Source organism: Hevea brasiliensis, chromosome 13, assembly GCF_030052815.1.
Source record: "Hevea brasiliensis isolate MT/VB/25A 57/8 chromosome 13, ASM3005281v1, whole genome shotgun sequence".
NCBI classification, from domain to species: Eukaryota; Viridiplantae; Streptophyta; class Magnoliopsida; order Malpighiales; family Euphorbiaceae; genus Hevea; species Hevea brasiliensis.
Genome location: NC_079505.1, coordinates 69,346,493 through 69,418,581, shown reverse-complemented (window position 1 = coordinate 69,418,581; position 72,089 = coordinate 69,346,493). Strand labels below are relative to the sequence as shown.

At 31.3% G+C, this 72,089-nt stretch overlaps 6 protein-coding genes across 10 annotated transcripts; 5 read left to right on the top strand and 1 right to left on the bottom strand.

The window, feature by feature from the left end:
* Nucleotides 1-7,342: 7,342 nt before the first annotated feature.
* Nucleotides 7,343-13,006, top strand: LOC110649586 (uncharacterized). 2 transcript variants are annotated; one of them, XM_021804206.2, is made up of 9 exons: nt 7,343-7,919; nt 8,163-8,255; nt 9,640-9,744; nt 9,898-10,050; nt 10,138-10,236; nt 11,776-11,904; nt 12,052-12,231; nt 12,490-12,580; nt 12,743-12,880. In XM_021804206.2, the coding sequence occupies exons 1-8, from the start codon at nt 7,572-7,574 to the stop codon at nt 12,562-12,564; spliced, it is 1,182 nt and encodes a 393-aa protein (XP_021659898.2). In that variant the 5' UTR covers nt 7,343-7,571; the 3' UTR covers nt 12,565-12,580; nt 12,743-12,880. The 2 variants fall into 2 exon arrangements, with proteins under 2 accessions (XP_021659898.2, XP_021659897.2); XM_021804205.2 differs by having other exon boundaries at nt 7,344-7,919; nt 12,464-12,580; nt 12,743-13,006.
* Nucleotides 13,007-17,154: 4,148 nt separating this feature from the next.
* Nucleotides 17,155-18,501, top strand: LOC110649584 (uncharacterized). Its single transcript, XM_021804203.2, has 2 exons — nt 17,155-17,825; nt 17,968-18,501. The coding sequence occupies exons 1-2, from the start codon at nt 17,654-17,656 to the stop codon at nt 18,216-18,218; spliced, it is 423 nt and encodes a 140-aa protein (XP_021659895.2). The 5' UTR covers nt 17,155-17,653; the 3' UTR covers nt 18,219-18,501.
* An 8,534-nt stretch (nt 18,502-27,035) lies between these two features.
* On the top strand, nt 27,036-30,752 carry LOC110649585 (uncharacterized). The gene is made up of 5 exons (XM_021804204.2): nt 27,036-27,362; nt 28,554-28,804; nt 29,768-29,858; nt 30,209-30,275; nt 30,357-30,752. Exons 1-5 carry the CDS (start codon nt 27,304-27,306, stop codon nt 30,408-30,410), a joined length of 522 nt encoding a protein of 173 aa, XP_021659896.1. The 5' UTR covers nt 27,036-27,303; the 3' UTR covers nt 30,411-30,752.
* Nucleotides 30,753-40,911: 10,159 nt separating this feature from the next.
* On the top strand, nt 40,912-44,143 carry LOC110651853 (EIN3-binding F-box protein 1). Its single transcript, XM_021807305.2, has 2 exons — nt 40,912-41,175; nt 41,371-44,143. The coding sequence occupies exons 1-2, from the start codon at nt 41,151-41,153 to the stop codon at nt 43,311-43,313; spliced, it is 1,968 nt and encodes a 655-aa protein (XP_021662997.2). The 5' UTR covers nt 40,912-41,150; the 3' UTR covers nt 43,314-44,143.
* Nucleotides 44,144-45,134: 991 nt separating this feature from the next.
* On the top strand, nt 45,135-46,244 carry LOC131171905 (EPIDERMAL PATTERNING FACTOR-like protein 8). Of its 2 annotated transcripts, none has more exons than XM_058132150.1 (2): nt 45,135-45,894; nt 45,988-46,244. In XM_058132150.1, exons 1-2 carry the CDS (start codon nt 45,792-45,794, stop codon nt 46,206-46,208), a joined length of 324 nt encoding a protein of 107 aa, XP_057988133.1. In that variant the 5' UTR covers nt 45,135-45,791; the 3' UTR covers nt 46,209-46,244. The 2 variants fall into 2 exon arrangements, with proteins under 2 accessions (XP_057988133.1, XP_057988132.1); XM_058132149.1 differs by having other exon boundaries at nt 45,307-45,894; nt 45,985-46,244.
* A 1,494-nt stretch (nt 46,245-47,738) lies between these two features.
* Nucleotides 47,739-57,081, bottom strand: LOC110651855 (CBL-interacting serine/threonine-protein kinase 24). Of its 3 annotated transcripts, none has more exons than XM_021807306.2 (15): nt 56,878-57,080; nt 56,375-56,581; nt 56,000-56,062; nt 55,784-55,855; nt 55,266-55,373; nt 55,100-55,174; nt 54,928-54,981; nt 53,609-53,734; nt 52,866-52,955; nt 51,258-51,380; nt 50,855-50,974; nt 50,106-50,222; nt 49,052-49,108; nt 48,848-48,922; nt 47,739-48,045 (listed from the first exon to the last, which is right to left on the bottom strand). In XM_021807306.2, exons 2-15 carry the CDS (start codon nt 56,537-56,539, stop codon nt 47,965-47,967), a joined length of 1,326 nt encoding a protein of 441 aa, XP_021662998.2. In that variant the 5' UTR covers nt 56,540-56,581; nt 56,878-57,080; the 3' UTR covers nt 47,739-47,964. The 3 variants fall into 3 exon arrangements, with proteins under 3 accessions (XP_021662998.2, XP_021662999.2, XP_021663000.1); XM_021807307.2 differs by having other exon boundaries at nt 56,913-57,079; XM_021807308.2 differs by lacking the exon at nt 55,784-55,855 and having other exon boundaries at nt 56,878-57,081.
* Nucleotides 57,082-72,089: the final 15,008 nt, after the last annotated feature.

Sequence of the window (72,089 nt, the reverse complement as noted above, 5' to 3'; positions counted from 1 at the left end):
TTTTAATAAAGATTTCATAATAAAAATAATAACAAAATATAACAATATAATAAAAATATTTATTAAATATATGAAATAATTTAAGGTTAATTGAATTATATAACTATTTTCATCATTTTAAGATATTAAACTTTTTATATCCTCTTGATATATTAAAGAAACATAATATATTCAAATACTATTTTTATTTTGTAGTATTAATATTATTCTAAAAAATAATATTAATAATAAAAAAGCATTAAGCTAGTGAAAAAAGCTGAAAACAAAATAATATGTTTATAAATAAATTACCACTTCCACATGGCAAGCTCTTAGAAGAGTTTAGCCTATTTTATATATAGATAGATAGATTAAGGTTGATTAAATTATATAATCATTTTTATCATTTTAAACTATTATATTTTTCTATATCCTCTTAATATATTAAAGAAATATAATATATTCAAATACTATCCCTATTTAATAGTATTAATCTTATTCTTAAAAAGTAATAGTAATAATAAAAAAGCATTAAGGCAATACAAAAAGAAAAAAAAAATTATATGTATGTGCAATATAAAATTATACGGATATAAAATAAATATATATTTATATATTGTAACTTACTTAACAGTAACGACAACACATCATAGCATTAATAATAAATTGTAACTTGTAATGCCACATGACAAATTCTCTTCTTATAATGTCATATGACAAGCCCTTGGGAGAGTTTAACCTACTTTAGATAGATAGATTTAATTAGGTTTATCACAATTCGTGTGGTGGCAGAAAATTAAATTCGATGCTCTAATTATTTTAAATATAATTTTTGATATAAACAAAAAAATTTTAGAAAATAAAATTTTAAAAGGAATTGACATCTTAATTGGAGATATCAAAAAATAAAATGAATAAAGATGGGAAAGAAAGAGAAAGAGATAAAGAGAGAGAGAGTGACTCTCCTTTGCATCTCTCCCCATATCTCTTTCTCTCTCTCTATCTCACTATGTCTCTCTCGCTCTATACCTCTAACACTATCTCTCCTTCCCATGCCACCCTTTTTCTTCAATTTTTTTTAATTTCTCTCCCTCTCTTTTTTAATTTTTTCAATGTACTTTTAAAATTTTTATGTTTTTAGCATCCGAGACTAGAACTTTGTTTTATTTACAATTTAGGAAGTTATATTTTTAACCTTTTGCAATTTAGGGATTTACTTATGTGGTGCTAACATGGTACATGCTTTGATGATGTGGCACATACTTTGACGGCATGATGATAATATTAGCATACTATGTCAGACGTGGCATTGATGTCAACGCATTACATCAGCATCATGTCAGGATAATTAATGGCATTACCTAATTTTTTTCTCGATTTACTAATAGCGCAATGGTATAATCCTCGATTTGTAATAAAACTTAAAGTTAATTCTCAAATTGAAAATGTGCAAAAGTACAGGTTAATAAATTATACCTTTTCTATTAATATATAGGCTAAAAACCTAATTTAGTTCTTCAATCACAAAGAAAGTGTGTTATGACCAATTTTTTAGTTGGACTAACACTAAAATTTGGATAAATTTAACTATTAAAGTTTGTAATAAGTCTTTATTATCTCAATACATTTCCATTATTAAATAATATCTCAAAATTTTCATTAAAAATAAAATACAGTTCAAAATATAATTTTTTTTAATAAGCAATCAACAATTCAAAACACAACTTAAATATTTCAGCCTTTCCAACACTTTCCATTATGAGGCGGCTCAACACAAATCCCAACTAATTTTGACATTGCAGAGAGCCAGAATCAATCTTTGTCATAATTTTAGTAACGGTATCATGATTATCCACTTTCTCATTACAATAAGTGGATAACCTTACCATATACTTCAAGTAATTCTTCTATTTTTTCTCTTTAGCTTCTAGGGTTTCACCCTTTTGATCTGCCGTCTTGGGTGGCTAGCTCCTACCCCTTCGGGTAGGGGAGGGTCGCCTTCCTTGCAGGGATGTGGGTTCTCCCTCCTCACTTCTAGTGGGTGGTACATACTTTTTTGGGTTTTGATTTGTTAACGGGCAATGCTTCAATGTAAGGGTGTAGTTTTTTCTTGGGCCTGTTTTAATCTTCTATTTCTGCTATTGCAGTTATTTTGAGTAGTTTAGAGATAGATTTGCTTAGGCTGTGATTGCATGCAGGTGTTTTGCCATAGTTGTGGTCTCCATGTTGAGTCATCTGTTCTGTAAAAATCTCTATTAACCAAGCCAGTGTGAAGATTCTATGAGTTGGTAGCAGCTTGTAGGGTGGCCAATGAAGGTTTTCAGCCCGGAAGGCACGAGTGAGTTACCAAAAAGTAATGTCTCCTTCTTCTTCCTTACTGCCAGTGCTGTATGCACTACTTTCGAAGAGTTTTCTTGGCCTCCATGGTTCTATGGTTTCTCTACTCTTTTCTGAGGTTTATCTTGCTTGGGACCTTCATTGTCAAAGTGTTCTGCCACGTCTAACCCAAGCATCGTGCGTCAGCTTGCTCTAATCTCCTGCCGGTGAAAGCTTGAAATTGAAGTGAGGCTCGTTTGATCTCCTTCCCATCCTCAAGTTTGTGGCATTGTGTGTTAAGACTTTCTGTGTTTAGAGTTTTTCGGGCAGGTTACCCATTTTAGCAAGGTTTTTTTACAGTGGACTAGGGCCTTGTTAAATGTGTTGAGTTTCTGTTAGCTAGACTTAATCTCTTTTAAACCTAGGAGTTTTTTAATATTCTTTTTGTATTGGACTTCAAGTTCCTAATTATTAATGAAGATCTTTTTATCTCTGAAAAAAGAAAAATACTTCAAGTAATTATGTGAATATAACTTGCTGTATATATATATATATATATTCATAACACATTATTTACTAATTAGTATCTGTAAATGATTTCTTTTTACTGATTCTAAAATAGCAATCATGCATGAATTCAATAATGGCTTTTTCTTTATTCATTTTTTTCCTTAATCATTTTCTCATTGGTGGATCCAAAAATTTTATAACGTGGGATTTGTATAATGCATATTAAAATTTTAAAAATTTTTAGTTAAATTAATTATAAATAAAATTTTAAATAATTCAAAAAAATTGCAATTATTTTTTTATATTTTCATATTTTGAAAAAAAAATTGTAATTAAATAGATCTTTCTTTATAAATAAATTTTAACAATTGTCCCTGAACTTATATGATTATAACACTACAGTTCTTTAACTTTAAAATATAACATAAAAACCCCTAAACTTTCAACTTTTGTCCAGTAAAATTTCTCTGATTTTCAATTATAAATTTTTCAATTAAAAACTTATATGAACAGCTCCCACATAGTGCTTAGGCGATATTTCTCTCTCATCTCTTATGCAAAGTGTAAAATTATTCTTTCTACACGTGAAAAATTATTCTGTTTACTGAAAGAAAAATGATTCAATTTATACATGGCTTAAGAGAGAAAAGAAAAATACTGAATAAGCTCCATGCTGAAACTATTAAGGTTAGCATATAACTCAAAAACTGGTAATTAGAAGTTAGAGGGATTTTACTGTGCAAAATTTAAAAGTTAATGGAGTTTTATATTATATTTTTAAGTTTGGGGACTGTAATGTTACAATTAGATAAGTTCAGAAATGGTTGTCAAAATTTATCCATTTCTTTATAGATACAAATGTTTCCTAGCTATCCTTAAAGTATGCTCTTGAAAATAATTATTAATTTTATTCACCAAATCACTCTTTAATTATAACCATATTAAAGATTTTCAAAACTAAAAAAATAAATAAATAAAAGTTTTCTTTCTTTGGGGAAAATAATTTTTATTTAGGAATAATTATGCAAATATCTATAATAAAAATTATTTTTTAAAATTTAAAATATTATAATAGAAATTATTTTTATGGGACTCCATTATTTTATTATTTTATGCATAAATAATTTTAACTCAATTGATATATATTCTTAGTAATTTCATACATTTGATTAATAATTTTTGTAGGAAAGTGCTGCATCCACCAATTTTTTTTCTCAACTTCATGTTGGATTATTTATTTTTAATCATATAAAATTTAAAATCACCTTCAAAATTAAAAATTTATCTAAAAATTGTGATCTGATTTAAAATTAAATTGACTTGATTAACTCAAATTTTAATCTAAAAATTAAATAAACAAAATTATTCTACCAAAATCTTTTTTGCATAAAAAACTTGACGAATTACTCGAATCAACTCTCAGCTTAAACAATTTTATTTAAATTCGTCTAAAAAACCAACATAGATCCATAAAATAACCTACATTCAAATTCACTCAGCCGACCTAATTCACTCAGCCGACCTAAGTCTAACCCATTTGCCAGTACTTCTGAATAAAGTTCACAGTAATATTACTTTACCCCACATTTGACATTTCTCTGATCATTTGATGGTATAAATTCAACTCGAATGCTTCTGCACTGTGTATGTTTGTACTTTCATGCAAAAATTCATGTCTGCAAAAAATTAAATAAAGTGAATTCCATTTGTATTGCTTGCTGTAGTCGACATATACTCACCCTATATATTAAAATAATGATTGAATACAAGCAAAATGCTTTCAAAAATTACGAGCAGATGATGCTTTGAATTTAATATACAATATTAAGACGTTTAAAAAAGTAATAAAAAAAGCAGCAAATTGACTTATGAATGAGGGGGAACTCTTAATATATGATAATGGTTGTTATATGGTTGATTGATGAACCACGTGGTGATTGTTAAAGGAGTGTTGCTTGTCTGTGTTGATGGGATGAAATAAGGTTTGAATTTAATATCAACACATGCAGCTGTAAGGGCAAACTCACATGCATGATGGGGACACATATGCGTAGAAATGCAAATAGCATCAAGAGAAAGAGCTTGCTATATTTAATTTACACCTAATTATCCGAAGCGTAGCCCTATACTTCCAAACACCAATGACCCCTTACAATTAAACAATGACCCATGACTATTCATTGTGGTCCTCATATATATATATATGTATAAGATTTATACAACCCTTTTTCCTAATTTGAGTATAAAAAATATTTTTCAATTGGATTGAGGATTATTTCTTAGATATAGTAAATTCCTTACTAGTTTTATTCCTAAATTGAGTAAGATTCTTAATTAGATTAGGATTGAGAGGCTAATAGCTAGCATAAATAGAAGTATTTGTAAAAAAATTATTTGACTTTACCCATGAAAAGGGGCTTCCGCTCATTTTAGAGAGGGGCTCTTGCCCATTGAGGAGAGTGGCTCTTGGCTTTTTCTTATTGAGGAGAGTGACCTTTGCCTATTACAGCTCGTGGAGGGAGAGAGGTTTTGGCCTAAGGTTGTAGTCCTATGGAGAGAGAGAGATTTCGGTCTAAGGTAGAGAAAAGCATAATCGAAGAGTAAAGACTATTGTCCATTATAGTTGAATACATTCTTTATGAGTTATACCTAGAGGAAAACGGAGAGAAACTAACTAATGTATTTACTATGAGTAGTTATGTAGTGAGGGTTATCCTGGGCCCAATTGAGATGATATGTAGTTAATTTTAAGCTTGTAATTAATAATTATTTCATGAATAGTAGAAGATAGCTTGCCCATGGATGTAACCTAATGTTAAAAGGGTGAACTACTTAAATTTTATTATTATGGATTATTTGCTTTATTTCTTTATAGTTTACATATTTTCGTAATGTACAACAATTGGTATTAAAGCTTGGAGGTGATTTTAGTGAGTTTAGTTGAAGGTGGAGCTACTGCGATAAGTCTGTGTTAATGTCAAGACATGGAAGATGCAAGTAAGATGAAGTTAAAGGAGGCTCTTGATGCAAATCAAAAAATTTAATGACGAGAAGATTTTTTTGAAGAAATAAGCAAGTTACACCCAAGATAAAGGTTGAACAATGGAAGATTTAAATGGTTCAAGCTCAAGTATGAAAATTTGATAATCGAAGACACCCAATAATTTGAAGTATGCAATGATTGATGAATTTTGAGTTAATGTGAAGATTGTTAGATTTGTGGCTCATAATCTTGGTAAGATTTGTATGTACCTTTTTCTAATTTGAGTAGAAGAAAAATTTTTCAATAGGATAGAGTATTATTTCTTAGATAGAGTAGATTTTTTATTATAGTGTTATTTCTAAATTGAAATGAATTTCTAATTAGATTATAATTGAGAGGACTAACACTATAAATGAAAATATCTGTGAAAATGTTATTTAGATTTGCTTATGAAGAGAGGCTTCCATATGTTGCAAAGAGGGGCATTTGCCCATTGAGATGAGTGGCTTTTGCTCAAGGAAAGAAAGACTTTTGCCTATTGAGAAAAGTGATAGTTGCCTATTGCAGTCACATGGAGGAAGAAAGGTTTTGGCTTAAGATTGCAGTCTCATGAAGGAAGAGAGGCTTCAATTTAAGGCGGAGAAGAACATTATTTAAGAGCAAGGGATTATTGTCCATTGTAATTGAATACATAATATAGTTATAGTAAATATATTATGTTATACCTAGAAGAAACTGAGAGGACTTATTAATGTATTTACTATAAGATTTTTTTTAGTGTAATTGGGATGATAGGTGTATGTATATAAGTACACCCATGCTTTTTCCTTTTTTTTAAAAAGAAAAATTTACACTTTACTTATTACCAAATATATTTTAATTTGTGTGGCCTAATTTTGTTTAGTATCTGAAGACATATTACTTACATGGTAAATTCAAATTCGAGTCCTCATTTCCCCGATTTCTTACTTAAAAAAATATATTTTTTAATTCATATATACATATACAGGCATAAATGGTCCTGAGTTGTAATCAAATTAATTTCAAGTCTTTGGGCTTGGTCTTTCGACGGACCCCCTTTGTTTAAAGGAATGGCCTTTAACTGCTGCGGTGTCTAAAATAGGGAAGCCATCCCATAGTTCAAGCCCTTCTCGGCCCAGCCCAGCCCACCTGCTTCTCTTATACCTGCTTGTACTAATCTCTTCCTAAGATGAGTTCAAAAATTGGGTGCCAATCGAGAAAAATGTTAAATACTCTAACCCGTCTGACTAAATAATCATCCTCCACTCGATTAATTTTGTTCATTTGATCATGCTTAATCATTATCGATACATTAATCATTTGATACGTTAATCATGCAATATATATCAAAATTCATACCATGAAATAATTGTTGGTACGATATATATATATATATATATATATATATTATTAGGACAGGAATGGGCTTTGTTGCTTCCAATAACAAGTTTCTGTTGCAGAGTTGGGCTACGATTTGGATTAGGACAACCGATATCCTGCTTCTTCTTGTTCAAGAACAGAAGGGCCGTTCCCAAAAGCCTAGTCTCCTGTACCAACTGCCATTCAACCGTGAATAACTACCACTCTTCCTCAGAAGAGAAACATCGATTTCCCAACCCTCTTAAGCCTGAGTCATGACCCTCCTACAGATTCTCTACTCTCTTTATCATTTCTCTCAAAACACTCCCATGTAAAAACCAGGCATACCCACAAGTCCAACTCACCCGATTCAACTCCACTGACTCATCCCACCTCGCTCACCATGCTCAAAGGCAAGTTCAAGCTCCCTGACAAAGCTCGCCGCGTCTTCCCTCTTGGAAGCTTAATCGCGGGTCTTGATGATAAGGGAGAAGATGAAAGTGGAGGGTACGACCTGGTTTTTCAGTCCGGAGAGGAGCTCGAGTTTATTCAGCCCAATGGGGCCGAGGTGGCTAAGGAAAGTGACTATGAATTCCAATGTGAATTCGATGATGATTTTGGCATTAATGACAAAATGATGGATAAAGAGGATGCTAAGGCCCCGAAAAGATCCTTAAAAGATGGACCGGGACAGGTTTCGGTGATGGAAGTTATTGCCGCCGACGAGAAAAGGTCTGATCTTGAACATGAGGTGAGTAATTGAAACTCTTTTGTTTTCTGCTTTAATGTGGTTGATTTTAATGGGTTTTCTTAAGTAAAGTAAGACATATCAAAATCTCCCAATTCATCAATTTCATAGATAAAAAATTCTACTTCTAATAAGCCATTAACATGCCAATTACTTTAAAAATTCATACCTCAACTCTAAAAGCTCCTTCCAAACAGAGTGTTAAGGTTTTGCTTATTTGCTGGGTTTTTTTGGGTTTCTGGTCAGCTTTCTCAGAGGGAAATAAATTTAGAAAAGTTGAGGAGAATTGCTAATACAGGTATCCCTGAGGGAGGAGGTTTGCGCGCAGCAACTTGGAAGGTAGGATTTTATTGCTTAGTTATTCTGTTTTGCATTATGTAACTCTGCTGTTTATATTGGTAAATGGAGAAATTTTAGATTTCATTCAGCAATTGACCAGTTAATTTTAGTCGAATTTGTACTGTAATAAAAATGAATGCTTTGTATAGTGTTTGTAATTGTGAACTTTTATAATGGCTCTGAGCTGTTCAATAAGATTGTTAGTAATGACAGTGTTACACACACATAGAAAGCATCATAACAGAACAAAACTTAATTTGGTAATGTGATAAGTGGGTAATCTTCAAAGACAGTAGTGGAACCATGATGTTGATCTACAATTTAAAAACAACGTTGGTCGTTAGAAGGGTTTGGGATCCCCAATATCCATGTTTTTTCTTCTCCTAGTTTAAGCAAGATCAGATTGATTATGGGATCTCAACAGGCCTAGTGTTAAGGGATTCAATGTATGTCACCTGCTCACATATGCTTAAGCAAATAGTATTCAACTCTGGATTACTGAAGTTAGGTGCCAGATTTCTACACCAACAATGAGCACTTGAAGAGCTAAGGACCTTTGTTAACTGGTGTGACCTCTCCATGCACAGTGACTGAATTCTCTTGCATAAGGTCTTCTTTGTTAAATTCAGATGTAATCAGAGATAAAGTCTATACCTCATAGTCAAATCGTTCAACTTTGAAATTTCAATTTTTCTGCTTTGGATAATCAAATAATATAATTTCAACAATATTCTTGCCTTGTGCTGACCTTTTGAGTATTTGGACGAGATGAAATATCCATGCATACATTGCTGTTGGTCATTAAAATGAGATTGCAAGAAACAAGGAGACAAGGATGAGTCTAATAGCCTCTGTCTGAGGACGTTTATGATTGGTATACAGGCAACGTAAAGCTTGTATCTCATCTTTTTAATAGTTCGAAGAGTGCCTCTTGTATAGAACATTTACATTACGAATAGCTTTTGGAAAACAGAGTTTCTTGTCAGTATAATTCATAGCTTCATTTCTTGTTTTTATTGTACTTTTTGCTTAGAGATTTGTTATGTAATATAGCCCAAGGGAAAATTTATGATGCACATAATATGTTGGCAAGGTTACAGCCTAAATTCCTTTGCATTATGAATACAGAATTGCAAGCATCATCACCTTGTCACAACAACTTGGCATACTGCTGGTCCTATTTGTTTGTACGAGAATATATTATTGCGACAATTGAATGGGTTATGAGATAGAAAAAAGTTAAAATAAAATTACTCTATTGTTATAAAATATAAGGTCATAGATATGCTCATCACAACCAATACTAAATTCAGTTTTAATCTTTAAATACTTTCTGTTGTGAATGAGTCCTGAATATCCTACATTTTTTTTTTACTGCTGGCAGCTTCTCTTAGGTTATTTGTCTCCTTCCCGTGACTTGTGGGAAAAGGAACTGACTGGGAATAGACAAAAATATGCCAAGCTAAAAGAGGAACTTCTATGTAGTCCTGTAAGTTGCTGACTGCTATGCCCTATTCACATATTAGCTGATTTCTGAATTTTAGTTGCAGATTCATTTCTTACAGCACATATTCAATCAGGTGCCTTTTGGTTGGTGCTTTAATCATTTCCATGCACTAACCAAAATCTTGAATTTAGACAGTCAGAGGTCAATAGGGTAAATGATGATGCATTGAATTCTGATGAGCTGAATGTTGAAGGTGATGTTGCTGGACCACTTAAGAGACATGGGGTTTCTCATGAAGATCACCCCTTGAGTGTTGGTAAGAGTAGTGCTTGGCATCAGTACTTCCAGGTAAAACTCTTCTCCATTCTAAGGTGTCTGGAACTCCTTAAACTTAGCTGGAGCCACTGGTCATCATGATGAACATGTTGTTTGCAGCATACAGAGATTGCAGATCAGATTGACCGTGATTTGCAGCGTACACACCCAAATATTAAGTTCTTTTCCGGAGACTCATCATTCAGTAGGAAAAAAAGGGTATGTATTTTGCTCCCCTTATTTTTCTCCTCTCTTGTAATTCTTATCATCTGGTAATGAGTATTTGTTCAAGCTGAAAGACATGCCAGAAGTTCTCAATGTCCTTCATGGCAGTTTCTTTATCTACATGTTTTTTAGGGGAAAGTACAATTTAATTCCCCGTGGTTATGCTTTTTTTCTTATTTTTTTGTGACAAATGGATTCAATTAAAAAATTCACCCTGTCAGAAATGAGACTGTCATGTAACCAGGTTCTTAATCATGGAAAAGAATAGAAATTAGAGAGGGAAATAGAGAAAGAAAGGGAAGGAGGAATAGAAGAAGAGAGAAAACAAGTATTTTGTATTGATTTGGGTTTTGGAATGCCTTACAAAGAGCTTCTCCAGCTCCTTTATACTCAGATTCCCACCCAGATGGCCACTGCAATCTCAATAATCGTCATAACAACTTTTCCCTCCAACATACTAGTTGACTCTTCTAACTAATTCTATTCTTATCATTGAATTAAAGCAGCTCTGAATGAGGAAAGAAAAAGAAATTTGTGATTGTTTTTGAAGCTATCAACTATAAATGAAGAGGAAAACAAGGAGGAGAATAGAGAAAAGGAAGGATTTTGGCACTAAAGTCTGCAGCAGCAAATATATTGATTGTGATATTAAAGAAAGCCTATCTAAGAAATTTCACTGAGAATAGAAGCATCACTGCTGAAGAAAAAAAAAATCTTTGATTTCTCAAGGCAAAAGAGATATGCAACCAAACAAGCACACACAAAGCGAACCTGCAAGGAGAAAGGAGAATGGTAGTGGCCTAGGGAAGGAGATGAGTAATTGAAAATATACAGGTGTCGGAGTTGAGAGATCGTTGGTGGAAGTGGAAGTAATGAGAGGTTGAGCTCAATATGGTTGTGTGAGGGAAGAAAATTAAGGAATTTGGGATTGTGGTCTGGTGGCTCATCAGCTGTGGTTGAAACTCCAAGTGCATCAATACAGTTTCCAAAGTAGCTTGGAGACAAAGGTGGGTTCAATCTCTATTTATGCGCCTCTCTATGAAATGCAGAGGAAATTGCTTTGAGTTATGCAATGGATTCTGATGGGAAGTGAACAATCTTCTTTTTGAGGAAGAAGGGGACTGGCTGGTTGCCAGAGTAAGCTGATGCATGTCAGTCCAACAAATGGGCATGACTTGCCATTTTTGCTGCTGCTTTTTATTTATTTTTATTAAATTTCAATTGATCCACATTTTGACAGGGTGAATTTTTTTAATTGAAAAAAATTGACGCAACAGGCAAAAGAAATGCCATAAGGCAAAAATGTACCGAATCTACAAACGGCAACAAGCACAGAGTACCCATTTGTCATGAAAAAAACAAGGCAAAAATGTTTTTTAAAAAAAAAGGCACAAGCACAGAGCATTAAAGTGTACTTTTCCCTTTTTTTTTAAGCCACTAGATGAAACTTAGTAGTGTTTGCCTAGCTGTAGTAGTAGTAACACATGACTGGGTTCTCCCAGACTAAATTTTATGATGTATTTTCAACTACAGGATGCAATGAGGAATATTCTTCTCCTATTTGCAAAGCTAAATCCTGCTATTCGTTATGTTCAAGGCATGAATGAGGTCTTGGCGCCAATATTCTATGTATTTAGTACTGACACTGATCAGCAGAATGCTGTAAGACATACTCCTTATCCTTTTGATTCTCATTTGCTTGAAGTGTCTAAACACTCATAAGCATATGTTGTTTAAAAAGAAACTATTATATTATGGATTTGTCCTAAACAGAGAATAACACTATTTATTACCTTGTCAAATATGCAGGCAAATGCAGAAGCAGATAGTTTTTCTTGTTTTGTTAGACTACTGAGTGACTCGGTGGATCACTTTTGTCAACAGTTGGATAACAGTCCAGTTGGTATCCTATCCACACTTTCCCGATTGATGGACTTACTGAAAGCAAACGATGAGGAATTGTGGCGGCATCTTGAGTCCACAACCAAGGTAAATTAAATTGAATACAATTACAACAGGTAAGTCTATACCAAATATTGCTTTCATAATTTACATACATTTGAGTAATTTACACAAGTAATACGATTATTTTATTTTTTTCTTGGCCGTAAGTTAGGCTAAAATTTTTTATAGGTCAAAAGTCATCATATTGATATATGTTGCATTGAGCTAATTTCAATAATGAACATGGAGGCTTATACCTTGTTCACCTAATGACCAGGTTAAGCCACAATTCTATGCATTCAGGTGGATCACATTGTTACTTACTCAAGAATTCAAATTCCAGTCCATTTTAAGAATTTGGGATTTGCTTCTGAGTAATCCTTCTGGTGTTCAGGTCTCTCTCTCTCTCTCTCTCTCTCTCTCTCTCTCTCTCTCACATGCATGTGTGCGCACATGCGCACGCACACACACACACACACTGATAGTAATAACTGACACTTGCTCATTCCAAAATTATCTTGAGGTGATCCTGACAAACAAAACCTATCATTTGCAGGATATGCTTTTGCGGATCTGTTGTGCAATGTTGTTATGTGTGAAAAGCAGGCTATTAAGCGGGGATTTTGTAGCCAACTTGAGGCTTTTGCAGCACTACCCTGATATCAACATAGAACACCTTCTTCAGGTAGCGCAGGATCTCAGTCCTGATACTGTATCCTGTCCATTGTCTCTGTAAATTAACTGCAGCGTATGTCATTTGCATGAAAATTCTGTCTTAACAAGCTTTGTGATGACAAACAAGATTTTGAATTGCCCCTGAGCTTCTCTCTCTTAAGTTCGATTCTTAAAGAAGAATTAAAATCAAACTAAAATAGTAAAATAAATTTTATACGGTTATTTAGTACTGGAATTTTAGTAACCATGCAGGGCATTAATAGAGAGGAAAATTGGAGGCTTAGTGCTCAAACATGAAAATTTGCAAGAAATTAGAAAATTTTAACTTTTTTATAATGGTGAAATGAGATCACATTCTTTTTATGGTCTAAAGTACTCTTAAATTATGAAATTTTGTTTTAAAAAGTTATAAAATCTTTTATTAATTTAATTTCAACTAAAGATTAAATTCAAAACATTACAATTTTGAAGATAAGTGAAGTAATTATTAAATAAATAAAAAAAAATACTCATTACGAAGTTTGCTTTCAATTACATATTGGCGTGATATTTTTATTCATAATAATATTATTTTTATTTTTAAACTCTTAAATGGTGATAATATATGTCATTATAAGCATTATAAAATTGATATCTTGAAGTTTTATGCTCCATTAACAAAATTCAGACAATATATTAATATTAATTGAAATAAGAAATTGCCATATCGACATTTTGTTAATGAATGTATGAATAATGTGATAACAAAAAAATCTTATGGTACTAATTTATTGAAAATAAAAGTTGTCTCTTAAATGGTAATGCGCTAAGCCAAAAGGTATAATTTTAAAATTATCCATAATTTATAATTTTATAAATAACACTCTTTTAAATTAACTTAGTTAATGCAATCTCATTATACAAAGAAAGCAATATTAATTTTAAATTGTTAAAAAATATTAAAATCTAACTAAATTAAAATTATTTTTTAAAAAATTTGAACTAACTTAATACCATTAGTCATGCAAAATTAATTAGTCATTTTGAATTTTAAGCAATATTTTATTCACATATTTTAAAGCCTTATTATTATAACATAATGTTGTTTTATTATATTTTAGCTAATAATTAAATTAATTATATATGTTAATAGTAAAATTAATTATAACATATAAATTTTTGTAAAAATATAATATAATTAAAACATAATAATTTCAAAATTAATAAATATTTTTATTCATAGAATAAACTAACATTAAAATTAGTATTTTAATATAGATAATTATATTTAATATTCAATATTTACATTTGCATTATAAATAAATTAATTGTCCTACAAATTATTTAATGCACGTGCTTCAAAGATATATATATATTTATCTACTTTATGTTTAATACTATGGTGTTAAGATATAGTTAGAAAATATATTATATAATATATTAATTCAAATAGTAATTTAAGTTGACTATATGATAGTATTTATATAAAATTATTTTAAAATTAAAAATTTAAATATTTTCTTTTTCATAAAAAAAATAAACTCTTTTTATAATATAGAGAATAAATCACATAAAATTGTGAGAAATTATTCTCTATCTTTGGAATTAAAATATTTATGTACAAGAATCACATAATTAACAATACATATCTTTCAATTTTTTTTAATTTGTTTATAAATGCTTATAATTTTTCACTATCTTTTATAATTAAAAGGACACAATAAATTTCATGTAAAAATACATAATTTTTTAATTAAAAAAAAAATAATTTCCACTGATTTTGAATTAAATCAAAATTTGAATTGTAATCAGACCAAATTAAAACAACCCTAATTCAGATATAAACCAAACCAAACCATGTTGATCCAGCTTATGACCTTAGTTCCACATATTAGAACCCCAAATTCCAAATCAAAATTGGCCCATGATTGGAGCTAAATACACTAGTTCCACATTCCAACTTCATAAACAACTAAAGTAAATCTTGTTTGAAAATGTATTTATTCTTTAGAAAATAATTTTTATATAAAAAATATTTCTTATAAAAAATATTTTTTAATAATTTTTTAAAATTTTTTATATTATTTAATTGTAATATTAAATTAATAAAATATATTTATATTATGTATATACATGTTTTTTGTTAATTTATTTTGTAAGTGTTCAAAATATTAAAAAATATGAAAATATTTCATAAAATAAACGAAAACTTTTTTATTTTAGATTTGGATAAGAAGGGATGGAAAAAGAAAATAAATAAATGGTATGGATAATTAAAATTAAATCTAAATACAATTAAAAAGATATAAAACAATTTATATATGAATTAAATTGATTTTGTAGCAACTAATAAGTAGAAAGGAATCAATATTTTCAAACATGTTTCAATTTTAAACCAATCAAAAAAATAATAAATCACTTAGATAGAAGAAGTCAATCATCTCGCCATCTATACACTTTTGAATGGTGGTGAAATGGGATATTGTCTTATTCCATCATAATTGCCTGGATACAACCAAGCTTCTCAACTTGTTCCTTCTTCCCTGCTGCTGGTTGGTGGCCTTATCATATACATTTTCCCCTGCAACTTCTCAAGAATTTTAACACCCCTTTTTCCTTCTATTTTTATTTTTATTTTTATTTTTTTATAATTAGCTTCTAATGGACCTTTTTTTTTTTTCTGAAAAGATTGAGGTGTTGATTTAACAGTGATGAAAATAAAGAAACCAGGTCCAAGGCCTAGCAAAATATAAAGTTCCCCCATCTGTCCAAAAACCCAACAACATAAACTCAAGCCCTAAGCCCGAAAACAGTTGAAATCCTAGTTTAGGTGGATCCGACCCGCTCAGTGGACATCCGAGACCATTGCAAAGAGGACGGTTTGCAGCGCCGACGTCTCCTTCCACCATTTTTCCAAGAGAAGCACTAGATGGAGATTCTCTACTAGCAAACCATGAAGACTAAACAAAGTGGAGAAAAACTCCCTTGTTAAGTCATTGTCCCTGGCCTTTCCATGCACGCAAGACAGAAAAAAGGAGAGAAAAACAAAGCTCAACAATTTGGGAAGGCGAAAATATAGCTCTAGTTATATATAAAAGAAGAAAATTTTTCATTTTACTTTAATTATCGGCCCCCTCTAAAAATAATTTATATTTTTTATTATATTAAAAAATAATGTAAAATATTAAAATATATATTTCCCACCATATATATAATAAATTTTTATAATAGTGACTCTCTTAAAAAAAATTATAGTTTAATTGCACTTTATATAATAATTTTTGAATATATAATATAATGGACAATGAATGTAAATTATTTTTAAATTAACTTTTATATATAATAATAATCACCTCAAAAAAAATATTTTTGGCTTTGCCCTTGTGGGTGTCAAATTTTTTGGCTTTGCCCTTCTGGGTGTCAAACTAGTAGCACCATGACTGTCTCAAATATATCGACCTACAAATACACTGGAGAGTTCAAGGCTACCACACAAACCACTAAACAGCTCTAATCTATTACAACCAAGCAGAACTCTTGCCATAGAGATGGTGAACTGCTTAAACAAATAGCAGGAGTGTCAAATTCCTCACCACGAAGCCCATTCTTGCAGAACAAAACCAAAGGAACCTATTTGCAACTCCACCCAAAAGTTGGAGAGGAAATCTATACTCTGGATGTGAGAACGAAGCCACCATCTATTGAATGGGGCAAGAGAAGGCCGACAATCACAACAGATAAAGAGAATTAGGCCTCCATAGAAAAACAAAAAAAGAGAGAAAATGCGATAAAACCTTATAGTTGTGAAGACAATTTTAATATTATTGAACTAAAATTTATTTATGGGTTTTTTATTAATGTTTTGATTTGCCTCAATTAAGACGTTCACTGAACCATGGACATCGAAATTAACTGAAATCTTTAGGACCAAACGTCTGTAAATAGAACAATAAAGGGTAGTACCTCAAGGCATGTGCAGCAGCATGCATGATCAAGTCAAGCTCTAATGCCATTGGACCCAAGTCATTTTCCTCTTTATGCTGCTCTGACACCCCATGGATGACAACAATCACATACATATATTATTATCATTTCAAATTTCCTAGCTGAACTACACGTAACTAGTTGATAAATCCTAAAATTAATTCTAGAGGATAAAAAGAAAATGACAATTTAATAGTATAATGAGGCTCAATTAAGCCATATAATTAATGTTGTCATGGCCTAAAATAATTGCCATTTAACAAACCCACAAGTTTTAACAAAGCACGACTCTCTGATCGGTCAATAAATAGGTACACACACCTAAACATCTACGATCTGCCGATGACCGGAGCGTGGATTTCACACCCCATCTAGACCACACCCAACAAAGAAATGACATCAGCAAAAGCAAAAGCTTTCAATGCCGTGTGGAAAGAATGCCAGACACACAGAGAGAGTCATTTGTCAAGAACCAAATAATTAAATGACATCTTACATAAAAATCACATACTCTAGTACTTGTAGTTTAGCAATTTGCCTTTCAATTTCCAAATTTCCTTCACTCAGTTGTCTGATACGAGAAAACCCCATTTGATTATTCCAGCTCCAGGATAGTAATTTCCAGAATTTGTTGACATTTTAATCTCTTCTTTTTTTTTTTTTTTTTTTATATATAATTTTCCACTGCACCCACCCCCCTCTGTTTGTTTATATATCTATCCATCCGTTGTCTTCTGGCCCCATGTAAATAGTAAAACCCCACACAAGCATATTCTCCTTTGGAATACCCTTTATTCAGTTTTCTTCTTCTTCTCCCTCATCATCAACCATGTCCTCTATGCTCTGCTCACAGGGATTGGTTCTGGCCACTGCCATGGCTGTCTCCGGCACCGTAATACTCCTCGCTCTTCGCCTTCAAAAATCTCTCCCAGCCTCCCTTTTACCTATTGACCAAATTCCAGAGTCTTCACGGCAAGTTCTACGCTCCTGTATCTCCTCAGGTACGCCAAACCAACACATCTCTACGTATGATTGCTCTTGATAATTGAGAAATTGGACTTTAATATAACTTCCACTTCTTTTTTTTTTCATGCTAGCTAACTTCGTTTCTGGGTTTTTTTTTTTTTTTTATGGGGTGTGAAGAGGGTAAGAAGAAGAAGAAAAGGGTGCACTTTGCAGAGGATGTGGTGGATCCAAGAGGGAACGGGGAAGAGTTCAGGAGGCAGCGCGGTACCATTGTTCTTGGCAAGAATTCATCTTCTCCATCAAAGTTTAAGAAAATTGGTGGTGCTGCTGGTGATGCTAAAGGCAGAGGAATGCCTGCAAATAGAGTGGCTCTTTACAATGGAATCCTGAGGGATCGTGTGATTCACCGACTAGCCTATTCCTATTAACTGATTGTTTTTCCTGTATAATATTTTGTGTAGCTGAGTATTTTTAGTCCAATACTGCATAATCTTCTTCTTTCCTTTTTTTTTTTTTTTTTAATGTTACAAGTTGGATTGAGGTATGGGCCCACAGTTCTGTACCTGTCATCTTTTCTCATCAGCTAATTGGCTATGGTGGTGAATCCTCTTGGTATTTAGCAGAGGATTTTGTCTGTAACTTTTGAGGGTAATCTAATTGGATTTTGTTCATAAGTTAAAAATATCAAGAATTCTGTCTTTTCCTACTCCATTTTTTCTTCTCCCTCTTATATTTATGTCTTAATATCTCCAACTAAATCAAGAAATTCATAGATTTCATCACTAGTAGATCATAGAAATTTCATCTACAGTCAAACTGCTCATCACTAATCTACTTCCACAGCTAATTTCTATGGAATTCTAGAAAAAATTAATTAATTATCTTACTTTCTGCTATTTTTTCCTTTAATTTCTAATGCCTTTTTAAGTTCTCTTTAAAGTTTAAACTCAAAATCTTACAATTATAGAGATAATTTCAATATAATTAAACTAAAACTCATTGAGAAATATGTATCCTCATTTAATAATATGCTATGAAATAAATTCATTAATTATATTTTTTTAGTAAAAATTTTAAAATAATTGTAACATTATTAAATAAATTAAATTCATTACTCTAATATTTTTTGAAGTACAAAACAAATTAAAATTCATAAATTAAGTTTTTCCAGTACAAGATAAAATGGAATGCAAGTTGTAAACTTTATAGTAATAAAAGACAATAAAATAATTATTATGTGTATGAACCTTCCACAACCTCAAGCAACAAATGTGCTCTGGTATTTGATTCAAGTGGTGAGGGACATCAGCCACATGTAGACTGAATCTCCATCCTACACCTCAAATTATATAGACAGCAACTCTAACTTTTAAGATTTTGTAATAGTAAAACACTTAAATTTTAATTTGTATAAAATTTTTTAATTTTTAATTTAAGTAATAAAAAATTATTTATGAGATTTATTAATTAATTTTTAAATTATTTTTATTTATGAGATATTGGTTATATTAAAAATTATATTTTTTTCTTTATTAGTTTGATATTTATGAAAAAAAAAATTATTTTCTACTTACCCATAATTACCACTATTAAAATTATATATATTGATATTTTAATAACCTAAAGCTTATTTACTTGAAATTATCAATCTTTAAAAATATAATTTTTTTAATTTAATAAATATCATAATAATATAAATAACATAAAAACTAATCACTAAAATTTATAAAAAAAAAAATTATATTACTTAAATTAAAAATTAAAAATTTTATATTACAATTTAAAATTTAAATATCTTCTTATTATACACTTTAAATTAAGACACTGTATGTATAATTTATGCTATAAATAATCAAAGGTACCTGCTAGGATGTTTCCTTTGTCAGTCTCAGCAGCCCATGTGTCCACACACTTAGAGGTTGGTTCTCTTTTTTTTTTTTTTTAAATAATAATAACTTGGGGAGTGTCTTTAAGGATTTATGCAACAAAGATTAGTAAGGGCCTTACATCACAATGAATTTTGACTAATTCAAACTCTTAATTTTCTATATTATGAAATATGTATATATCATTATATTACTAGTCTAATAAAATAATTTATCTATCATATTTATTTCATTAAATTAGATTTAAAAAGTTCAACTTGAAAAAATAAAAGGTTTGTTGGAAAAAAATTAAAAGGAAAATAAATTTTTGTTTGAGTATATATCTGTCTCTTTATAAGTTTCTGGTTTTAATTTTTAGTTTAGAGTTTATTTGTGATTCTCTTTGATATATTAAACTGTAAATTTATACTCAGCGAACCAATCCTTTAGCCTAAGTAATTATAGTTCAGGAAGAGATTTATTTTAAAAGTTTAGAACCTTTGAGAAAGATGAGCTGTCCATGATCACAGTAAAATGATGGCTGCTTCAACTTGGACCAACTATTTTCTCAGCCTTTTGATTTTTTGATCCTTCTTGTTAAATTCGGCGCCAAATCTCCATTGCTAAATTGAGGTAATAAATAATAGAAGAAAACATATACATTAAATTCACTGCACTTTCATTGATAATTGTCTTCTTCCATGACCGAATCAATTGAATTTGAAATTCACAAGAAAATCATATTTTATTCAAAAAAATTTTATTTAAAATAAATTTATTATAAATTTAAAATATAAATATATAAAATTTATATATTTAATAAATAAATTTCACTATATATTTTATATTTTAAATTTATAATTAATTAAATTTAAATAAAAAAAATTATACTCCTAATTATAATCTTTTATAATGAAACATTTATAGTAACATGAGAATACACCCACTTAACGATAAGATCAAGCTAGAAGGCTCGTTTGCCTACTTTGGTACTTGAATATATATAAAGGGAAAGTGCGGTGTGTTCATAGCAAATTAAGCAAAGGGTGTGATGTGATGTCACGGAGAAGCAATAATTGGGGACAAAGAAAAGGCACGAAAGAAACCTCTAGAAAAAAGGATGGGCAACTGAAAATTTGGCTGGGGTTGCATTGATTTTGGCTCAGAATCTTTATATCAAATATCACCTAGCTTGTCCTTTTATTTTTTTGTATTTTGCAAGTGCTGCTTTGTGGGGGCTTACTTCTTATTGTTTCCAATCAATTACTTGCTTTTATTTATTTATTTATTTATTTATTTATTTATTTTTGATGTCCCTATTCTCAATTGGGCTAACTCAGCAATGTTGAAATATTCCAGATTTTTTTTTTTTTTTTTTTATACATTTTGACCAAAATCCCTTAAGTCGTGAATAAGAGAAAATGCCAACACATTAAGGGCTCAAAATGGATGATACTATCATCTTATCTTCCCTTCTCTCCTACATGCTTGGACTGTTATTGGACAATGCATGTGAAATGTTTTGGCCATTGGCTATTGTAGTGACCAACCATTCCTCCCTCATAGTTGCCTAAACCTCCCCACAAAGTCTAACTAATATTTATTGAAACTTTTAAGTTAATTTAGATAAAAATTAAAAATAAATTAAATTAAACATTTTTTCAAATAATTTCTCTCCTAATTGAGCTTAAAAAAAGAAGCAAGTTGTCATATATAGACATTATTAATGTCTCAACCAAAAAAAAATAAATAAATGGGTCGTCAAAAACAATCAAAATTAAAATGATGAAAGAATAGAGCGATTGGTTGTAAAAGTGAGATTATATGAAATGATACGATGGGATAGATGCTTGTGGCAGCTATCGCATCCAACTTTTTGTAGAGCTTCTCCTCAAATTTCTTTGATTTTCACTGCACTGTCAAAGTAGGCCGACCAATTTAAGCTCCTCTAAAGTGAAATTACAAAATTTTAAATTCAGCTGGGAAGTTTGATTTAGATTATTTTTTATTTTTTATTTAATTTAATTTAAAATTTTTAATTTAAATTTAATTTAGTTAAAATTTAATATTTATGAGTTAAATTTCTTAATTTTGAAATTAAATTTTTTGATCTAAACATAAAAATAAAAAATTCAATTTATTAATTTTTTAACTAAATTAAATTTAAATTAAAATTTTTAAATTAAATTAAATAAAAATTAAAAATTTATTAAATTGAATTTCTCCAATAATGCGAGGTATAATTGGGCTTTAAGCCGAATGACACAATTGAGTACTGTTTAGGAGAATATTCCTACACTATACATGAAAAACACCTTCCACCAACCCATGGTAATGGTATGATTACATGATAAAAAAAAAAAATTAGAAAAATTTATGTATGTGAAATTTAATTTAAGTAAAAAATAATAAATTTTAATTTTATAATATTGAAATCATTTATAATTATCAGATTTTAAATTTTAATTAAAATTAAATTAAAAATATAATAATTAAGTCTCATAAATAAATAAAAAAGAAAAATAAACTCTTTAATCCTTTAGAAAAAAAATATTCGTCAATTTATTTTAACATTGAATATTTATATTTTTTTAGTCTCTATAATTTTAACTATTAATACTATTTAATAAATATAAAAATTAAATAAAAGATTAAAAAGTTTAATTTTAGAAAATATAAAAATATTTTTAATTGAGTTATAAAAAATACATATTAAATTAATAAATAAATCCCCAAATTGTGGGTGGGAAGTGGAGCATGACAAGTCCATTAACAATGTTTGAACAAAGAAAAGTAAAAATAAATAAATAAATAAATAAAAGTGTTTTTTACATGACATATGCATATCTCCTGGTTTACAATTTAAATGCCTGCAGTTTTGCTAGATCCACTACTGTGTATTAATTTAATTTTTCACCTAATCAAAAGAACAAGAAAGGGAAGGTGGCTTTTAGAAACATATTGTAATTTTTTCTATTTAGTGGACCATAATCTTTCTCTTTCTCCCCTTTATTTGTCAATAAAAGAACCAATGCTTTTCCCTAACTATTATAGCTTACCTATATATTATTATATAATTATACAAAAGTTGGCCAATAATGTCACCCTAAGCTTACCTCATTCTTGCTTAGCTTTATGTTTGTATTATTGATTAAAGAATGTTTTTCCTTTTGCTAAAACAAGCATTAAGATGTAAAATTTTCATTAGTTCACTTGTCACTTATGTCTGATTAATTATGTAATTATTGTTAAAGAATCACTCAACCTAAAAATTTAAGCTTTTAAAATAGTAGTAAGCGTTCAATAATACAACTTATATTAAAGATAAGATCATGGGTTCAAATCTCTGATAGGTACCGGAGAGATTATTGACATTGAATGAGAATAATTTATTGAGCCAGTATCATATCTAGATATCATGGATTGCTATCTTATAAACGGTTAGAGCCGTACCTTCGCTAACGGTTTAAACTTATACGTAAGAGTTTCAAGTTTATGCGTTAAATCTGGTGAGTTTTTGCGTGAGAGAGTTTAATAGAGAAATATAAAACTATTCTTAGAGTTTTCTATTTATAAATTTAAATTTTTAAGTTAAGTGGTTCATTGACACTTGTGCATGTTTTTTGATACCTTATTTAGTGAGTTAATCATCATAAAACACTACTAATAACTTCATTAAGACTTTTTTAATCAAACTAATGGGAGAGAGAGATGGGATATATAATATTTCATTTTTTTTTTAAATTAAAAGATGATACTATGAAGATAAGGATTAATTAGTGACGTTAATCTTTTTAATTAAAAGTAATTATTAGATGCGTAATGACGTTTGCTTGATGTGGGTTAGGTTAAATGCTGGGACGTCCCTATAACGTGAATCTTTGTATAATTGAGGATAAATCATGCTTAATTAGATTGCAGAAGTTGCAAGCTTTTGTTTCTTATTCGCCATAAATATTTCTGTCAACATTGTGGCATTGGAATAATTTCAGCTTTATTGCTTTTCTAGTTTAGGCTGCAAAGACTATATTAAAATTTAAAATAGGATGAAAGATTAAAAAAAAAAATCATTTTCTTCTTCTTCTTCTTTCTGGTTTAGCCAGCTCTTCCTTGCTTGTGTGAGGCGGGGGAGCTCCCTTCCGCTCGGTATTGTGGGTTTACCCTTCCCATTTTCTGGTGGGGTAAATAGTTTTTTTTTTTCGTAGATCTGTGCCAAATGAAGAGGGACTCTTTGGATATGCTATTTTAGCTTGGCTGTGTTGTAGATGGTGGATTTGGGTTGTGCCTTTGATGAGAAGGGGGAGCTGGTTTTCGGCTTTACAAACTTCACTGGGGGAAGATTTTGTGGGGATTACATTACCGACACCTCAATAGCGTCCAGTTCTCCTCCTTGACTCTAAATCTTGTCAAAAGCCGTCTGCCTCCTTGTAGAGCTGCAGAAACCAAGAAGGCAAGAACTACATGGACTCCGTTGAGATCCTTGGGCGATGGTTAGCTTTTGCTGTGCGGCGTTGCAACCTCGTGCTTTTTGTTGCTGCTGATTTTGGGTCTCACGGATCGAAGCACTTACCGATGATTATTTCTGGGCCTTAAAGCCTTTCTTTCTTTAGTTTCAATTGGCTAAGCTTGCTGGGCCATTTGTTGATTCTAGATTTTTTTTTTTATTTGGGCTGCAAGGTGGTTCTGTAAAAACTCTTTCGAATTGTGTAGAGTGGCGATGAGGTGCACAACTTACAAGTAGTGAAGACTGAAGATGATGATTTTGTCTTTTCTAGACTTCACTAGTAAAAATACCATGAAGTAAATTTTCTCCTACACAGGAACGAGCTAGAAAACCTTTTTTTATGTTGAATAATTCAAATTATTTATTTCAATTGTATTTGAGTGTCAATTTTGAATAATGATTTAAATTATTAATTATTATATTTTAATTTGTAACATTTATTTAATTTTAATTAAAATTTGAAAAATACTTTAATTTATTAGTTTAAATTTTAATTTTTAGTTATTAATTTTTTTAATAAAATTATTATATTTAATTATAAAAGTTATAAAATAATTAATTATTTTTAATTTTATTTAATCAAATATATTTTTAAAAAAAATTCATAAGCAGCCAAATTTTCTTCTGAATGTTATCGGTTGAAATTGCCCAAGGCACAAAACTAGTTGAAATCATCCCTACCGGCTTCTGACTTCCCCCTTAGCTCATAATCACCAGTTTTGACCCCAATCGAACCAGTAGCCAGGTCTACTAAACTTGTACCTATTCTTGGAGATTCACAATCAAAGTGGGCTTGTAAGGCCAATTCAAGGCCACCTAATAACACTCTTATCTCCCAAATGAGAGGTCCAACAAACAAATTAAAACTCAACCCACATAACAAATCCCACGATGATCCAAGACAAAGGATGAAATTACGAGGGTGAAATTTGAAAATAATAGCACAAATAAGGGGAGGAATATAGTATAAGAACAGAGTTGAGCCATCGCTGTGTTGGATGACCACTGTAAAATAGATTAGCCTCACTTAGTAAATGAGGGACAAACATCAACAGATACTAACAAAAACCCATATATAGTAGAAAGAGACAAAGCTAAACTACGTACAAATGAAAGAGATTGTATTGGAATAACAGACTGACTAGTCAAGTGTTAGTATTTTGTGGTGCTTCACAATCTCTAATTATCAGAAGATTAATGGAGATGATGTTAGAATGTTACATGGCTATCACTAATGAAACAATTTATTTTGATGTTAATATGATCAGCTTCTTTCGATTGAAGAATTGCCAATGAAGAATAGTTATATCAATCATTCCCAGGTCTGCAGAGACTATTGCCAAGCAGGAGATTGCACGCAGTCACAGTGTGGGGATAGGTCTGGCTTCTATCATGCTCAAAAAGCATGAACCATTGATAATTTATGGATGGAGATGGAGTGAAAACCTTGCATCTCTCCTTTACAATGGACCTAACTGAGGAGGATGATGTTAAACTGATGATGTTGCTTTTGGGCTGCTTTGAATCTTGTTTCATATTGTTGCAGAATTCATTGTTTTATCATTGAATTTTCTTCTAAATTTAGTTCTGTTGTGCTGCAAAAAAACTCATATTGATGAACTCATATAATATGAAAAAGGTGTTTGTTAATGAGAGATCGATTTCATATGGAAATAATTCACGCATTTATAAATATATTTTTAATTAATTCTATAAATATCTTAGCATAAATATTTAATTTAATTATTATTAAGATTTGCAAAGCTCTGTTTAATTTTCGTACGTCAACGTCAACGTCAACGTCAACGGAGACGGATAAGGGAATTCTGTGAAATGAAAGCAATGGGAAACTGGAAATTCGAATGGTCACTGGTCAAGGTCTATTAAAATAATTTAGATGTGGAGATGATAGACTGATGAATTGATTTAATTTAGAATTTTAATACAATTTTCACAGTAATTTAGTTTGGTTTGTTCTTTGATTTAAAAAAAAAATTGATGTATTTGATACAGTATTATTTTTTAAGAGAAATTGAATTGAATAATTTATTTTTAATTAATTATTTTAAATCTCAAATTAAAATTAAAAATTAAAAATATAATTAAAATTGAATATGAAATGAGTCTAAAATAAATAAAAAGAAAATTAAGATGAAGTATATTTATAAATTTAACTGAATAAATGAAATTTCCTTAATTCTATTTGATATCTATTAAAAAAATTTAATTTATTCAATTCAATTTAATTTTTTTTTAATTCGATTTGATTGAGTTTAATAACTAAAAATTTTAATTTGTTAAATGGAATATGTAGATGTGTACTCTTATTATTTTTTTTTATTTTGCATTTAATGGCCGGATAATAATTAGTAGGCTAAATATTGAAAGGTGGTTATTTCTATTTTTAATCTTAGAAGTAGATAAAAAAGCAAAAATAATATTTAATGTCCTTCATTAATATGAATTTTAAAAATTAAAAAAATAAATAAATTAAAATAAATTTTAAATAATTATTATTTATGTATTCTCATTTATATATCAATCAATTAATATAATTTATTAATATAATTTATTACATGACATATAAATTAATCAACATCTTTCATCAAATAATATTAGTTATCAAATAATTATATAAATTAATAAAAAATAATAATAAATAATATATTTTTAAATTAATTAAATAAAATTGGGTATCAATTCTAATCCCTAATTTTAATTATGCACGGTAGATCAAGTGGAAGATGGAAGGGGTCAAGTCAACGACAATATCATCGTCAACCATTATCAATTTGACGCTTTGCAGTCCCACTGCCTCTGTCTCAGTTTTTAATTTTTCATTCTATTATTATTATTATTATTATTATTATTATTATTATTATCGGCAAAAAGGCAAAGCGCGTGAGATCATCATCCACGAACTAAACCAAACCAAACCCACCTTAATTATCAGTTCATCACTTCTCTGCGCTAATCACTTCACTCTTCGCTAACCACCTAAGTTCCAACCAACCAATTTCTCTAACTCCTACATCACAAGATGTCGATTTTTTGACCCAAACTGAAATCTGAACAACTCGGATTTTCTTTTCCATTTCCGATTCCGTTGACCGGAGCGAATCGATGCTTTTTTGGCCCGTTTAGATGGTGATCTTCAACACCTCTATTACTGCTTGGATCCGTCACCTTCTCGCTTGCATGGGGTAATTCTCGATATTTTCATGCTCAATTAGTGATTTCTTTTTCCAAGTATTAAAAACTGCTTTCTCAAATTACTAGTAGCTTTGCTGGATTTTCAGGGTTTTTCTCCCCCTAATTTTAGGATTGTGGAATGACCGTCTTCTTGTTGTTAGTTTTAGTTGTGGGTAATTGGATTCTATTGGTGATTTCTACTTTTGAAGCCTAGTTGAGATTAATGGTGGGTAAAGATTTAATCTTGGATTTACTACTCATAGAAGTTTCAGTTTTTAATGAAGATCCGGCAGAATTCCAACTTCACTTTGCTCCATGTTCCATTGAATTGATTTTCTTTCGAAATATATATAAGACTAGGTTGAGAGCTTAAGAACTTTTGTCAGGAGGTTAACTAATTGCTTTCTTAGCTATTAAACAAACTAAAATCACTTGAATCATTTCAGTAATTTTAAAGGGCAAAACTTCATTACCAAAAGGAAATTAAGTTTCTTTACCAGCAATTAAAACACCCAAGAAGTTTTATATGTACTTCTTCTAATGAGAAGGGAAATGGTTGAAGCTATATTGTATTAACTGCTTCCTATGACAAAGTGGGAGTTTATCCTTCTTCCCCCTTAATTCCTCCCATATTGGATGTGCAGGGTTCTTTCCCTCCTCACTTTGGACATAACAAGCTATTTTAACACATGAGAACTATGATTAAGAACAAACGTTAAAGACTTCCATTTTTGTATATCATTCTTTTATCTTTGTTGTATGCTTTAGAGCTAAGCCTTTCAAGCTTTGAACAAACTCAACCCAGCAAACCTAGTATGCTTTCTTGTGACTATGTGCATTAGCGACTTAAATTATTTTGTGGTATCATTTCTACTCTATTACTTACAGCTTCTTCCATTAGCTCCTTGCCAAAAAATGGAAATTAAATGTGTAAATAAGAATGTTTCTATGCTACTGATGCTCCAGTTTTTTCACAAGAAACCAATCAACTTTCTGCTTCTCAGGAAAGTGATGATGGTGATTGCATGATCTCTAGCTTGAGTTGAACAAACATATTGCATGATCTCTAGCTTGAGTTGAACAAACATGTTATGACCATTGCCAATCTTAGCTCTTTTTCTACATCTGGCCTCAACTTTATCATTTTCATTGCTATCGTTTATTGTATTTGTATATATTTAACCTGGTTTGCAACAGAGCAGTGGTTGTTTTGGTTGCTGTGCTAAATCCACTCCAATTATTGCTGTGGATGAACCATCAAAAGGATTGAGGATACAAGGACGGGCAGTGAAGAAACCTAGCATATCAGATGATTTTTGGAGCACCAGCACATGTGATTTGGAGAACAGTGCTGTGCAATCTCAGAGAAGTGTCTCATCAATCAGTGTATCAAATGTGAATCTCAATAGTAGCACCAGTGGCACAAGCAGCAATTCTGACTTTGTAAATCATGGTAAGTTTTCTACTTAGTTCACTCTTTATTTTCTGATTAGCTATGAAGTAAATATTTCTTATCACTAGGGCTGTGCACGGTTCTCGGGAGTTTCGAACCGAACCAACAAGAATCATACCGTACCGAAATGAACTTATTTTGATACTTTGGCTCGGTTATAGTTTTTCACTAAGAACCAATCCGAGAACCGAAGTTATACATGTATTTTTCTATAATTTTTCAGATGTATTATGCACTTTCAATATAATTATATATATTTATATATGTATGTATGTATAATTATGGACCAAATACAATTTAATATTATGTTTCATTTTTCTGCTTTTTCTTAATAATTTTAGTTATAAATATATTAAATTTCTTTATAATTCTTAATTATAATTGTACTATTATACTATATATATGCTTAATTCATAATTATATTTGCATCTTATAATGAAATGTTACAAAATGAATAAATAGCTAAAAGGTATATTATATAATATATTTGTACTATATTTGTACTACTCTATTATATAATACGCGTAATTCTAAATTATACATGTAGTTGATAGTTAAAGATTATATAATTTAGAAATAGCTAAAAGATATATTTATGATATATTATGTATCAATAACATACTTTAGTCTTTAAATACTAATTCAAATATGACTTTTCGTGAAAATAATTGTATAAAATTATCTCAAGAATCGAGAATCGTACCGAACTGGAATCGAAACAACAGAAAGCTGAACCGAAATTTCGGTTCATAAGCAGACCCGGAACCAAAACTGCACATCCCTACTTATCACAATGCTGCTATTGGGCACATTTATGGTTGTCTTTACATGAATCATGTTAATAATTTAAACAAATTTATGGGTGGTTGTCCACTTATTCTTGACAATGTGGTTCAATGCAGTTATAGCTTTAGTAACGGCTGTAGTTGATATGACATGGCATTGACATCATGTTACTTGCAGGTCTTCTTCTTTGGCAACAGAGCAGGCTTCAGTGGATTGGAAGTAACACTTCCACAAATCAAACCCAACAGAGATGGGAACGCAGATTAAGGTATTTTAAGTTCATCTGGTTTGTTCATTTAGACTAATCTAGAGTCATACTCTCACCTGAAATACTGAACTATTAAGCGATTTAGAATAAGAATTTCCTTTAAGTCAGGCTGATCAACTAACTTTCTTCAAGAACCTGCTCTTTTTGGCCTTCCGTGAAATCTTCCTATCATGTTGATCAAATACTTCGGGAAAATGATAAGTGATGTATTGCCAATTCCAACAATCAAATTTAAATGCTTTTGCTGTTGAAGGAATGAGGAGAAATCATCTTAGTAGGATTTAGGGAAGAGCCCTGGTTTATATTCATCTTCTTTTATGTAATTTCTCATATTGGTTCTGCATTTGCAGCTGGAATGCAACTTATGAAGGCTTACTTGGAACCAGAAATCCTTTCCCCCAGCCCATTCCTCTCTCTGTAAGTCTGGCTATCTGGTTTACTTCCTATTTCAGTAGAGCAGCATGTTTCAACATTTGTTAATTGGATTTTAACTGGCAGGAACTTATTGATTTTCTGGTGGACGTATGGGAGCAGGAGGGATTGTACGATTGAAGAACTGAATTGCAAAAAGTATTTCAGCTTTCATTCTGTATTCCTCATCGTTGTAAGTTTGACTGGTAAGAGGCTTCTGTAAATAGCCAAAAAAAAAAAAAAGGAAGAAGACCAAGAAAATGTTTCTAGGAAAATGCTAAGCATGGTTGCAGGTAATATGACTCTGCAATCTGGACCATTAATTGATGTGGGTCTCATGTGCTTTATGAAGTGCGACCTGCATCAATCAACACTTCGGGTTGCACAGCCATATCACCTGCGACTGTGAAAGGCAAACCTCATGTTTCTGTTCCAATTGTATTATTCCATATTAATGGTAATCCACTTTCTCCTTGCGTCCCACTTAGTAATTTCATGTTGAGTACTGTATACATGTGGGGAAATGCCATTTTTCCTTATTTGCATGAAGATATGTACACACATACTGAAGGCTGTTGGAGAGATGGTCATTGGTCGGGAAACTCGTGTTTAAGATTGCTCTGGCATGTTTATATACTGTCTCTGCTACCAGGGACAGGTGGTGCTCAAAGATTGATAAAGTTGCAATCAACAATTCATGTTTGTGAAATCTTAATAATGCTGGATCCAATCTAGAATTGGTGATATTGCTGTTAAGCAAAGAAGTATCAACTCTCAATGGAATCAAATCGATATGCTGACTTGGTACATGAAATCTCTTGAATAATTCGTAAGATGGTTAAACATGAAGCACCAAAAAACATCATGGTAGTTGATCCCGATCTCGCTGCCTTTTCTGTAGAAACAGAAACAAAGGAATTAGAGCCCAGCCCCAAACATAACAAGCCTAAAGGGAAAGCGGAGATCAAGACCTGACCAGAGATGAGGGATTTCTTCTTTACTTTCCTTTACATCACCATTTTCATATGCTCAATTCAAGCGGGTTTCTTCTTTTCCTAATGGAACGCACCATCCTTCCTCTTTTAATCCCTCACGAAACTCTCAACCAGTTCACTAAATCACGATTTCGTTTTTGTACAGGAATTGTCATTTTGTCTTTTATGCCATTTGTTAATGTGTCATTCTCATGTTTTCTCAATGGTTTCCTTTGTAAAACTTGTCCCTTTAGAATTTGCAAATTTCAAACTTAAAATCATATATATTTTAAGTAATAAAATTATTCTATTCTTATAATATATCATTCCTCAATCTTTATTATGTATCCTTCCATTTTATTTTATCTTTTCATTTACATTTTTTCATTTTGGTTATATGACAGATGCACGTACAAATAAATTATTGATACATATATTGACACTAACACAAACAGACATTAACATAGACACAAACACGACATATATAGATACAAGCACAAACATAAATAGATATTCATAAACACGCTTACAGACATGAACACATAGACACAAAGATAAAGACTTACACAAATACATAGATAGACGTAGACATAGATTTAGACAAAAATAGATAAAAATATAAACACGGACATATACAAACATAGACAGATAGACACAGATATATATTAACGTAGATAGATAAACAGACACATACAAACATAGATATAGATAGACATAGACATATATAGAGTAGATTGACAGATAGACACATACAAATATAAACAGGGACATAAATAGATAGAAGTATATACAAATATAGACAAACAGATTCATACGAATGGAGACACAGAAATAGATAGACATAGAGATACAGAAATAGATAGTTATAGACACAAATTTAAATACAGACATAGACATATACAAATGTTGACAACATATATAAATACAAATATAGACATAGACGAATACAAACAGAAGGTGTAAACATAAGTGAACACAAAAACAGATACACAAACGCATTATTATTATTTTAAATGTTTGTATTTTTAATTAAGAAAATGTATGTGATAATAGATATAGGATATTTTTAGAAAAATAACATTTTGAATTGAATTTTTCAATGATACCAAACATAAAATTCATGTTAAATTTTACTTAATCTGAATTCCGAATTTCATATTTAATATAAAATATATCAATAAAATTTTTATTATAAATAAATTTTATAATAAATTTTTTTTTCATTTTACGAGTATTAGAGTCTTGTTAAACCTGAAATAGGAATACTCCTTTTCCTTTTTTTTTTTTTTAAAATACACCTTTTCCGCTGCCAACTTAACTTGAGATTTATTTTGGGTTTTATATTTATGCATCTACTACAATTATGGTTAAATAAAAAAATCAGTAAAATCAACAAAATGAGAATTAAAAAAAATATTTATACATATTTTTGGTATTTTCATCTGTTAATGAAAATTAAAACTGTTAAGTTTAAAATATAATGTTTGGAGGTAAATTGGCATTAGTACTAAAAAGTTAAATTTATTTATATTTTTTAATTAAAAGAAAGGGAAAAAAAGAATTTAGAATATTTCGCAAATCAAAAGGAAATTATAGTTGGAAAGTTAACTTCTTTACATTTTAATATTTATAAGCTAATTTGATAAATTATTTTAGTATATTATATTCATTTAATTTTTTTATATATATAATTTACGAATTTATAAATTAATATTATTAATGATAGATTTAATTAAATTTCATAAATACGTCTTTAAAGGTAGTCTTCTTTTTTTTTAATAATTTGCACATTAAATATATGAAGTAGCCTCTTTTTTAAATGTTTTTTTTTTTTTACATAGATCAGAGCATTATAGAGAGAGGTAATTTTATTATTATATAAGAAAAATCCTATGGTTAATATATTTAAGTATTTGATAAAATTATGTCTAATTATTATTTTTGATGTATAAAATGACTAATAAAAATATATATTATATTATTTATTTTATTGTATTATTGACATAAATATATAATTATTAATTATAATTTGAGAAAAAGCTTTAAAATAAAAATGTAATATCAACTGCAGTTAAATAATCAATCAACTGCTAATTATAATTTGAATAGATTTAATGAATAGATTGATTTTAGCTGCTCAGATATCTATCAGTTGTACCTAACCATTCAATCAAACACCCTCTGGAAAAAGTTGAAATGGGAATCGCAATTATGTTGCTATCAACAATTAAACGCCATCCTCCTGAATTGTGGAAAGTTTCCATGAATAATCTGATTGCTAGACATTGTCTGAATCGAGAAATTTCCAAGAAAATTCTCACTTGAAGAATTTGAATATAGAGATGATTGAAAACATGAAATTTCCAAGAAATTAAATTATTTGAATCCTGATTTTCATTCTTATCTTATTTTATCAAGTCTTATAATACGTTGGATTCCAGGTCGCTTTAAAGAAAAATGCAGCCTTTTAATTTTCCTTCTAACCTCTTTTAATTTCCCAGTCACAAGTTGATTTTCATACACAACCACAATCTTATCAAGAAAGAATAAATTATGTAACCATTAGAACACTTTTTCTGTCAAGCTTAATCTGATTGATAAAGGTAATAACTTTTCTTTTTTATTAACTAAAATTTAATTATACTAAGAGAATGTTTGTTTATAATAATTTTCAGACTTACAAATTAAATTTATAAGTGAAAACAAATAAGTTGGAGGGATCAGCTTCTTATTTTGATGCTTATAAATCACATGCTTATAAGTTAGCTTAATCAATTATTTTATTATATTATTCTTATTTAATTTTTAAAATTTTATCATTATTTTATTTAATATTTTTTTAATCATTTTTATAATAATTGTGCTTATAAGTTATTTTTTTACTAAACACATTAATTATTTATCTATTACTTATAAATATTTTAAATAAATATATAGTTGCTTAAAATTTTAAATGCTTATAACTCAAATTAATATTTGTAAGCTGATTTTTATAAATTAAACTAAACAACTTTTAAATTGTTACGTAGAAATTATTTATTTTAAATTTATCAATTTTATATAAAAATGTAATACAAAAATTAAGTCGAAAGTAATTTTAATCGTAAGTTAAGAAAAAAAAAAACAGTAAGAACACATTTTTTATAATTGTTATTTTAATTTTTAAAATTTTCTAAATAAAGGGAGATGTATATATTGAAATATTGTTATTTATTTATTTTATATTATATTGAAAAAAAATATATATAAATATATAGTTTGGCTGTGTGATCTACAGAAATAGATAAATTATATTTAATAACTGGGAAAATAAAAACTCAAAACACATAAGCATCTGTTTGGTTGAGTCTGGAACCCACTTTTCATTAATATTTGATAGGTAATTATCAATAATTAATTATAATTACTAAATTAGATAAATTTTAATAAATTAAAATAAAAGCCTTGAATTTTCATTAAAATTCAAAGTTTTTATTTATGAAAATATATATGTTATTCCATTTATAAATTATAATTTTTTTTAAATTCTATTTGATAATTTTAATTCTTTTAATCGTTATTAATTATTTTAGTAGTTATTAATTATTTTATTAATAATTAATTATTATTTATTTTAATTATTTTAATAATTATTAATTATTATATTAAGATAAATTATTAGTAACTATTAATTATTTTACGAATGATTAATCGTTAAAAATTAATTATTAATAATAAAAATAAAAATAATTATTAAATTAATTATTAAATATAAAATATTAATAAAATTTTATTGACTTCAATAAAAAAAATTCTCTTAATTTTTAAAAATTAAAATAAATTATTTTTTTATAAATTATTTTCTCAATTAAATAGTATATAAAAATAATATTTTAATTTTATTAAAATATTAAATATTATTTTAAAATTAAAAAAAAAATAAATAAAAGTGAATAAAGTAATCTGCCCTGCTCATGAGTGCGAAGATCCGTTTATATAAAATTTACGTTTCTATATGTGTATAAAATCCGTGAGTAATCTTATTTCATTTTTATTCTTATTTACTTTTATTGTATAATATATTTTAAATTAATATTTATTTTTTAATTAATATATAATAATATGTGTATGAAAAGTTTAATAAAAGTTAAGTTATAAAAGTTTAAAAAGTACTAAAAGAAATAAAAATGTTCGAATAAAACTTAATCTATTTAATGTGAAAATTAAATATATGTAATTTATAATTTAATTTATTGAAATATGTGAATAATTTTATTTTATTTTTATTTATTTTTATTAAATAATATATTTTAAATTAATATTTATTTTTTAATATATATATATATATATATATATGTTTAATAAGAGTTAAATTATAATAACGTAAAAAAGTGTTAAAAGAAATAAAAACAGCCCAAACTAAATTAAATTTATTTAATGTGAAAACTGAACATGTATAATTTTGAATTTAATTTTGTTGATTTCAATTTAAAAACTATAAAAATTAAAAAATTTTTTATATATATATACAAAACAAAAAAAAAAAAAAAAAAAAAAAAAAAAAAAATTATGAAGAGATTCCAATTAAAATGTATAAGAGATTAGAAAAAAAGAACAACATAAACTTGTGTACACATCAATATATGTAAATAAATATTTGAAAAAATAAAAATTATAATGTTGAATTTAATTAAATTATTTTTCATGATTTTCCATTTTAATTGATCCAAGATTTAAATTAAAAATCTCAAATCTTGATTATTAATTATTAATTTGAAAATAACACCAGATGGAATGGAATTTTCAATAGGATGATGTTGTGGGATACAAGAAATTGGAGAACAGTAATGGATGTTTGAAAATTTCCAAGAAATGTAACCTGTCATTTTATTTTACCAAGTCTAATTAGGAATACAAGGCAACTTAAAAATGTGGGAATTGAAGGTGGCTCAAGGCTTCAATTTTCAAATTAAGAGTTAGAGAGATGCAATGATTCTAGCCTTATATTAATTCTTTTTTTTTTTTTTCTTCTCAGGTCCGTTTAGGATTATTATCGAGAAAATTATATTTTTAAAAATATTAGTTAGAGTGTATTAAAAAATAATTAAAAAATTAAATTTATCAATTTTAATTATAAAAATATTAAAATTATAAAATAATTTTTTTTAAACTACTTATTTTAACATATCTAAAATAATACTTTTATTCAAAAAATCAATTTCAGCCTTTAGAATTTAATATCCAACAGATTATTAATTTCTGCCCCAGACGGGCATTCCCAGTGATGGTGATGGACCAACACATTCATCCCATACCCACCTAATTAATTCAGTGCATTGCACAAACTATATCAGAAAATCACCAGAGAATTATCACATGCATGCATGGATCCAGGCTCTTCAGGAAGAAACGCAACAAAAAGGGGCAAAAAATATCATAAACTCTTATCTATGACATGGGAAAATAGGACCACAGTACACTACAATAAATTTAGATTTTAATAATATTTTTTTAATATCATTTTTAATATAATATAAAAATAATAAACAATGTTTATTATATTTAAATATGTAAAATAAAAAATAATATATATAATATTATGTATAACAAAATTTTAAATTTAATGTGAAAATACTGTTAAAAACTTTTAATTAATTATGAGGTTTACATATCACTAGGTGCTCGATAATAATTATTAATATTATTTTTAAAATTTTTAATAGTATATAAGCATGTTATTAAAGATTATATTTATTGCAGTGATGTTTAGAATTGTTAATATCCATTCTATTTTTAATTTTTATTTTTGTTGTCAAATTTGTCAAGAAGTTTTGTGTAAATAGAATATATTTATTTTTATTTTTTGTTCTTTAGAACATAAAAATAGATACATTAAAATCATTATAAAAAAAAAACTTCTATTTGAGTAGTTTAAAATTTTAAATAAAAAATATATTAAAATTTTATATTTTATTTAAAATATATTTTTGGTGTAATATTTAAACTATAAGTTTAAGTTCACATTATTCTAAGTTTACATCAAATAATCTTATGAAAAAAAAATAAATTAAATAATTTTGTCAATATAAAAAATTTCAATGAAATTAACGATTAGTTTTTTTAGTAAATGGTTGAGAAGGGAGAATTTAAATTTAAATTTGTTAAATAATTAAGTGATATATTTTCAACTATCGAATTAAATTATAAATTTAATGATATGATGAATGAAATTAAATTTATTTATTTATTATTTTAATTTATTTATTTTCTTTAGTGTATGCGGCTTGCAAGCAACAATCTCTAATCTATTAAATAAAGTTGTCTTCTATAAAAAAAAAATAAATAAATATTTTATATTTTATAATGAAAATTATAATTCATATTTTATATAAAAATAATTTAATTCTTTAAATATATTTATATTAATAAAATAATTTTTTTATTAAAATTTACCATTAATTAATTATAATAAAAATAATCAATTAAAATAAAAAAATAAATTATTACAAATATATTAAGCCTACCAAGACTAATTGTTACAAAAAATAAAATTTAATAGAGTAAATTATTATAATTTTTAATTCACTAACAATCAATTAATATAAAGAATATTTTATCAACAAAATCATAAATTAAAAATTAACCTATTTTTCATAATAAATAAAAAATTAAAATAATTAGATAATCATCTGTATAAATGATAGTTTGAAATTAAAGAGCATTGAAATTTGATATTACAATTTAAAATATGAATAAAAATATATTATTATTATTATTATTATTATTTTAAATACATATTTATTCAAGTGAACTTGTGAAAATTCTATAGTAAAGTTCCATTAGTACAAGAGTCATAAAAAGGAGTAGTACTAAATAAAAATAAAAGCAAAATTAAGATTGTAATTTTCTAGAGGCATGGAGATCCATTGAATTCTGACCAAGATGATAAGAGGAATGAAAATTTGAGAACCCCTTACAAGTGTATGATACAAAATACAATTTAGAGGGAGGGGACAGAGATGGACCCACACATCAAATCTAAATTAATAAGCCCATATAAAAAATTCATTGCATGTCCCTCTACTATTGTCCAAGAGAAGAGAACCCAAATAAAGAAATAAAATGATGTACCAACTTGCACCTACCTAAAGACTTTTTAAGGAAATGTGTACCTCTCCTTTCTATTTCTTTTCTTTGTTTTCTGCTCTCTTTCTTGGCAGCTACAATCAAATATTTGACTTTGTGACCAATTTGCCAAAACAACTGGCCTCACTTGTATAATTTTTGTTCTATATTGGCTTACTGCTTTCTATATATTTTTTGGGCTCTTTTTAACTTGAAATTGAACATGAATTATCTTCTCAAATTTTGGAAAAATTTTCACTCTACCACATATGCTATAGTTGACTCTTTTCCTTTCTTTTTTCTTTTAAAAAAAAATCTTTAAAGTTATTAATAAATATTGAGTGTAGCGATATGGTCTACTGTACTCTTAATGAGAGAATTCAGATTAAATCCTTAAAGAAGTTAGCATTGAAAGAAATAGCCACATATCTCAAAAAAATTAATTTAATATAAAAAAAAAAAAAAAAAAAAAAAAACAAAAAAAAAAAAATTATTAAAAAAAAAAAAAATTTTTTTTATAAAAAAAAAAAAAAAAAATTTTTTATTTTTTTTTTTTTTTTTTTTTAAAAAAAAAAAAAAATAATAAAAAAAAAAAAAAATATTTAATATGGATTTTTTTATTTATTATAAGATAAAAATTTGATAAAAAAAAAAAAAATGAATATGATGACTTTTTTTTATATATATAATTTTTTGTAATTATTATTTAATAATTATTTAATTTTATGAGTATTTTTATAAAAATTATTAAATTTCATTTTTTTATAAAATTTCTTAAATTTTAATTTAATTTTATAAAATTAATAATTTTTAAATTAATCTATTAATATGTCAATTATTTTATAAATAAAAATTATCTAATTAATGATAATTGAAGAAAAAGAAATAGAGAAATGAGAGGAGTTGACAGATTAATAAGTTGATAAAAAAATTTTTAATTTTATTAATTTAAAAAAAAATTTAAAATAAAATAATTTTATTTATAAAATAGTTAATAAATTAATATAAAAATTTTTAATTTTTAATTATAATAATTTTTATAAAAGTAAATTAAAATAAAAAATTTACAAAATAAATTAATATTTAATAATTTTTATAAAATCACTCATAAAACCACATGTGATATTCATCTTCAAAATATTGAATTTTTTTTTTTCTTTTATATCAGAAACTTTTAGTAGAAGGAAGGAAGACATTAAGATATTTTTTTCTAGTAATTATTATAGCTATCATAATTGGTGTGTTTTATGATCTGTCATGTTTTAAACAGAAAGCTTATAATTTGGAATTTAATACAAATTTATTTAATTTTATTAATTTTCATACACATGTATGGTTTTATTTTAAGTGGGTACGAATTCAGTCGTCATTGTTAAGAATTGCTACTGTAGTTGATTAAATGCTTCTTTTCCTTTCCTTTGAATGACCAGCTAAAGTTGTGGCTCATAACAAAACAATTATCTATATTAATTATCTTTAATTTAATGATTTATCAAATTTTAAATTTAATTAAAATCAAATAAAAAAAAACAATTGTTAATTAATATTAATTTTAAATTTAAATTAATTTTATTCAATTAAATGTGATATTTTTTTTATACGTGTGAATTAAATTATAGGCATATGAAAAATAAATATAATATAAATATAATCACCCTGATATAAGTTTTAACTAAAATGATCGATGAAAAATAAAAATTTTTCATACGTCTTATTATATTAATTGAATAATTTAATTTAATTTAAAAGTTTTGTTTATTAAATATTTATAATTAAATTTAAAAATTAAAAATTAATTTCCAATTACCTAACTAAAGAAGAAACAAATAAAGATGGATCTACCACACAACTATACCCATAAAATTTATCTAGTAAGTATGAAAGCACAATGCCAATCCAAGCATCCTATTCCCATTAGTGGACAATAGTCCTTTCCAAAAAGTCATTATATTGGATTAGTATTTAGTATTAGTAGTAGTAGTAAGCTATTTAAAAAGTGAAATAAAAGCAATGGTAGCCAAGTTTTTCTATCAATCGAAGCAAAAGTTAATTAGGAAAAGATAAATAAAGCAATTCCCAACTCCCCAATTGCCAAAATATTGTCCATTTGAGCAGTATTTGTAAGACAGATGAATGCTTTACTGTAAATATGTAGCAGCTGCTTCAGCCTAGCTATGTAAGGCCATGTACAATTAATCATAGTTTGCTAAAAAAATTTGTACACTTGCCAACTTGTTCGCCAAAACCCATTTGCACAACTCGTTCTGCTAATACGATAATATCTCATGGGGGGATTAAACACTAATTCTCATTTTCTATTCAATTGCTTGGGTTGTGTGTGAATCATCAATTTGCCACATCAGTTAACGCCGTTAGCCACTTAAACAGTCCGTAGCCAGTGAAATAAACAAGAATTAAAAAAAAAAAAGAAAAGGGAAATAGGCGGTATCCGGTAGGGTTGATGAGGCAAAGGGTGGGCGGTTGGCGGAATGAAGTGATTTTGAGGAAAGATTCATTGCATGTTACAAAAGCCAATGTATCTGTGGAAGCCATTTGTGTATGGTATATAAATATTTCTTCCTTTAACAATTCTACCCAACAAACCCTTTTACCAAGTTGAGCTAGTCATTCCTCTCTTCTTCTCTTCTTGTTTCTCTTTTTTTGCCCTACTCTGTTGGGGTTTCAAGTTTGTAATGCATTTAATCTTTCTTGCTTCTTTTTTGATCTTCGTCTTCTTGGCTTATTTGCTGGTTGTTGCAAGTTTTTCTGGTTTTGGGCCTCTTAATTTCTTTGTGTTTCAATCATGCCTGCTCTTGTTAACTACGGTGGTAAGTTTTCTTTTTTCTTTCTAGCTTTTTTTCTTTCTCAAGGTCTAGATGTGAATGTTTTGTGTTGGATCATGGTTTGTTTTTCAATTTATGGATCGGTTTATTAGCTGATATTTATATGAAAGAACATGATTTTGAGACTAATAAGCACCTGGGTTTTAGCTTAATTGGAATTCTTTTCAATGGGTTTTTCAGGAGATGATGAATTCTATTCTACTGGGTCTTTTCGTACAAATCCAATCGACTTGGGTCGATTTTATTCAATTGGTTCCCATGTGGATATATACAGCCCTCCCTGCAAGCGGGCTCGCACTAGTTCCCCTTTTCTTTATGGAATCTTCGAACCTGAGCAGAATAAGCAGCCATCAATTGACGTTCTTCCGGATGAATGCCTTTTTGAGATCTTCAGGCGTATCCCTGGAGGCAAAGAGAGGAGTGCCTGTGCTTGTGTCTCCAAGCGCTGGCTTATGCTATTGAGCAGTATCCGAAGGGCTGAAATTTGCAAGAGCAAAATAACAGTTGCAGAGAGAGAGACAACAGTTCCTGTTTCCGATGATGTTGAAATGGTCTCTTGTGCTGAAAATGGGGAGACTGGGAACAATGGCTACTTGACAAGGTCTTTGGAAGGGAAGAAAGCAACAGATATGAGACTGGCTGCAATTTCTGTTGGAACTAGTGGCCATGGGGGGCTAGGCAAGCTTGTTATCCGGGGAAGCAACTCTGTTCGTGGAGTCACCAACCTTGGTTTATCAGCAATAGCGCGCGGGTGCCCATCTTTAAGGGCTCTTTCTTTGTGGGATGTTCCTTCTGTTGGGGATGAAGGTCTATTTGAGGTGGCCAAAGAATGCCATTCGTTAGAAAAGCTTGACCTTTGCAATTGTCCATCAATTTCCAACAAGGGTTTGATTGCAATTGCTGAGAACTGCCCTAACTTGATTGCTTTGAACATTGAATCTTGCCCAAAGATAGGTAATGAGGGCTTACAAGCCATTGGGAAATTTTGCCCCAAGCTGCAGTCCATCTCTATTAAAGACTGCCCTCTTGTTGGCGATCATGGAGTATCAAGTTTATTGTCATCATCTACTTCTGTATTAACCAAGGTAAAGCTTCAGTCATTAAACATCACAGATTTCTCCCTTGCTGTTATCGGGCACTATGGGAAGGCTGTTACCAATCTTGTCCTTAGCAATCTGCATCATGTGAGTGAGAAGGGCTTTTGGGTCATGGGTAATGCTCAGGGTTTGCAGAAATTGTTGTCCTTGACAATTTCTTCTTGTCGGGGAATAACAGATGTGAGTCTTGAAGCTATTGCAAAGGGCTGCACAAACCTGAAGCAGATGTGCCTACGCAAGTGTTGCTTTGTATCAGACAGTGGGCTGGTCTATTTTGTCAAAGCGGCAGGGTCTCTTGAGAGCCTGCAATTGGAAGAGTGTAACAGGGTTACTCAATCAGGGATTGTTGGTGCAGTCTCCAACTGCGGAAAAAAGTTGAAAGCTCTTAGCCTTGTGAAGTGCATGGGAATTAGAGATTTGGCTTCAGGAATGCTAGGGTCCTCTCCTTGTAGCTCTCTTCGGTCCCTGTCCATTAGAAATTGCCCAGGATTCGGTAGTGCAAGTTTGGCTTTGGTGGGCAAGTTGTGCCCTCAACTTCAGCATGTAGATCTTAGTGGTCTCTGTGCAATTACAGATTCAGGGCTTCTCCCACTTCTGGAGAGTTGTGAGGCTGGACTGGTTAAGGTGAATCTTAGTGGCTGCATGAGTTTGACGGACAAAGTAGTTTCAGCCTTGGCTAGGCTACATGGTGGAACTCTTGAATTTCTGAATCTGGATGGTTGCAGGAAGATAACTGATGCCAGTTTGATGTCAATTGCTGAAAATTGTTTGTTTCTTAGTGATCTAGATTTGTCGAAATGTGCTGTCACTGATTCTGGAATTGCAGTCCTGTCTAGCACAGATCAGCTCAATCTTCAAGTCCTTTCCCTGTCCGGTTGTTCAGAAGTATCAAATAAGAGCTTCCCTTTCCTAAAGAAACTGGGCAGGACCTTGGTGGGGTTGAATCTTCAAAACTGCAGTTCTATTAGCAGCAGCACAATTGAGCTGCTTGTGGAGAGCTTGTGGAGATGTGATATCCTCTCCTAATCATGGAGAGGAATAGAAAGTGTAATCACTCGATCAAATGGACAGAATTGAACGCAGTGGACTGCCTTTAGGAGTTCAAGAATTCCAGTTTGACTTGATATTGTACAAAGGATTAGAATCTCAGTCAGCTCACAAGGGTAGCAGCTTTCCGAATAGGTTTTTGGCCCATCAGCAATGGGTTCACTAGCAACTCTGGTTTGGTTGTTTTCCTGGATGCTTTGGCAGATTACTCATCTACCTCTTTTTTTGGCAGGCTTTCCTTAGATGGAAAGCTTGTTGTAACTGTTTAGCCCCCATTGATGGGGGGCCTCCTCTTTCATTGCCATGGTTTCTTGAGAATACAGTTACCAAGCCCTAGGTTAGATTTTCACTTGTGGCATCTCCAACGCACATCATGTCAAGTCCCCGTTCTTTTACTGGATGTAAGCATATGCAGTATCTTAGCATCTGTCCCTTTGTTGTTTGATGGTATAATGATCTACGATCCCTTGACCAAGTTTTCTGTGTTTCTGTCATATATATGAGTCTGTTGTTTTAATAAGTTCATCTTAGTTGCAAGCGTCTCGATAAAGAGTAGTAGTGCCTGAAACTCTTGTCAGGGTCAGGGATCTTGTGTGTTTACTTTCATCAAAGTCCTTTGTGTGTAAGGTTGCTTTGGGCAGTTCTGTATCTGGGTGCCTTGGATTAGCAGGCTTTGGTTGTGGCATTAAGTTCATCTCTTTGCCATGACAACATTGAGCTTGTTTTTAAGCCAGGCCTGATTTTTGCAAGCTTCTCTGTGATTATGAATTGTACTCTGCATCCACTTCAATAAAATGTAATATTTCCCATATCATTATTTAAATTAATTGTGTGGAAAGAATTTTATGAGTGATAATTGGAATTTCATTACTCCTTCTAGAACCATATGATATGCCTATCCTTTACTGAGACTTTGTTCAGTTCGTCTGATAACATGGGAGAATGGTTTCCTGTTTCAGGATGCACAGGCCAACCTCCAGAGGTCTATTATGGCTTTGAAGAATCTAAAACAAGTCGCTCTTAGGACTGTTGTTCGTATAAAACACCATTTAATAGATCCACCAACTGTAGAAATTTTGATTTCTGGAATTTCTTCTCCACAAGGGAGAGCACTGGTTTATGCCATTTAACTAAATACATGTCCATCAAGATTAAAAGATATTATTTATTTACAAAAGGCATGGATCAATTTTATTTACACAGGGTTTCGAAACAATGTCCTTGGTAAATATTAATTTGGATTAATCTGTACTACATAATTCATTGAACGTGTGGGAAACAGAGGGAAGAATCATTGGTAAAGGATGGAGAGGGGGAGCAGAATCATGGGCTGATCCAGAGAGGTGCTTGGAGGGAAAGAATGGGAGAGAGGGGCAAAAAGAAAGAGAGAACGAGACTGAGTCAGAGTGGGCAGAGAGGAGAGAAAATATTACTTGTATCAACCTGCACGGGATTAAGAATTTTCCTCCTCTTGGAATTGTATTCACAGATTGGCTTCTTTTCACCAAAATTTCTGCACTTACTAAAACGATTTTGGATTTGAGTTCTGCCAAGAGTTTTCTTGAGAGTTTCTTTTTTCTTATTAAACTTCGTTTTTGCTTACAAGAAAAAGTTCTCTTCCCTGCATGCTCAAAGGGACCAAATTAAATATCTTCTCCTAATCTACAGAAAAAGCAAAGAAACCTTCAACTTGAGAAGAAAGAAAGTAAATTTGAGTACTATTTTTTTTGGTATAGTTCTGAGACTCAATCTCATAAATTTGGAAGGGACTGCTATATTATTAAATTAAAGCTCATGGAGTATTATTTTAACTTTATCTGCAATGAAAACAACTAGAGCCAACGTCAGTACTACTCAAGAATCACAGCTAATTAATACATATGTAGAGTATGCATTTTACATAAGATTTTGATCATTAATAGTTAACAACAAATAATTGAAAAGATTTGGAGAAAGAAAACAAGTCAGGACAACATTTGGTATAATAGTGAAACCAAAATGTTGATCATGTGAGTGGAGAAAGAATAGTAAACCTCAAAATTTAGCTCTGTTAATTGGATTATTACTAACCTATTACTATTGAAAAAAAAAGTAAGTAAATAAAAATAAAAAACTAAAATCACAAGTGAAGACAACATTACAGTGCTCCAATAATTTGAAAAATATTAACTGAGTCATTCACTCTGAAAAACCTGGACATGCTGTGACTATTGCTTGAAAAGAGACTTCAAGAAAAGGCAATTCTTCTTGGGACCACCCCCACCTCCCCTAAAACACTCAAACTGAGATGCACTGTATTGCACATTTTTGAACAAAAAAGCACTGTAATCATATGTGAACATTAATGTAATGGAAGATATCAGTCTCTCTTTCAACTGGAACCATCACTACAATAGCTCTTCCTAATTTTCTTCACTTCCCTTGCAAATCCTTCATTCTACTTACTTGAAAAGACCTATGGCTTCATTAGCTTACTACCCAAATGGGCTAGGATTAGGATTCGCAGTCACTGTAGTGATGCTCATCTTTTCCCTCGCATTCTTTCCTTATTCCACTTCAGGTAAAAAACAAAAAAATGAAGCACAACCATTTTAGTTAACTTCGTTTGATGACTTTTTTTTTTTTTACTGTACTGGTTCATTTTTGGCAGTAGGATCAGCATTTTTCAGAGGAGATGAAGGTGTGAAGCAAAGGAAAATGGTGTTGGGTTCAAGGCCTCCTCCGTGTGACAATAAATGCTTGAGTTGTAAACCCTGCATGGCTGCTCTTGTTACCCCTCCTCACCACAAAACGGCATCGACTCCTAAAGGAGATGAAAGTTATTATCTGCTATCGTGGAAGTGCAAATGTGGAGATAAGTACTTCCAACCTTGATTTGTACATATATATATAATCCCCTCCCCCTCTTCCCTCCCCCCCCGCCCCAACTCTCTCTGTCTCTCTCTCTCTCTCTCTCTCAGAGTATCTCTATGAAGTAATTAAGGTCTTAATTTAGAAGCTCATTTCTGTGCCTCTTGTTCACATCACATCTCTATGATGACTATCTGATGAAGAAAATTGTAAATTGGTTAAGCAGTAGTTAATTTAGACAGCTCTCACCGTTTTCCAAATTTTAAGTGCTTTTTTAAGTATACTGAAGCGGATTGTAAGTGTCAAATTACAATATGAAATTATTTCCAATATTAATTAATAAGTCTCATGAGAAATTGTCCTTTAAAACTTTTACGACTATCTCATTAAACTCGTGTGTAATTAGTGACAAATCCACTTTGGGGCAAGGGAACATTGAACCCTTCAAATTTTTAAATTTCTTAGTGATATAGTGGTACTTATTTAAAATATTTAATATTTTCTATTAATGTTGATAGTTACAGCATTGGATCCTTCATGAATATTCTTTTCAAGATTTTTTAAAAAAAAAATTGAAATAAATTAGATAAAATTTTTAATTTTAAGCTATCAATATATTTTAAATTTAATGATAGCAATTCCATTTAATTTTGTAACAAGTCAATTTTATCACCAGATTCATTGAATGTTTTTATTTATAAATTATCATAAATAGTCAATCATTAAGGGATTAATAAATTATATACTTTAATCGGCCATCCAAGCAAGCCAGCTTATTCAACTCTATCATTGCGTGAGATATTTGATTTTATAAAAAAGTGATTAATTTGATGTTAAATTTGTTATTGAGAAAAATTATTTTTTAAAATATATTAATTAAAAAATATTAAAATTTAAAATTAAATTTAATAAATTTTAATCATATAATAAAATAATAAAAGTGCTTTTTTTTTTTAAATTGTTTTTGTTAAAAGTATCTAAAATTATACTTTTTCCATCAAAGGCAATTTTATCTCTTGATTTTTAATGCCCGTGAGCTAACGTTTAAAAAATTAATTTTTATATATTAAATACATTTATAATATACGTTTTAAGAAACAAATTCTCTGTTTAAAAAAAATTCTCTGAAAATATAATTTTACAAAAAGTAAATTAGGGTTTTGCTTAAGATGTGCACGTGCGTAGAATAGAATATGACTGCACTTGGCGATGGACACAAAAAGCCAGCAACAATCCAACTCATTGGCTGCCGCCCTCTTCTTTATTTATTTTTTTTATACATTTTCCTCGAGATGCACTGCAAGCAGCTTTTGCTGATGCACGACTCCTGTCTACTCAATGTTCCTTCCCAGTTTTAGCCTCAACCTCAGGATGTCTTTACTGCCATTAAATGGGTGCAGCACCTAACCCTAAACAAATTCAAGAGCCTTTTTTTTTTAATAGCCAACTCAAGCAGACTCCAATATCATATACTTTGAATGTGATTTAGCAGCGCTGCTTATGCTACAAATCCTTTCAGAAATGGGTAATCACTAAAATTTTGTAAGCAATAGCTGATCCAAGGAATCTAACATGCTCATCTCTATCTCAACATTGAATTCTCATTGCATATTTGCTTCTACATACGAGGGTAAAAGGTCTCCCTAAAACAGAGGAGGGAAGGGAGCATATGAAGTAGTTGGTTAATAGCAGGATTAGCAATTTTACAACATTATAATTTCACACCTTGCAAGTAGATCATAATATACAAATGGCAAAACATACGATTATCTTCAAACCCTCAGAGAAGTAGACTGGGATTCACGCCATCTGTTGGCTTCCAAATGATACTTTCTAGTTTAGCACAGAAGTTTTTGTAGAACTGCAATGAGAAGTTCATAAGATATGGGTCACCAGTAATAACAGTTGTGTAGCAGATAATCTCATCAGATTCTACTATGTAATCAAACAAAGAAAAATGATTGAAAACAAGAAAGACAGAAAATCAACCAATACTAATTCTGTATAGATCATATCAAACGCGATGATATTAGACATCTTTCATGAGATGTGTGATCTTCTAAAATCAATAAAATTCACAAACTCCAACTTGCACCCATGATTGCAAACACACAAACCATCCTAATTCGATGGCTAGTGAAATGCGGATAAGAATGTTGTTGGTACCAAGGGTAGTACATATTTTGAGAACCAGGGCATTAAATGGACAAAGAAAAGCCCAAAAAATAATGTGTTCAGGCAAGGCATTAACCACAATCTTACTAAGTCCCTGATTCACCCCAACTTGTAGTGGGGTGAGTGAGGAGGGAGGGGGTAGGTGCTTATTTTGAACCAACAATCAGACCCATACTGTTGAGCTGGAGCTTCATTCAGTCAAGCTGCCCATTTTTAATTGGAGTTCAGCTAGCAAATTGTCTAATGTCCATATATATACAGAAATTTTGGTATCAGTTCAACACTTTTTTCCATGGCTAGATAGCTGCTTGCATCTAAATCACATGTATATAGAATGTATATGCACCATGATTTGAAGACAACAGAACAAAAATTAAGGAGTATAATGCCTACCTTGTGATAAATAGAGTATATATAAATGACCTACCACTATGCAGCATGATTTGAAGATGACTGAACAAAAATTCAGGAGTAGAGTTTAACGCTACCTTGTGATATTCAAGAGTATCACCAGAAGCCTTTCGGACATCTACCATGAAAAGTGATGGTGCAACTTCAAAAACCTACACCAAAAAGTCGACCAATTTAGAAATTTTTCTCACTCAGAAACCAGTGGCACCTTAGTTCTTCTGAATTATTGAATTAAAACTGAGAGAGAGAGAGAGAGCAATCAAATCAAAAGGTTACTTTACCTCTAGGACAACTGCAAAATGTCCAACCTTATTTGCAGAGATTCCTTCTAGTCTTGTCTGCGAGAATAATTATTTATTATAATCAATAGATGATATGGAAATAACATGCAACCTAAAACTAAAACACAAGTTTAATTCCAAATCCAGCAAAATAAATTTCACTAGAAGAGAGGATGCTAAGACTCAAACCCAAAAAAATTCACACACACACACACACACACACACAGAACAAACCAACAAACTTCAATCATATCCAACAACCTCTCAAGTTAAAAGCCAAAGTTACCTAGTGAAGAATTAAAAATAAAATTTAATTTCTAACATGCTCCTTAACACAAAAGCCATTGGGTTTAAAAGTGTGAATTTAAGTGCAAGCCCATCACATAAACTGAAATATTATAAGAATGGATTGATGATTAAAAATCTTTAACCTTCCGCATTGTTTCAATTACGGCTATTTTTATTAATTTTATCAATTGAACTATTCATTAGTTGCATCTACAATAGCCACCTTTGGATTCCATGCAAAAATGATGTACATTTGCTGATGTGCACATTGACTGGCCCTTAGCTCAATAGATATCACAGGAACCTCTTTCCTACTTTTTTTAAATGATGTAAAACGGTATTTGGAATATTGTGCTTGCATATATGGACTCCAGATAATGTAAAATTGACTACAGATTTAATTTACCAAATTTAATATTTTCCTGGTCAGCTAAATTTGGCTACTCAATAAGCCAACTAGCGTTCACATTAGCCATTATAAATGGACTTGAGATCAAACTTTGGAGTAGAGATTGGAGTAGATGACACCATAATAGAAAAAAATAATACAACCAAAAGTCAAGAGACTCTTACACCATGTTGATTTATTACTAGTTCCAAATGTTGGTCTACCAGAGAAAGACCAATGATTTAATGTGATGAAGCCTTCTTAATGGAATAAATTCATTTAAAAGAAAGGTCATAGCAGATAAATTGCATAATACATCAGTACACCTAAAACATCACTTCAACCATTAAATGAGATATAGCATGTACCAACTCATACCCTGTAATTACGTGTATGAACCTTAAGACTCATTGATTCTGCAACAGCTTCAATTGTTGATATTATAACTTTTGCTGGTTTGCGGGATACAAAACGAGTTTGCCGCTTCACATAATCCTGCCAACAGAAAAGAAATTTTCCATAAGCCAACATGCCAGGAGGCAATTTTTACAACCACAAAAGCTTTGGAGAAGCCAATCAAGGGAACAAGGGGATTGCATCAATAATGGTGCCCAAATCACCAATAACAAGCTAACCGACGTAAAGTTCAGGCCCAAAGGTGTTGACCACATCAATCCTGATCATGCCACCATAATTTTTTTTTTTTATCGTTAAATTTATATTACCCTGCACAATTTACAACTTCAAAACCTCACACCACCATCTACAGATCTTTAATTTTCATCGGACCACACAAACAACTCAATTTCTAAATCTATGTTTTCTACTATCTGTCCTTGTAACTAATAGATAATGCATAATGCATCATTCCATCCACCATTTCACATCTCTGCCTGTGGCAAAAATATAGTCAGCTACGATTTTGACAGAGATTTGGCAAGCAAGGGCAAGGCTAATAGCAAAACAAGTAAAACACCATCACATAAAACAGAGAATTTAGCATTTGCAGGCAAAATGGCAAAATACATCAGACAGATTTCAATCATGTAATGGTAGATGTATAAAAAAGCTAGGACTCTAATTTCAGCGATATCCAGAGGATATAATAATGAACTATATTATCATACCTGTCGCCTGTCAAATAATGCTGATAGATTCAAACCTTGGGACAGGGTAATCATCTCAAAGGCATTCATTATTAGAGGACCACTCTCACTATTTTCTGACTGTTCTGCCACATATTGGTCCTGCAAAAAGGCAACAATTACCAATCAGAAAAAGAAATGCAAGGAGAATGCAGAGAAACAATAAACCTCTAAATCTATCAGGCTACATTTAATATAACAGACAGAGAGAGAGAGAGAGAGAGAGAAGAAGAGGGAGGAGGAGAAGGTGGGGCGTGTGAAGGAGGACTTGCCAGAAATTTAATGCACTCATTTAGAGAAACCACCAATGGTGATGTACACCCAATTGTGCAATATTGTAAACTTTTAATAATTATTTTAACTTTGATAAGAAATCATGGCCAACCTCAATGTCATCAAAAACTGCACGAACATCATCCAGATTCACTTCCCTTTCTTCACTATATTTGACAGGCACATATTTTTTTTCAAACCATGGATTCTTTTTAATTCCTTCAATCCGTATACGCTGCATTAAACAAAACCAATTATGGAAAAAAGAAACAAATATAATGAACATCTTCAACTTTGCATAGCATATACAATTTCCCATTTCCTCAGGGATTTGACAATGCACTCCAGACACCCCAGCCATGGTTCCAAATTGATAGCTTTTGACATCCAAATGAACATGATGATCATGAAATGTGATAAAAAAAAGAAACTCTTTATGCTCATGACTAAACTCTTTGTAATGTGCTTTGCATGCAGAAAGTACAAGCAAATCTTTATATCAGATCATCACACTGACAAGTTCTTGCTATTTAGTTCCAGTGCTACAAGTTCTCGCAATATGTTTTATACTAAAGTATGCAACAAAGTTCTTTGACACTGAGCAGGTAGAATCATAATAAAACCAGAACATAAAAATTAATAAGCAGGAAGAATCATTAACATATAAAGTTCGATACCAAATCCTAAATTTAACATGTAAACAGCCTGGCAATTCTGAGCATGGTTTAAAATTGTGGTGGCAGTTGCAGCGATAGTTGTATCGTGAAAACAGGTCATCATGGAAATCATACAAACAAATTGTATGTATCTAATACATAAACTTGCAACAATTTGAACAGAATTTCTTTGACACTGAGGTTGAAAACTATTTTTTGGAAATAAGTTATTTTAGATGTTGCAGAAAGCAATTTGAAACTACAGTTAAGTTGTACCAGAGCTGTTGCTACTTGGTACTTTAATGACACTAGACAACATATTCAAAAACGGTGTTCTCAAAAGTAGTTCCAACAATGCCAAACAGAAACTAAATACTTTGAATAGTTTTGATATGTCTATTCAATGTAAAATATGTTTTACTTTTATTAAATACTCTCAACTAATCCTAACAAGTAAAAATGCCATATAAGTACAAAATTTAAAAACAAGGAGATACATTTGAAAAAAAGCTTAAAAATAGAAATAGCAGCAAAAATGACAAGAGAGACCAAGGACAGGGGCAAAAATTGTAACACTGATACGAAACAGCCATAATAGCTGTAATACCAGCTTCCAATAACTATTTCAACCTGAATATTTACACGTTCTACAGAACCACTTTCCATTAGCACCCTGCATATTCTGCTTTAAAAACCTCAAAAAAAAAAAAAAAAAAAATACAAGTCTATCCTAGCACTTTGGAAATAAATGTAAGAGGAATTGGCTCTTCAATTGATATTTTTTTTATCACAGTACTCCAAAGGGCACTGAAATTATCACCTAAATCAAGTTTTGCACACAATCTTCAATTGTTTTACAATTTACATTATAACCATCAAAAATAAAATAGATTAACAAGCACCGTGTATTAAAGTATATTAAATCTAGTCTTTTAATCTAATAAAACTCGGAACCTAATCTAAGCTATAGTCACTCTCTGATTCAGGCTACTGACAAGTATTGCATATAAAATTTTCCAGTTCTTATTCAAAGCCAAGTTGATAGAGTGAACATAATACTCAACAGTTTTAGGATTGGGATCGAGTATCTTGTCTATCAATGCCTTTGCCCCCGGAGAAAACCAAAATGGACAAGTATATTCTGCAGCATTTATCTGCACATCAACAAGAAAAACACTCATAAATATCCAAAATATATTTGTCAAATTCTAAGTACTTACAGAACTAACATTTATCTCAAAAAGAAATTAAAAAAATAACACATATGCATGCATATGTATAGCCCAAAAAGAGTAAATAAACATATAATAATAATAATAATAATAATAATAATAATAATAATAATAATAATGGAATCATCTACATAATAAATAATGATGTTTTATATAATAATCTAATATTATTTAATATAGAATATTGCAGCTCTAAGCATGCATATATAATAACAATAAACACATGTAAAATGCACATTTGGAACTAAAAACTCCATAATATGGCGCCATGTGCATGCATACAAGCTCAATACCTCAGATGTCAGAACAGCCAAAAAGGAAAAGGAAAAAAAGTTAGCTGAACTGATTGTGAAGAAAATGGATCAGCATGCATACGTGGAAATTTAAAAATCTGTTTATTGACATAAACAAGCACTTTGTAATGAAAATAAGAGCATTGCTGAACTTGATGCTAAGAGGATGGATGTGTGCGCAAGTGTGGATATTTGGGGTGAAATTGTTAATTTAAAACTATCAAGCACTTCACAAATCCATATCTTACTCATTTTATCCAAAACAAATTCATACTAGCTTACCTTTTTGTACAAGGTCGGTAGGTCTGCCTCATCAAATGGAAGATATCCAGCCATCAGAACATAGAGAATGACTCCACATGACCATACATCAGCAGCAGCGCCATCATAACCCTGGTGGCTAAGCACCTGACAGGCAGTCCTTTAGTGTAAGAAATTCAGACATTAAAACACTTAGGGCTATAATTTTTTTTCACTTGCATCGATAACTGGACTAGTTAAAAAGTCATAGAAACACGTCTGCCTTGCACAAACATTATTCAAGCTACAGAAATTTGTAATCTATCACAATCAATACAGAAAATAATTATCAGCAAAATTATTGAAAATTCATAGCTAATGAGTTGAAAAGCATGCCATGGAGAAAAGTTGACATACAACAGATAAGAGCTAAAATTTCTAAAAATTAAATAAATTAGGTGACATACAGTTTAACATTCAGTATTTTCTCCACCCTTGACTAACATCCCTCAACCAAATTCAGCAAGATATCCTTCTCAGCCCTCTGCCTGCACCCCTACCCGCAACAAAGGAAAAAAAAAAGGTTGGGATTCTTAAATCTTAATAGCTTCTGATGTGACTAATGCTATTGAGAATGTCCAACATGGCAAGTAAACTGCTCTTCCAGAAGCAATTTTCCAGTCATTAAGAAGTTGCATCACAATTTCAAGAGTTAGCCCATGGAATAACTAAGCAAAACCTACTAACCAAATAAATAATAGCCACACAAGAGAGTGTCAAGGATTCCTGTAACAATGACATCATATTGGGTGAGTGAGTGAGTGAGTGACACCGCACTCATGCAAGAATTCCAGGACAAAATCAAGGGACACAATTAGCAAGGTTGGTCTGCATTTTTCTAATGCATGGATGAAATTCAAAGTTTGAGGCACAAATTGTGGTGTCCAGTAACAAGTCATAAAGCACGCATAATGGATTCTAGGATCAAATCATAATGTAATTCTGTGATAAAATGATGAGACAAGTCAAGCATCAAATCATAGCAAGTGAAGTCCACAATAAGTGCATTGCTATCATGTGAGAAGTCTGAGATCAAAATATGGGACATGCAAGTTGGCTAATTGGGTTGCAGTTGCTTAATGCATGAGAGTTCAGAGGAAAAAGCATAGAAGGAATTTGATATATTAACTTGAGGAAGTCCTCACATTTTTTAGCTCATGAAAGAGGAAAAACAAATTCCATAAAAAGGACGCATAGTGACCAACACCAAAATTCTATACTTATACATACAAGAAAAGCTGATGACAAAAACAAGGTTTGAGAGAACATATCATTTACTTGATTGCTTTTTGAAAGCATACCTCAGGGGCAACATAATTTGGGGTTCCACATGTGGTATGAAGAAGTCCAACCCCCTGCACACACATAAAAGCACAAGTGCATGCACATATGTGCAGCAATGGAAAGCAATACAATTTAAAAGTAGAACTTTTCAATGTCACTTGGGGCAAACAGTAAGAATTTCATGCTTACTTTCTGGGGCAATGCACTCAATCCAAAGTCAGAAACCTTCAAATTTCCAACAGAATCAAGAAGTAGGTTTTCAGGCTACACAAGCAAGTAATTTAATCAGGATCAGAGTATGACACTGTGAAACCAATCTTAAGTAACAAGTGACTTGCTTAGCATGCTTGTTCACCTTCAGGTCTCTATGGTAAACACCCTTACTATGACAATGAGCAACTGCATCTATAAGCTGTTGAAAATACCGCCTTGCTTCATTTTCAGAAAGCCTTCCTTGGTGAACCTGTGTAACCAGATGAAACTCAACTCAACTCAACTCAACTAAGCCTTTATCCCAAAAAAATTGGATATATATATATATTTTTTTCTTCTCTTACTCGATTTTTTAGGTTATCCTAAGAAATGTGTAATGCTTCTCTACATGTGTGTACTACTCTACTCCAAGTCAATTTTAGTTTCTTTTTTTTTTTTTTTCTATCATCTAACCTAATGTGCTCTACTTGTCTAACTGGAGCCTTCGTATGTCCACGCTTCACGTGACCAAACCATCTCAATGAAGGATTAGCATATTGGAGAGCACAACACAGCAGTGATTTGCATATGGGGAGAATGGTTCAATTCAAAGTTCTTGATTATGCTAGCAATCAAGGGTTTCATTATTTCCTAAGGAAATCAAAACAAGATGAGCCTTACAATTTTATCAAATAGTTCTCCTCCAGTAACAAACTCAAGAATAATATATATCTTCGTCCGGCTTGCCAAGACCTAGAATTTGAATATGGATGAAAAGAAAATAAAAATCACTGTGTGTCAATAATAATATCAGAGAAAATATTGATAATACTGAACTATTACAAGGTGGAGGTTATTAATATAACGAGAAACAATTAAAAAAATAAAAGAATATACCTCGTGCAGCATAACTATGTTAGGATGTCTGACAATCTTCATGATAGATATCTCCCTTTTAATCTGAAGCACAAAAAAGGGTATTATATATTGAAAGAAGAAAAACATGTACAAACTCATCATCCTCAATGTAAGTTCATACCTGTTCATTAATCAATAAGATGGAAAAAAAAAACCCAATCCCTCATTGCATATCTATGATTTTTTACTAATCCAATCAAAACTAAAGAGGTGCAAGATTATGCAAAAGGAATGATTTTGTCTCCATTCACATGCAAAGGGAAAACTCCAAATATTCCCAAGGAAAAAACTTCACATACACAAAAATTTGTTGAATTTGTGTCCAATTTTACAAAAAGCAGAAAAAGCCAGTACCTGATCAACCATTTTGTGCTTGAGAATGGTGCTTTTGGCCATGACTTTCATGGCTACGCTCTCTCCTGTCTCCATGTTCTGTGCAAATTTAACCTTGGCGAAAGTCCCTTCGCCAATGGTCCGGCCGACTTCATACTTACCCACCTTCCTTGTCACCTTTTTCATGATTTCCTCAATTGCATTTCCCGCACCAAATCCACTCAAAGTCTGCAACACATCAAATAAATAAATAAACTACAAAATCCAAATTATAGGGACAAAGAAAAAACAAACGATGAAAACGAAATTACTAAGAATTGCTAATCTATTGTCAAAATTGAAGTGAAAGAAAAAGAAAAGGAAAAAATGGTGGCAAAGAAATCGAGGATAGAGTTTCTCTTCCTCCGGGAAGAAACCGAGCTTTGTAATTGAGAACAAAATTGAAATTCGAGCGAAAGAGAGAAAAGCAGCCACAGCGAAAGCGAATGAGAACATTCTGTAGAATATTCCGGTGGAATTCTCACCGGAGAAATAGACAAAAGGAAAGTGAGAATTTCACCGCGAAAGGCTGGGAAATCAGATTTCCCAAGCTCCGACGGTAGAATTTGGTTGTGTTGTGATCAGCTCCGGAGACCTGTGACCGATATTAAGGCAGGCAACTTTTGGCAAATTAGAGGAGAGAGACAGCTGAATCGTTTAAATTTAGCCTGCCGTTCGTAGGAGCCATCAACAAAGAGTGACCCATCAAATGTTTAATCTAGTGGGCGCTGCTGCAACCGACGAGCCGTGGCGCGCACCAGCCTTGCATTAAGTATTTTTTAATTTCTGGTATAAAATTAATGTCAGTTTAATTTATAAAAAAACATAAATTAAAGCATGTATAATAAGTAGGCCATGCATGATTTTTGAGAATCGACTGAGAATCATATTAAATCTACAAAAATTATATTGAGTTGAAATTTTTTTAAAATTTTGATTTAATTTTAATTTTTTTATTAAGAATTTTATTAAAATTATATTAAAATTTAATTAAAATTAAAATCAAATCAATAACTATATTCATATATATAATTTTTTTATATTTTTAATATATTATATACTTTCAATATAATTATATATATTTATAAATAATTATAAAATAGATACAATCTAATATTGTATTTTATTTTTTTATAATAATTTTAATTATAAATATATTAAATTATCTTATAATTTTCAATTATAAATATAATATCATATTATATATATATATATATATTAATTCTTAATTATATTTATATTTTATAATTAGATATTATATAATTAATAAATAATTAAAATATTTATTATATGATATACTTATAGGATTACATTATATAATATATCTAATTATAAATTATATATGCACCTCATATTTAAAAATTATATAATTTAAAAATAGTTAAAAGATATATTATATGATATATTATATATTAATAATTTAATTTAAAACTTAAATCTTAATTTAATTTAAGTATTATTTTTTTAAAAAATAATTATATAAAATTATTTTAAAAATCTAGAATCAAATTTGAAATATATCAAATTATTTCAGAACTAAAAGAATGAAGAACTGAACTGAAACTACACACTCTTAATAATAAATATACATTTAATATATATATATATATATATATATATATATATATGGTTGTTATTAAAATAATGATGTATGTTTATTTCACATATATATATGTATAAATATTTTTATATTTTAATAAGATTATTAAAATTTAGAAAATAAATAATAATTTTTTCTTTTTAAAAAAAGAAGTTATTTTTTTTAAATGACTTAATTTTTTCTTAACCAGAAAAATTATTTGTTCCATTAATCCACTTTCCTAATTTCTCTAAATATTAGGAAATACAAAAAATATTTTCCTTGCAACAAAAATAATTTTTATGTCAAAATTTACTGTGAAGAACAATTTAATTTATCATATTTAACTTTTTATATATAATTTAATTTTTATAATTTTATTATTTAAAATAATTTAATTTTTAAATTAAAACTGACTGTTTTAATTTATGATTGATTAATAATATGATAAAATAAAACATTTTATTAAGGTGCATATATATATATATATATAAAACATTATATATATATATATATATATGATAATTCCAACACGAGGGGGGAGAGAGAAGATATTTTGTGTAATTTTTCCTATAATTTTAAAAAATTATAAATTTACAACCGAAAATGAAAGTCGATAATTTTCATAATGAATGTGACATATCACTAAAAGAAAAAGCATCTTTAACAACTAGATTATCAATGTATATAAATAATTTAATTTTTAAAAAAATATTTTTAATGAATTTTTTAAAAAATATTTTATTTAATTATAATATTAAATTAATAATATGTGTTTATATTAAATATGTATAAATATTTTTATATTTTAATGATTTTTTTTTCGGTGGACTTTTAATGAGATTGTTAACATTGAGAAAATATTTTTTTTCTTTTTAAAAAGAAATTATTTTTAAGAAAAATAGTTTAAGTTTTCTTTTAATGTTATCCATTTTCTGAATGGAGGGCTAGAGTTGTGTGTTAATTAGGCACGTGATTTGCAAAGCATGGTTTTGCAGATAATAAAGGGTGTAATTTGATCATGACTAATGTTGACTTTTGTTTTTGGCTTCAAGAATGAAGATGATTTTCTTTGCCAAGCTTATGATTTTCCTTAGGTGGCAAGAAATTATTCGTCACATTTCACATGTCTAATTAGCTTAGACTTATCATGTTTTTGTTAGGAATTTCAACAAGTTATAAATGTAAGAATTGAAAAATGGAAGCTTGATCTTCATTTTCAAAGGAAAATGTTGTCCCAAAATAATTTAAGAGGGGAGTGAATTGGACTTTAATAATTTTTCAGCTCTTGTTTGTAGCCTAATGAAAAATTGTGGTTTTGTTCAACTAGATACTTCTCTATACAAAATGATAGTGATATGTGTTTCAACAATGTGTTCTTAAGTTGTAATTCAAGCCTCAATCAATATATATGGCAATATCTAACAAAACATGCATCATTCAATATACAACTAATTTCTCATGTCACTCAATATATCCTCAAGTTTATCAATTCAATCTATTCAACCAACATTCAATATCATATATAACAAGAAAAATTTAAATTGCACAAAAGTAAGGAGGTCAAGGTTAGAGAGATCAAACACAATGATTTTTATAGTAGTTCGGCTTAACTAGCCTACATCCACTCTCTCAAAGAACCCTCTTTGAGTCTTCTCTCCACTATTTACTCTTTTGAAGGCAAGAGACGAAAAGCCTTGTACAACTTTTCAACACCAAGCTTTTATCAAGGTAGCTTGAAACCTTCACAAGTGCTATCTCAAGCACTTACTCTCTCAAGCTTCAATAGGTGCTTGTACAACCTCTCATAAATGCAATTTAATGTTTTAACACTCACTCTTACTCAATACAAATCAAACTATAAAGAAGAGATGAGTTGATTTGCCAATGGTAGCTCAAAGACTTTAAAGCTCTTGAATGAAAGTAATAAATAAAAAATCAAAGTTGGAGTTCAAATGTAAGCTTTCATCAAGTGTAAATGAAGTAAAGAAGGTGTATTTATAGTCCCAAATCATTTTAGACCATTTGAAACCCTTTTGGAATGTTATACACACTGCCCAAGACAAAATGACCGTTATTTTGTCCTTTTGTACGAAGTTGAGCAGCTCTGATCAATTAGCAAACTAATGAAGTTTTGGTAGCAATCAGTAAATTGGTTAGTAAACTAACATTTTTAGCAAACATATTAGCAAACTAAAAATTTTGGCAAACCAGTTAGCAAACAAAGTCAACAGCTGCATGTCTCAACTTGCAATGTAAAATGATTTAGACCTTAAAAAAATGTTCCAATAATAGTGTCCAAGGTCATGATGAGAAAAAGTAATCAGAAAATAAAATTTCATTTTTGAGCTCCATATGACTAAATTCTCATCCATTCTTTTCACAAAAGACTTAAGACTCAATCTCTAACACTATGCCTTTCATACCTTTTCTTTGAGTCTTGGCTTCCATAGTCTTGTTCTTTTCTCATTTTGGATTTGTCTTGAAATGCCTTTGAGTATCCTTTCTCCTTAGATACATAAGACAAAAAATCTACACATCACTTTAAAGTTAGGTTAGATAGATTCTCTTTGAGTTTTGTTATCATCAAAATCAATGCTTATTTTGAGCTACACGGGATCAACAATCTCCCCCTTTTTGATGATGACAAAACTCAACTGAATCAACAATAAAAAATAAAAGTGTGTGAAAGTTTATGTGAGTATGTAAATCCAAGTAGTATAGTATGCCGAAAATGCTCCCCCTAAATATATGCACATAATTTCCAAGAAATCTATTTTCTGTACATAAGCTCCCCCTGAGTTTATGCTATAAAGCATGTTCACAATATTCTCAAAAAGCATTTCCATTTGTCATAAGTATAAACATATATCCATCAACACAAGTATCAACACATATCCATGTCCATCAACACAAGTATCAACACATATTCACATATATACTATAAACACATATTCACATATCCATATCCATCCTATTCTCGCCCTTTTTGTCATCAATCAAAAAGGAAACAGGAGAGAAGAACCAAAAAGAATCATGTTAGCCCAAATTTAAACGCAGTAAGGTGAGCAGTAGCAAACTAAAAACCAATAGTAGCAAACAGACTAGTAAACTAAAATTGCATATAGGAAACTAAAAATCCAGATTAGATGAGAATCATTTTAGTCTTTTGCTTTTGCGAGTGGATTTGGAAGGGACCAACTTCTTCCTGGTGGGTTTTGTAGCAGGTGGCTGAGATCCTTGGTCAGCCACTTGATCATCCTTCTATAGCTCATCTTCATCAGATGGTGTTTGAAGAGCAGCAGCTAGGGTCTGGTATGGATTTGACACGGTGGATTTAGTCCTTTTTCTCCCTTTCTTAGCTGCAGGGGCAGCAACTGCAGATAGCTGAGTTGGAGCACTCTCTTGATGATCCTTGAGAGAAGCTTCCTTTTACTGCGTAGGGGCAGCAGCAGTTTCAACAGGTGAAGCACTTGGAGGTTTAACAAGTAGCTCACCTTCAGGTTCTACAATCTTTTCACCATCATGCTCAGTAGGTACATCAGTTGCAGGGCCAATTTCAGGTTCAATGACCTGGTCACTAACATGCTCAACAGGGGCTTCTACTGCAGGTTTAAGCTCAGGTTCAGCTACTTGGTCACTTTCATGTGTCACAGCAGCTGGAGACTCACCAACCTTATTACTTTCACCCTTATCAGCAGAGACTTGAGTAGCAGCCTCAACTTTAGTTGGAAAACCAGTTTCCTTGGCCTGATGAAGATCCACAATTAGCCTCTTCAATTCCTCATTTTGAGTGAGCAGGTGACTCACTTTGTAGTCAACCACATCCACAAATTTTCGCAAAAGTTCAATGGACTGATGGGTTGAACTAAATTGATCATTAACAGTAGCTTTTAGCCCTTGAATCTCACTAAAAAATTCACTAGTAGAATTAGAACCAACCTTAGCAGAGGAAGAACCACCCTTTTCAAACCTTTTTTTTCTTCCATCAGTGTCAGAGTGAATTTCTCTGAGCACAATCAAATCAGTCCTAGAGCTTTCCTTAGAGACATTCACATTCAGCTCTTTAAACACAGTAGTCAAAAGATGTGCATAAGGCAGTTTTCCAATCCCATAAGCTTTGCACATGTTCTTGAAAATTAAATAAGCCAAATTCATCCTTACTTTGTTAACAATGTGCCACATAATACACATGTCTAGGTGGCTCAAATTGTAATACCCCCGTTTGCATAGCCTGGTAGATTTCACTGTTCCGGTGACCAGTGTCGGTCCGGACAATTAAGGGGATTATAACCATACTTAAGACAACTAGAGAAACCATAAACACAAATAATTAGTAATGTTCAATTAGTTAAGTATAAATAAGAAAAACAGAACATAAGAAGTTAAACGAGCCAAGAGTCACAGCGATGGGTGACCTCCTCGGGAACGACTACGAAGTCGTTTTAAACTCAAATTTCGAACCGTAAAATGTGACGTTGCGATCCTTAGGACCATTATGAACACAATGGAAAAGAGAAAATCACGAAAAAGAACTGTTAAGCCAGTTAAATAATTAGGTCAGGGAGCCGAAAGAAATATGGAATTATTTGTAAACTGGGAAGAACCGGTGAGGGGCAATTTGGTCAATTGACCCCGAGAGCTGACTCCTGACCTAACTGTCAAACAAAATTGGAGAAAAGAAAATTTCCGAATCGAGAATTAAATTAAAGAACTAATAGAAAAAAATAAAAAAAAAGAGAGAAAAATCAAAAAGTAAAAAGGTGATGACATCATGCATGACATCATGCATGATGCCATAAGTGTTAATTAATAAATTAATTAAATTGATTTTTTTTTGTGGTCTTCCATAAGATAAAAATAAAAGAAAAGAAAAGAAAAAAAAATTAAAAACCTCATTTTCTTCTTCCTTTGTGCCGCCCCATTTCTCCCAACTTCCTCCATGAATGGTCCTCCATTTAAGCTTACACTTAAGCTTAATTTTCTTCACTTAATCTTCATAACTCCCCTAAAAACCTCACTAGAACTTGTAATCTCAACCTAAGAACAAAAAGGGAAGAAGAAAGAAGGAGAACAATTGAAGATTTGGTGTTTAAGTTAAAGTTAGTATGTTAACTTGTTATTTTTCCATTTTAAATGCCTAATTAGTTGTTGAAATGAGCTTAGAATTAATTAAATGAAATGAAAATATGGGGGAAGGACCACTATTGAATTTTCGGTCAGCTTAAAGGGGACCATGATTTGCATGAATTTAATGGGTTTGAATGAGTTAAAAACCTTATTTAGTTGATTGATTATGGTTGAGAGCTTTGAATTTAGTTAATTGCAACAATTAAGTGAGTTAGGGTTTTGGGTCTTAGGGTTTGTGAACCAAAAATGCAAGAAATGAGTAAATGGCATGTTTGACCTATTGTGAAGTGAAAAATGGTCAATTGTGACCAAATGAGTTGTGTTTGAATTGTTGGAAGTGAAGCCAAATTCGGAGGGTGAATGGTCATGCTGCTGGCAGCATGACCAAGTCAACTTTGAAGGACCAAAACTGAAATTTTACAAGTCCAATTGATATGGTACCAATTGAGAATGAAAATAGACATAAAATGACACAATTTTCATTTAGGAACCATGCCCAAAAAGTGAACAAAACTTAGTAAACCAATTGACCAAAGTTGAATAAGAGCAGTCTGCCACTGTACAAACTGACCAAATCAACAATGTTTGTTCATTTGGTCATAACTCGAATTAGGCAGGTCAAAATGACCTGAACTTTTACCAGAGGTTAGATGAGATATAGACCTAAAATTTTCATGAAGAACACAAGTTCAAATTCTGCCAGCAACCAAGCCATTTGGCCACCCCAAGTTGGTGACTCAAATCTGCCAGCACCAGAATTGCCCAGAAAATCTGGGTTGTGTCCAATCCGGCAGCCCTAGTTCAAATGGCCATAACTTGAGCTACAAAACTCCAATTGAGGTGATCCAAAAATGAGAATAAACTTAAGATAATAAGGAACATTTTCTATGAAGAAAGGTTTGCCAAATTCCAACAGTAGATTGACCAATGGAACAGTGCAACTTGGAGCACCAAAACTGAAAATTTGACAATTTGGCCAAAAGGACTTAAGCTTTGAGAAAATAACCAAAACCAACAAATTTAATGACCAAAATGTGGTATGTGGGTGAAGTTGGAGTTCCCATACCTATTAAGCCTTAAAAAGTCAACAATTTGACTTGAATAGTGTAGTGAATAGTAACTTAAAACACAAAAACTTCGAGAACATCGAAATTAGTATATTAAAGCTAGGTAAAAATGAAGTGAAATTTATTTTTGGATTTATGCTAAGTTATGGTACTGAAACACTGTGAAATTGTGTGTTTCAGCTGAAAAAGACTTAGAAACTCGAAGAGACTGAGTCACGGCCTAAAGGCGACTCATGTCAGGTTTGTGCACAATAATAATTGTTTAAATATTTTAATCTCAAAATTTTGACTTCTTTGATTAATTATGTACTGTGTTGCCATTTTATAATCATAAATGTGACTTTGGAAATTGATTAGATTTCTCATAAATTGTTTGAATAAATTGTTTTGAATTGATTTTATGTTCACACTTAGCATGATAATATCACATTACTCCTCTATTTATGGGGTTGAGATTGTTTATTTTCCTCCCTCTCTGGTTTACCAGTTGAGGTTGAGATCGGATGAGTACTCATTAGCTAGCTAGCCACCTCCCTCATTGATTTTCGATTAATGGGGTTGAGATTTCTTTATCGTGGTGTACAACACGGCATTGATCGGAAATTTTGTGTCATGGCTTAAGTTGTGTATGACTTTGGCAACACTGTGTTTATGAAATTGTTTGACTAAATTGTGTTATTATGAGAATTGTTAATTTGAGAAATATTTAAATTGTGTTTCACCAATGAATGATTTATGTATTGCATTCTAAATTTTTATTGTGCACCACTGAGTATTTTTATACTCAACGATAGCTTATTTTGCTATCGCAGATAAGAGTAAGGAGAAAGCAGCAGAGTGAGCTGCTATCGAATTGTGGACCACATCGATCATTTTGTACGGGTATTATTTTATACCCTTATAGATAATTTTGATGTAAATATAGAAATGTTGTATGTATCAATGTAAGTTGAGCAGTTGTAAATAAATTGTAATAATATTATTTTTTTTGGATTTCCTTCTGTAAATTAATATTTGTACTTATGAATTTCTTACTTTATGCTTTGTGATTGGAGATATTAAATATTTTGATATGATAAATCTTGATTTATATTGTGAAATTATTTTGAAGTGCGTTGAATTGAGTTGATTGAGATTTATTGAAGGTTGGGAGTTGTAAAAAACTTTTGGAAGTATTTTTTTTAGGTATTTGAAGAACTGTTTTCTCCAATTACAAACGGAACTCTGTCAAAATTTTTATAAAATTTACGGCAAAATTTAAATGGACAAAAATTTTCACTAGTATTTAAACTTTGAATAAATGGTTTTTAATTCCTACCAAAATGCTCACCACTTCCAAAATGTAAGAAAATTGTTTTAAAATCCCTTGTAGGGTACTTAATGAGTTATCGGTAGGTGAAGTTCGATAGTTCATTAATATTCTACGGGATCATGTTATGCCTTACAGAGGGGTAAGGTGTGACATGTTTTAGTGGTATTAGAGCATGGTTTTTCAATAAATTTTGACTATGTGTATGAACATTTTTTTGATAAGTACAACTGCTCAAGTGTCTTTAAATTGATACATATGACGTATTTACATTATGAATATGCACTAACGGAGGTCAACCTCCTTGTGTTTTATCTCAGGAAGTAGAAATTTTGAGAAAACGGAATGGAAGGAGGAGATCATTCCGAAGAACAATCTGTTGAGGCTAAGGTTCAAGGGGAAGCCCCAGTACCCCAGAACGTGAGTGGGTCAGCCACTCCAGCTCCTGCTCCAAAGATTCCAGCCTGCTCGGTTTATGCAAAGAGATGGCTACATTTTTCCAGCAAATGGCGGGTAATGTGCCACCCCAAGCTCAGTTGCCAGTACCTGTAGCACAACCACAGCCCTCAGCTCGGCAATATAAAAAATTGATGAAATTTGGGGCCACCGAGTTTAAAGGCACTGTGGATCCACTGGAGGCAGAACAGTGGTTGGAAAGAATGGAACGAGTTTACAGAAAACTGCAGTGTACGAAAGAGATGAAGTTCGAGTATTCTATTTCCTTGTTACAAGGGGATGCATATGGATGGTGGAAGACCATCCCCCACAGCCTGGTTGAGCCACCTGTGCTGACATGGACAGACTTCCTGAGGGAATTCAGGCAGAAATGGGTTCCTGATGCATATATAGATATGAAATTACAAGAATTTTTGAGTTTGAAACAAGGGGACCGAACCATAGCAGAGTATGAGAGAGACTTCTCAAGGCTAAGCCACTATTCTGGAAGCTTAGTCTCCACCCCCAGAGACAGATGTAAGAGGTTTGAGTCCAGATTAAGGCCGAATTTGAGAATGCAAGTCGTGGGTTTTCGACATCAAAATTTTGCTGAATTGATCTCACAGGCCTTGGAACTAGAAAGGATAGCATCTGAAAGGGCAGTGAAGAAGGGTTCACAAGAAAAAGATAAGACTGAAAAGACTACTGGACAAGCATCTGAAAGTGGTTCTGGAAAGAGAAAACAGTTTGGGGGATCCAGCTCCCGTAGATCCGGCAGAGGCAGATTTTCTGGCGAAAGACCACCCCGGTCTGGTCAGTCGACCCAACAAGCTTCTCGAGGAGTTCTATCAGTCCGGCAGTGTGAAACTTGTGGTAAAACTCATAGTGGGGTTTGCTTCAAGGCCACCGGAGCATGTTTTAACTGTGGAGGAAGCGGACATTTCGCTAAAGATTGTACTAGTCCACGCCGGTCTGGATCTTTTGCTACATCGGAAGGATCAGCCCAAGTCTCTGCACCTAGAGGGTCACCGTCAGCTGCTAGAGGTAGAGGCAGAGGTAGGGGTCCTGGTAGTACTCTTGGAAGTCAGAGCACTGTTAACCAGCCAGCACCCAGTGGCGCACCAGTCAGAGTGTATACTATGCATCAGAGGGAGGAAGCTGAAACATCAGACGTAGTAGCTGGTATTTTCTCCATCCTTGACCAAGATGTGTATGTGTTATTTGATCCTGGCTCCACACATTCGTATATTAGTGCTAGGGTGATGTGTTCTACTGCTATTCAGTGTATACCAATGGACTATGATGTGCTAGTAACTAGTCCATTAGGCCAGGAGGTCAGGGTAAATAGGCTATATAGGGACTGTCCTTTGGTAATCCAAGGACATACTTTTCTATCTGATTTAATTGAAATGCCCTTCAGAGATTATGATATTATCTTGGGCATGGATTGGTTAGCCAGGCATCATGCGATGATTGACTGTAGACTGAAGACAGTCACTTTTGGTTTTCCTCAGTATGGTGATGTAGTAATACACGAGGAGAGGCAGTTATTGCCTTCAAACATCATTTCAGCTGCACTGGCCAGAAAAATGATTAGAAAAGGGTGTGAAGCATACTTGGCACATGTGATAGACACCCAAGTGGGGAGTCCAGCACTGAGGGACGTTCCTACTGTATGTGACTTTCCGGATGTGTTTCCTGATGAATTGCCAGGATTACCTCCAGAAAGAGAAGTGCAGTTTGAAATTGATGTTATGCCTGGTGTGGACCCAATCTCCATAACACCATATAGAATGGCACCAGCAGAACTAAAAGAATTGAAAGTACAGTTGCAAGAGTTGCTTGACAAGGGCTTCATTCGCCCTAGTGTGTCACCTTGGGGAGCGCCAGTGTTGTTTGTAAAGAAGAAGGATGGCACACTTCGGTTATGTATTGACTATCGGCAGTTGAATAAGGTGACAATAAAGAACAGATACCCATTGCCCCATATTGATGACTTGTTTGATCAGTTGAGGGGTGCTGCTGTATTCTCCAAAATTGACCTGAGATCAGGTTATTATCAGCTGAAAGTACAAGAGCAGAGTGTACCTAAAACTGCCTTCAGAACCCGCTATGGCCATTATGAGTTCTTGGTGTTGCCATTCGAGTTAACTAATGCTCCGGCTACTTTTATGGATCTGATGAATACTATCTTCAGACCATACCTCGACCAGTTTGTTGTGGTATTTATTGATGATATATTGGTCTATTTGAGGAATGCAGAAGAGCATGATAGACATCTGTGGATTGTACTGCAGACTTTGAGGGAGAAACAACTATATGCTAAATTGTCGAAATGTGAATTTTTGCTGAAGGAGATATCCTTTTTAGGGCACATAGTATCAGCAGAGGGTGTTAAGGTAGATCCTAGCAAGATTGAAGCTGTCCTTAATTGGAAGCCACCCAGAAATGTCATGGAGATTCACAGTTTTCTGGGGTTAGCTAGATACTACAGTCGATTTGTGAAGGGATTCTCCATGTTGGCATCTCCATTGACCAAGCTACTTAGAAAGGATGTGAAATTTCAGTGGACGGACAAATGCCAACAAAGTTTTGATGAATTGAAAAGATGTTTGACAGAGGCTCCAGTTTTGACTTTACCTACACCGGGTAAAGAATATACAGTTTACAGCAATGCTTCTCACAATGGGTTAGGTTGTGTGTTGATGCAAGATCGAAATGTTATTGCCTATGCATCACGCCAGCTAAAACCGCATGAGAGGAATTATCCAACACATGATTTGGAGCTTGCAGCCATTGTGTTTGCTCTTAAGATCTAGAGACATTATTTGTATGGGGAGAAGTGTTACATCTACACAGATCATAAGAGTTTGAAGTATTTGGGCACCCAGAAAGAGTTGAATTTGAGACAGAGGAGATGGTTAGAGTTGATAAAAGACTATGATTGTCTAATAGACTATCAGCCAGGGAAAGCTAATGTTGTGGCTGACGCCTTAAGTCGCAAGACTATGGCAAGTCTACAGGTTACTCCTTTGTCTTTGGAATATGAGTTGAGATTATTATATGCCAGTTTAGAGATTAATGATGAAGGGCAGACAGCAGTTGCATGGCATGTACAGCCAGTGTTGATTGATCAGATCAGAATGGCTGCTCAGAATGATGAAAGGTATCAGAAGCTGTTGGAAGAAGTCCGGCAGAGCAAGAAACCAGAGTTCTCAATCAGAGATGATGGTTTACTGCTACACTAGGGCAGAATGTGTGTTCCTAATGATGTTGATTTGAGGCAGATTATTTTGAAGGAAGCACATGAGTCTCCTTTTGCTATGCACCCTGGTGGTACAAAAATGTATAGAGGGCTAAAGGAGCATTACTGGTGGATGGGTTCAAAAAGAGATGTGGCAGAGTTTGTATCCAAATGCCTGACTTGTCAGCAAGTAAAGGCAGAGCATTAAGTACCTACCAACTGGGTTGTTACATTCACTGTCAGTGCCAGAATGGAAATGGGAAAGAATAACTATGGATTTTGTAATGGGACTTCCGAGGACACAGAAGAGTCATGATGCAGTATGGGTCATTGTTGACAGACTGACTAAGTCTGCTCATTTTCTGCCAGTCCAAATGGACTACAGTTTAGACAGATTGGCCAGGTTGTACATCGATGAGATTGTGAGACTTCATGGAGTGCCAGTATCTATTGTATCAGACAGAGATCCTAGGTTCACTTCTAGATTCTGGGGTAGTCTTCAAGAGCCCTAGGAACTAGATTGAACTTCAGTACTGCATTCCACCCACAGACAGATGGCCAGTCTGAGAGGGTAATTCAAATCTTGGAGGACATGCTACGGGCTTGTGTGATTGAGTTTGAGGGTAGTTGGGATACACACTTGCCTTTGATTGAGTTTGCTTACAACAACAGCTGCCAATCAAGCATTGGGATGCCTCCATATGAAGCCTTGTATGGCAGAAAATGTAGAACCCCGTTGTGTTGGGGTGACGTGGGTGAAAGAAAAATGATTGGACCTGAAATTGTTCAACAGACTGAAGAGAAAATCAGGGTGATCAGAGGTCGACTTAAAGCTGCATCAGACCGTCAGAAGTCCTATATTGATTTGAAAAGAAGGGATATTGAGTATGCAGTGGGTGAGAAAGTGTTCCTCAAAGTTTCTCCTTGGAAGAGGATTATGAGATTCGGCAGAAAGGGGAAACTAAGTTCTCGTTTTATCGGGCCATATGAGGTATTGGAAAGAGTGGGTCCTTTAGCTTATCGTTTGGCACTACCTCCAGAGTTGGAAAAGATACATAATGTCTTCCATGTGTCTATGTTGAGGAGGTATCAATCAGACCCATCTCATGTACTACCAGTAGAAGAAATTGAAGTAAATCCAGACCTCACATATGAGGAAGAACCCATAAAGATTCTGGCTTATGAGGTGAAGCAGCTACCGAACAAGCAGATACCATTGGTAAAAGTGCTGTGGAACCATCATTCGGGCCAAGAAGCTACTTGGGAACGAGAGGAGGACATGAGGAGACAACACCCACAACTGTTCAGAGATTGATACCAGGTAAAATTTCGAGACGAAATTTATTTTAAGGGGGGAAGAATTGTAACACCCCCGTTTGCATAGCCTGGTAGATTTCACTGTTCCGGTGACCAGTGTCGGTCCGGACAATTAAGGGGATTAGAACCATACTTAAGACAACTAGAGAAACCATAAACACAAATAATTAGTAATGTTCAATTAGTTAAGTATAAATAAGAAAAATAGAACATAAGAAGTTAAACGAGCCGAGAGTCACAGCGATGGGTGATCTCCTCGGGAACGACTGCGAAGTCATTTTAAACTCAAATTTCGAACCATAAAATGTGACGCTGCGGTCCTTAGGACCATTATGAACACAGTGGAAAAGAGAAAATCACAAAAAAGAACTGTTAAGCCAGTCAAATAATTAGGTCAGGGAGCCGGAAGAAATATGGAATTATTTGTAAACCAGATGAGCCGTGAGGGCAATTTGGTCAATTGACCCCGAGAGCTGACTCCTGACCTAACTGTCAAATAAAATCGGAGAAAAGAAAATTTCTGAATCGAGAATTAAATTAAAGAAATAATAGAAAAAAATAAAAAAAAAAAGAGAGGAAAATCAAAAAGTAAAAAGGTGATGACATCATGCATGACATCATAAGTGTTAATTAATAAATTAATTAATTTGATTTTTTTTTGTGGTCTTTCATAAGATAAAGATAAAAGAAAGAAAAAAAAATTAAAAACCTCATTTTCTTCTTCCTTTGTGCCGCCCCATTTCTCCCAACTTCCTCCATAAATGGTCCTCCATTTAAGCTTACACTTAAGCTTAATTTTCTCCACTTAATCTTCATAACTCCCCAAAAACCTCACTAGAACTTGTAATCTCAACCTAAGAACAAAAAGGGAAGAAGAAAGAAGGAGAACAATTGAAGATTTGGTGTTTAAGTTGAGGTTAGTATGTTAACTTGTTATTTTTCCATTTTAAATGCCTAATTAGTTGTTGAAATGAGATTAGAATTAATTAAATGAAATGAAAATATGGGGGAAGGACCACTATTGAATTTTCGGCCAGCTTGAAGGGGACCATGATTTGCATGAATTTAATGGGTTTGAATGAGTTAAAAACCTTATTTAGTTGATTGATTATGGTTGAGAGCTTTAAATTTAGTTAATTGCAACAATTAAGTGAGTTAAGGTTTTGGGACTTAGGGTTTGTGAACCAAAAATGCAAGAAATGAGTAAATGACATGTTTGACCTATTGTGAAGTGAAAAATGGTCAATTGTGACCAAATGAGTTGTGTTTGAATTGTTGGAAGTGAAGCCAAATTCGGAGGGTGAATGGTCATGCTGCTGGCAGCATGACCAAGTCAATTTTGAAGGACCAAAACTGAAATTTTACAAGTCCAATTGATATGGTACCAATTGAGGATGAAAATAGACATAAAATGACACAATTTTCATTTAGGAACCATGCCCAAAAAGTGACCAAAACTTAGTGAACCAATTGACCAAAGTTGAATAAGAGCAGTCTGCCACTGTACAAACTGACCAAATGAACAGTGTTTGTTCATTTGGTCATAACTCGAATTAGGCAGGTCAAAATGACCTGAACTTTTACCAGAGGTTAGATGAGATATAGACCTAAAATTT

Bases quoted from the DNA above. Each gene is read 5' to 3' on its own strand.
- LOC110649586 (XM_021804205.2), top strand. From the start codon at position 7,572: ATGCTCAAAGGCAAGTTCAAGCTCCCTGACAAAGCTCGCCGCGTCTTC. The intron at 7,920-8,162 runs GTGAGTAATTGA...GTTTCTGGTCAG, and splicing joins GGTCTGATCTTGAACATGAG to CTTTCTCAGAGGGAAATAAA. The intron at 8,256-9,639 runs GTAGGATTTTAT...TACTGCTGGCAG, and splicing joins TGCGCGCAGCAACTTGGAAG to CTTCTCTTAGGTTATTTGTC.
- LOC110649584 (XM_021804203.2), top strand. From the start codon at position 17,654: ATGTCCTCTATGCTCTGCTCACAGGGATTGGTTCTGGCCACTGCCATG. The intron at 17,826-17,967 runs GTACGCCAAACC...TGGGGTGTGAAG, and splicing joins ACGCTCCTGTATCTCCTCAG to AGGGTAAGAAGAAGAAGAAA.
- LOC110649585 (XM_021804204.2), top strand. From the start codon at position 27,304: ATGGTGATCTTCAACACCTCTATTACTGCTTGGATCCGTCACCTTCTC. The intron at 28,805-29,767 runs GTAAGTTTTCTA...TGTTACTTGCAG, and splicing joins TTCTGACTTTGTAAATCATG to GTCTTCTTCTTTGGCAACAG. The intron at 30,276-30,356 runs GTAAGTCTGGCT...TTTAACTGGCAG, and splicing joins CCCAGCCCATTCCTCTCTCT to GAACTTATTGATTTTCTGGT.
- LOC110651853 (XM_021807305.2), top strand. From the start codon at position 41,151: ATGCCTGCTCTTGTTAACTACGGTG. The intron at 41,176-41,370 runs GTAAGTTTTCTT...TGGGTTTTTCAG, and splicing joins TGCTCTTGTTAACTACGGTG to GAGATGATGAATTCTATTCT.
- LOC131171905 (XM_058132149.1), top strand. From the start codon at position 45,792: ATGGCTTCATTAGCTTACTACCCAAATGGGCTAGGATTAGGATTCGCA. The intron at 45,895-45,984 runs GTAAAAAACAAA...CATTTTTGGCAG, and splicing joins CTTTCCTTATTCCACTTCAG to TAGGATCAGCATTTTTCAGA.
- LOC110651855 (XM_021807306.2), bottom strand. From the start codon at position 56,539: ATGAAAAAGGTGACAAGGAAGGTGGGTAAGTATGAAGTCGGCCGGACC. The intron at 52,956-53,608 runs GTAAGCTAGTAT...GTTGATGTGCAG, and splicing joins TACCGACCTTGTACAAAAAG to ATAAATGCTGCAGAATATAC. The intron at 51,381-52,865 runs GTTGAGTATTAT...TGTTTAATGCAG, and splicing joins TCGATCCCAATCCTAAAACT to CGTATACGGATTGAAGGAAT.